This window comes from Primulina huaijiensis, chromosome 10 (assembly GCF_012295235.1).
Source record: "Primulina huaijiensis isolate GDHJ02 chromosome 10, ASM1229523v2, whole genome shotgun sequence".
Classification (NCBI taxonomy): domain Eukaryota; kingdom Viridiplantae; phylum Streptophyta; class Magnoliopsida; order Lamiales; family Gesneriaceae; genus Primulina; species Primulina huaijiensis.
The window spans coordinates 5,289,655-5,361,743 of NC_133315.1; the positions used below are offsets into that span (position 1 = coordinate 5,289,655).

At 36.0% G+C, this 72,089-nt stretch overlaps 2 protein-coding genes and 1 long non-coding RNA gene across 4 annotated transcripts; all 3 read right to left on the reverse strand.

Moving 5' to 3' along the window:
• Positions 1 to 14,271: 14,271 nt before the first annotated feature.
• Positions 14,272 to 43,204, reverse strand: LOC140985839 (uncharacterized). Its single transcript, XM_073453792.1, has 3 exons — positions 42,896 to 43,204; positions 42,394 to 42,790; positions 14,272 to 14,573 (listed from the first exon to the last, which is right to left on the reverse strand). Exons 1-3 carry the CDS (start codon positions 43,202 to 43,204, stop codon positions 14,272 to 14,274), a joined length of 1,008 nt encoding a protein of 335 aa, XP_073309893.1.
• A 19,950-nt stretch (positions 43,205 to 63,154) lies between these two features.
• Positions 63,155 to 66,038, reverse strand: LOC140986815 (uncharacterized). 2 transcript variants are annotated; one of them, XR_012176980.1, is made up of 3 exons: positions 65,985 to 66,038; positions 63,401 to 63,919; positions 63,155 to 63,248 (listed from the first exon to the last, which is right to left on the reverse strand). It is a non-coding gene; the product is annotated as an uncharacterized lncRNA (long non-coding RNA). The 2 variants fall into 2 exon arrangements; XR_012176979.1 differs by having other exon boundaries at positions 63,155 to 63,919.
• A 429-nt stretch (positions 66,039 to 66,467) lies between these two features.
• LOC140985840 (uncharacterized) lies at positions 66,468 to 67,104 on the reverse strand. Its single transcript, XM_073453793.1, has 2 exons — positions 66,759 to 67,104; positions 66,468 to 66,688 (listed from the first exon to the last, which is right to left on the reverse strand). The coding sequence occupies exons 1-2, from the start codon at positions 67,102 to 67,104 to the stop codon at positions 66,468 to 66,470; spliced, it is 567 nt and encodes a 188-aa protein (XP_073309894.1).
• Between the last annotated feature and the right edge of the window lie 4,985 nt (positions 67,105 to 72,089).

Here is a 72,089-nt window from a genome sequence, read left to right on the forward strand (position 1 = left end):
TCCTGTTACAATAAGAAATAAAACACAAGAATGACAAACAATTACTGATACTAGGATAATCCAATCTAATCATCTTCCTTTACAAGGAATTAAAATAAATATACAAAAATCAACAAATAGAAGTTATTCCTGTAACGTCCCGAAAAATTTGAAGGTCCACGTGAACCACATGCATACAAGTTATTAAATTTCTTTGGTATTTCTTAAATTGTTTTAAAGTTTTAAATGCATTTTTATTTCATTAATTTGTGTTTAAGTATTTTATGCATTTTATGCATAATTCATGCATGGTAGAATTTAATTCATGAAGTTTTAAAGATTCATGCATTACAGATTTTTAAGTTTCATTTCGCGCTCGAACGAATATCGGAGACCGGAGAATTTTTAGGAAAATTATTTTAATTACATGATTTATTTTTATAAATTAATTTAAAGCGTTTTTAAGTGTAATTTTAAAAAATGGGAATTTTTGGGTATTTTTACCCGCAAGATATTTTTTTAACGGTGGTACGCTAATTTTATCAAATTCAGGGACTTTTTAAGGGTTCGACTAATATTTTCAAAATCTTTTCAACATGAAATATTATTCGGGAGTACGTTTGGACTTAATGAGCTTACTTTTAAGCTCGTTCGACTTAAAACCATTTTCAAACCCTTAATTATCATATTAGGCCCGTTAATTAATTGTTTAACCATTTAATTACTATATATATTAATCCCTTAACCTAAACCTAATCCCACCCCAACAGCCGACAACCCCCCCATTCAGAATTCTTCACCTCGGTTTCAGAGAAATCACCAGCTGAAGGCCACATTTTTTGGCTTCTTGTTGCAAAGAAAAATTCCTTCGGCTCCCTCACTTCATCCTTGTTCTTCCACGCATCATAAGGCACGCCTTTGTATCTTCTGGTATCAGAGCGTTGGTTTAAATTTCTTAAAATTCTGAGTATGCTCTGTGGTTGCAGCCTAGACTGATCTTCCACATCAGAAAAGATTTTTTGAGATTTTTTATTTAAGGCGGGATTATTTTGTCCAGTCTACTAAAATTGTTATAGACATAATAGCGGGAAGGTACGAGATAGAAAAGTTCAACGGAAGCAATTTTATGCTGTGGAAAATAAAGATACAAGCAGTTTTAAGAAAGGAGAATTGCTTGGCGGCTATTGGAGATAGACCGGTGGAGATTACGGATGATGGAAAGTGGAATGAGATGAATGACAACGCTGTTGCCAATTTACACTTGGCTATAGCAGACGAAGTATTGTCAAGTATCTCTGAGATAAAAACAGCAAAAATTATATGGGATACTCTGACAAAGATGTACGAGGTCAAGTCGCTACACAACATGATTTTCCTAAATAGAAGGCTTTATACTCTTCGGATGGAGGAATCCTCATCGATGACCGACCATATCAACACACTAAATACTCTATTTGCCCAACTCACTTCCATGGGGCATAAAATAGGGGAAAATGAACGTGCGGAGCTTCTACTTCAAAGTCTACCAGATTCATATGATCAACTTATCATCAACATTACCAACAATATTCTTATGGGCTTTGTAAGATTCGACGATGTCTTAACTGCGGTTCTCGGTGAAGAAAGCCGGCGCAAGAATAAGGAAGATAGGTTGGTAACATCGAAGCAGGCGGAGGCTTTACCGATGATAAGAGGAAGATTTATGGACCGTGAGTCCAGTGGGAGCCAAAGACGAGGTAGATCAAAGTCGAGAAGTAAGAAGAAAAATATTTACTGCTTTAAATGTGGCGGTAAAGGGCACTTCAAGAAAGAGTATACAAGTATCGATAAGATTTCTCAAGGAAATGTGGCCAGTACTTCAGGCAGTGGTGATATATTATTCAGCGAAACGACAACAGTTGCAGAAGGCAGACACAAATTTTGTGACACTTGGATTATGGATTCAGGAGCGACGTGGCACATGACGTCTCGGAGAGAATGGTTTGATCATTATGAACCAGTCTCAGTAGGATCTGTATTCATGGGAAATGATCAGGCCTTGGAAATCGCTGGGGTCGGTACTATCAAAATTAAAATGTTTGATGGCACCATTCGCACTATACATGAGGTACGACATGTGAAAGGACTGACGTAAAATCTTTTGTACTTGGGGCAATTGGATGACATCGGGTGCAAAACTCGTATCGAGAACGGGATCATGAAAATTGTGAAAGGCGCACTTGTGGTTATGAAGGCGGAAAAAGTTTCTGCAAATCTGTATGTACTTTTGGGAGAAACACACAAAGAGGCGGAACTAGTTGTTGCATCAAATGGTTCAGGACAATAATTAACAGTTTTATGGTATAGAAAGCTCGGGCATATGTCAGAACGGGGTTTGAAAATTCTCTCAGAACGGAAGCTGTTGCCGGGACTTACAAAAGTGTCACTACCCTTTTGTGATAATTGTGTTACCAGTAAACAACAGAGATTAAAGTTTGGCACTTCTACTGCCAGGAGCAAAAGCATATTGGAGCTGATTCATTCGGATGTTTGGCAAGCACCGGTTGTATCCCTAGGAGGAGCGAGATACTTTGTCTCGTTTATTGATGATTTCTCTAGGAGATGTTGGGTGTAACCAATCAAGAAGAAATCAGATGTTTTTCAGATCTTCAAAGATTTCAAAGCGCGGGTTGAACTTGATTCTGAAAAGAAAATCAAGTGTTTGAGGACTGACGATGGAGGAGAATATACCAGTGACGAGTTTGATGCATTTTTTCAACATGAGGGCATCAAAAGACAATTCACGACGGCTTACACACCTCAACAGAATGGAGTGGCAGAGCGGATGAACAGAACCTTGTTGGACAGAACAAGAGGTATGTTGAGGACTGCGGGTCTAGACAAGTCATTTTGGGCAGAAGCAGTCAAAACCGCTTGTTATATTATCAATCGTTCTCCTTCAGTGGCGATTGATCTGAAGACTCCGATGGAGATGTGGACTGGGAAGTCGACAGATTATTCTCATTTGCATACATTTGGAAGTCCGGTGTACGTTATGTACAATGAACAAGAAAGATCGAAGTTGGATTCAAAATCCAGAAAATGTATCTTCTTGGGTTATGCTGATGGAGTAAAGGGATTTCGCTTGTGGGATCCTACTGTTCACAAGCTTGTCATCAGCAGAGATGTTATCTTCGAAGAAGATAAAGTAAAGGGAGACAAAGGCACACAAAATTCAGAAATTACTATATTTCAGGTGGAAAATAAGACGGACGAAGGTCAAGTTTCTTGTGAAGCAGTACCAGAGCACGAAGAACAAGAACAAGTTGAGTCTGAAGTTTCCAATGTAAGGCAGTCAACTCGAGACAGAAGACCACCAGGTTGGCTTTCAGATTATGTCACTTAAAGCAATATTGCATATTGTCTATTATCAGAGATGGTGAGCCATCGAGTTTTCACGAAGCTACTCGAAGCTCGGATATATCCTTGTGGATGATAGCAATGCAAGAAGAATTGGAAGCAGTAGATAGGAATCAAACTTGGGATCTTGTTACACTACCACGAGGAAGGAAAGCCATTGGAAATAGATGGGTCTATAAGATCAAACGTGATGACAATAACCAAGTGGAGCGGTATCGTGCTAGATTTGTGGTAAAAGGGTATGCTCAGACAGAAGGCATTGACTTCAATGAGATATTTTCTCCTATGGTTCGGCTTACAACAGTCAGAGTGGTGCTAGCATTGTGTGCAGTGTTTGACCTACATCTAGAACAGCTAGATGTGAAAACGGCTTTTCTTCATGGAGACCTTGAAGCAGAAATTTATATGTTCCAGCCAGAAGGTTTTGCAGAAAAAGGCAAAGAGAACTTGGTTTGCAGGTTGAACAAATCTTTGTACAGTCTCAAACAGGCGCCAAGGTGTTGGTACAAGAGATTTGATTCCTATATCATGAGCCTTGGATACAACAGACTGAGTGCAGACCCTTGTACGTATTTCAAGAAGTCTGGTGATGATTATATCATTTTGCTGTTGTATGTGGACGATATGTTGGTAGCAGGCCCCAAAAAAGATCAGGTTCAAGGATTGAAGGCACAGTTGGCTAGGGAATTTGATATGAAGGACTTGTGACCAGCAAACAAGATTCTAGGGATGCAAGTTCACCGAGACAGAAGTAACAGAAAGATTTGGCTTTCCCAGAAAAATTATTTGAAGAAAGTCTTACAACGTTTCAACATGCAAGATAGTAAGCCAATTTCGACCCCTCTTCCTGTTAACTTCAAGTTATCCTCAGAGATGTGTCCTAGCAGTGAAGCAGAGAGGATGGAGATGTCTCAAGTACCATATGCATCAACAGTGGGGAGTTGGATGTTCGTCATGATCTGTACAAGACCGGACATTGCTCAAGCAGTGGAAACAGTTAGTCGGTATATGGCGAATCCTGGAAGAGAGCATTGGAGCACTGTTAAGAGGATTCTCAGATACATTAAGGGTACCTCGAATGCTGCATTATGTTATGGCGGATCGGATTTTACACTTAGGGGCTATGTCGATTCAGATTATGTAGGTGATCCTGATAAGAGAAAATCTACTACTGGTTATGTGTTTACACTTGCAGGAGGAGCTGTAAGTTGGGTTTCAAAACTGCAGACACTTGTGGCGTTATCTACAACGGAACAGAATACATGGCAGCTACTCAAGCTTGCAAGGAGGCAATATGAATTAAAAGGTTATTGGAGGAGATCAGACACAAACAAGATAATGTTCCTTTGTTTTGTAACAGTCAGAGTGCTTTGCACATTGCAAGGAATCCAGCCTTTCATTCCAGGACGAAACACATTGGAGTACAATTTCACTTTGTGCTTGAAGTAGTAGAAGAAGGAAGCGTGGATATGCAGAAGATCCATACGATGGACAACATAGCTGATTTTCTGACCAAGCCAGTGAACACTGATAAGTTTGAGTCGTGTAGATCCTCCAGTGGTCTAGCGGAAACGTAAGCAGCAGGGAATGGCAAGATGGAAAAGATGTGTTTAATTCTCAATCAAATCTCCAAGTGGGAGAAATGTCGGCTCATCCAGTCAAAGAAAGTGGTTGGCGGAAGCTTCGTGGAAATTTCAAATAGAAGAGAAAACGCATTTTTATATGCGTTTTCACACTGACAGAGGTTCTATAAATAGAACTCCCTTTTTCATTTTGAAATCATCCCTTTTTCGAGTTTTCTCTCATCTTATAAGCATTTGAGTGCTTAGTTCTATAATATTGTGAGGTGTTTGTTATCCTGTATTAAGAGAGTGTGTTCTCTTTGGAAACAGAGTGAGTGAGTTGTACACCACAAAATATTATAGTGAAAATTCTTTTCATCTTGCCCGTGATTTTTACCCTAATAATTTGTAGGGGTTTTCCACGTAAATCTCGATGTCCATTTTATTCTTTATTTTCGGTTTTATTATTTCAAATTCTGCACTTGGGACCAACATCTTCGTTTATGCATCATACATGATATTTATGTTGTTATATGCTTGTATGTTCTTGAATCTCCCGATCCATGCACGAGTGAAAAGATAATCGAAAATTTTTGTGTCTCTTGCACTCTTATCTTGGCGCCTCATGTTTTTTTTTTTCTGGTTTTATGAAAGGGGCTGCGGTTCCAGGGCTGGTAAGTGTCTGGTGTAAGGGTCGAAATGGGATCTGAGGATTTAAATCATGCACCGATGTTGTAGAATGGGAGATCGAGGGGAGGTGATTTGGTCTCGGTAGGAGGTTTGTGGTGAAGTCTCGGTTCCTAGTGGTTATATGCGTGCATGGGGCTGAGAGCTTGGTGCGGTTAGGTGGTTTGCGGTCTGGTCTAGGTCCTTGGTAGGCTGGTTTATGGCTGGAACGATGGGGTAGCTTGAGGCGTGAGTTTTTGAGGGATATGTGCACATGAGGTGGTGTAATGGGATAGGACCGAGAGATGATTTTAGGTTCTGGAAATTGCAGCCGTGGATTAGCAGCTTATTGACATTTGTTTAGGGCCTATTAAATGTTTTTAAGACATGGTAAAAGTTGGGGAAAATTTCGAGTCGATTCGGATTAAAAACGGGACCTCAACCAAAGTTTCAAAACGAATTGGTTAAGTTGTATTATGGGCTCGAGTTTACGTCTAGGAATGCTTATAAATATGTTTTGGGATATTTTAAGGAGTTCGGTATGCTTCGGGTCAATTTTAGAGGTCTAGGGTTGAAACGATAATTTTTGGGCTACTAGGGGCAAAATGGTTATTTTGTACCCGGGGTGAGATTTAGGTCCTGGAAGCGCTCTGAGCATAAATTTATGATATTTTAAATGTTTATGCATCATGATCACGATTTTAAGATTTTAAGAAGATATACGTCGCATGCTTGGATTTAAGAAAAATTGCATTTATTCATGATTTTTATAAGTTATGAAAATGATAATGTTTTGAATGAAAGGAATTAGTTGTGGCCATCGAAGTATATGTAAATGTTTAAGACGTATATGTAAATGCTGATGATGAGGCCTAGGCACAGTGGATGGGTGATCCTGTCACTGATGTCCGACAGCCGCCGGGTACCGCGGTTCTACGTATGATGGATCCATCAAAAATGATGATGTACGATAGTCACCTCTAATGAACTGAATTGACTAAAAGAATGATGAACGATGAATGATAAATGATGAAAGATGAATGATGATTAACGATGAGCTGTTTTGACACGTCGCGATGTTACACGACATGTTTGCATTACGCTTTTAAAGCTCATGAAAGATATGTTAAGTATGTTATTTTTCACTGCTTTGTGCTATGTATATGTACTTGTTATTTATGGTACAGGCATGTTGAGTCTTTAGACTCATTAGGCGTGTGTGATGCAGGTGAGCTTAATGATGAGGAGATTGGAGGTGCCGAACTCTGAGTAGGTAGACCTGGTGCGGTAACACGACCCGAGGACCGCATGTTTTCCGCACATCATGATTTTATGAGCTTTGAGTATACACGAGCAGTTTACACGTTCTTATGATACGCTATTGATTTTCAGGATTTGACTCGTTTATTTTATTTATGCATGATTGTGGGCCGCGTTGGCAATATTTTAAACTACTATATTTTTACTATCAAATATTTACGATTATTTTTAAATGACATAATTTTCAGTAGGGTTATATGCATGAAAAATATTTAAATGTTATTTGGAAAATGGGAGCTTAAAAAAAAAATTATTTCCGCATTTTTAAAATTAGTTGACGTTTCAATTCAATAAAAAAATCCAGGAGAAAATGATAAGGTCAACATAAAAAATATTATAACACAAAATAATTTCACAAATGTTAATTTAAATACCATAGGAAAACAATTAGATAAATTAGAAAACATTTACAAAAACAACCAATAATAAACTTTGAAAACATTGATACTAAACTTAAAAATCCCATTGTTAAGCCTTACCAAATATCTAAACCTAGTACTTTTAAAAAAAAAATCTAAACCTAGTGTAAAAAATATTCAACATAATAAGTCTGAATTTATAAAAAACATTCAAGATCAATTAAGTATAATAATGGCAACAACTAGTAGTTCTAATGAAACAATGAACCAGACTGCTCCGGATACAACTTCATCCATCCCTAGAATAAATACTTTAAGTCAAGATTCTGAATATTAGTGAAACCATAGAACAATTCCAAAATTCTACAAATATCAATAAAATAAGTTGGGACCAATCCCTACAAATTATCCCTGCTCCTGATTTAGGAGTAGTAAAACCATTGACCCAACCAAGTTTTAAGGCATCTTCAGTCTACAATTGGAATATAGATGTAATGACAGAATATAACATATTGAATTTATTACAACAAATGACTATGGCTGCAAATGTCTATAAAACCCAAATTGGGACTCATGATAAAACTGTTGCTGAACTCCTCATAGCAAGATTCTCAGGTCAAATAAAAGGTTGGTGGGATTACTATCTCACAAATCAACAACAAGAATATATTTTAAACTCTATAAAAACAGATGAAGAAGGAATACCAATTCTAGATGAAAATGGTAATCCACAACAAGATGCTGTAGCAACCTTAATATTAACAATTTCCTTACATTTTATTGGAGATCTTTCACATCTAAAAGATAAAAATGCAGAACTCCTATCAAATCTAAAATGTAAAAAATTAAGTAATATTCAATGGTATAAAAATACATTTTTAACTAGAATAATGCTTAGAGAAGATTCTAATCAACTTTTTTGGAAAAAAAAATTCCTTGCAGGCTTACCAACTCTTCTAGGAGATAAGTTAAGAAATAAAATTAGAGAAAACAGTGGTAAACAAATTATAGCCTATAATGAATACTCTTATGGTCAATTAATTATTCTAACCCAACAAGAAGGGTTAAAAATATGCCAAGATTTAAAGTTGNTTCTAACCCAACAAGAAGGGCTAAAAATATGCCAAGATTTAAAATTACAAAAACATCTAAAATGGGAAATGAAAAGAACAAAACAAGAATTGGGAACTTTTTGTAATCAATTTGATATAAATACTAATAAACCATCCTCATCAAAATGCTCAGAAAATTGTCAAAAAACATATAAAAAACCATATAAGAAAANAGAATTAAAAACTTTCTTAAATAAAAAGTGAACATAAAAAATTTCGATAAAAGAAGTAAAACTGTACGTCTCTCAAGTTGTTGCAACAAAAGATTTGAAATTCAAAGTTCGACATAAGAAATAAATGTTTTCATAAAACTTAAAACATGGCGGTCCTCGGGTTTAGCCTCCCGCTCAGTCCAAGCCTGCTCCTTGGTCCCGACCTCCAGCCTCCTCATAAACATCCTCACCTGCAATCGATCAAGTCTAGTGAGTCTAAAGACTCAACACGTATAAACTGGAAGTAACGAATAATACGTAATAAAACCACATGTAACTTCAAAATAGAGCTTACATACTTAAAACTTGAACTTGCATATCAAAAGCTTGAACTTATGTACATACATACATAGACGTGCCATCAACATAAAACTTTTCTTAAACATGCTTGCATACTTGAACATAGTTGAACATACATAACTTCATCATTTTGCGTAGAGATATGTTTCAAAGCAAGTGACCCATACATAATAAACGCCTGATCAGACTAACCACAGTACTGGGCTGACAGGGACGTATCCACTGCCACATACATGAGATCCCCGTTCATAATTTAACGGGCTGATTGGTCCCCGTTCATAATTTAACGCTTTCCAATCACGATCTAAACCCGTTCATAATTTAACGGGCGGATTGGTCCCCGTTCATAATTTAACGTTTTCCAATCCTAAACATAATTTGGTCACAAGACATTTAGCATACTTCAAAAACTTAAAATATTTTCTTGCATGTCATACATACTTACTTGGCGTTGAGGGATTCATTGGAGTTCGATCGGGGTCGTTGCTGCAACATACTAACGTGAATTCATAAACTTAACGGGTGTAACTCAAACGTAACAATCAAGCTTACCCACGAGTTCATACATTTCCTTAGGACGCTCTAAAATTCCCGTGACTCGACATTGTTACACATTGCACTAAACCAAGACATCAAACCTCAAAGCATACCATAATATTTCCCAAAACTCAAGTACACGGACCCCGTGCCCAGGTCCGTCTCCGGGTCCGTGTAGGTGCGGTGGAATGACTCGTGAAGAAACTAAAAGGCACGGACCCCGTGCCCTGGTCCGTGTGGGGGTCCGTGTCATCTCGCCAAAATGGTTACAATATAGAAACAAAGGCATGGACCCCGTGCCAGGGTCCGTGTGGCCTCGATTTTTCTGAACCTGCGAGGAAAACTTACACAATGTCTATTCTCCCAATCGAACAACTAATGGAACGAAATTAAACACCTTGAGACCATCTTAAGACACCAAAGCATTGAACTAAACTCGTACGAACGCCCAAAAAACTAACGACGTCCAACCTACGACACATACAATCCGAAACATGAAAGCTTGACACCCCATCGCTTCCTACGACTTCTAACGAATTAAAGGGCCTAAAGACCTGAAACAAAACCTCAAAAGTACTCCAAACATCATTACCAATGTGCCTTTACGCAGCAACGATCACCCGTCGATCCCCAACGAATCCTGCAACAATTATCTTCAAGAACACAATTTACGTAAAAGTCGCAGTTTGAGCAGTCCCACGAAAAATGCCATAACTCACTCAATTTTTGTCCAAAAATTTTGAATTTTATATCAAATCGAAGGTATCAAAAATTTCTACGTTTTTTGCGTTGAACGTTTTCCCAAAACCTTGACCCAAAATTCGCAGTTTTAATCAGAACAGTAACAACGTAAATTTTAGATCTAAAAATGGTTTCAAAAGCGATTTAAATATGATTGCTCAAACTTCTACACATCATACACATGGTTTTACACATAAATAATACGCACGCATAATATGACATGATCGATACAGAAACAAAGGAATATACGTGCCTTTTGATATTTAAAAATACCAATACGACGATACCGAAGCGGAGACGGTGCGAGGCTCGATCCGGGACGATTGTGGCGCTAAAATTTTGCAATAAAACCGTCGAGAACTTGCTGGAAAATCGAATGGAAGGGGCGGCTGCTTTTCTTGCCAAGAACCCTAGTTTTCTTTCAATTAAAATCTGAGAATGAGTTGTGTAGTGTGTGTTGTGTGTGTTTCACGCTTTCTAGTGTGTAGAATGTGTGTGTGCGCGTGTGTTAGTAATTAATTTAAGGGAAATTATTGCTTAATTCAATAATTAACAAGCTAATTTAAAATGCTAATTCTCCCCTAATTAATAAAATCCCTCAATTTAAAATAACTTGCACAAGTGATAATTTCTTAAAAGTTTTAAATTCATAAATTTACTAAATAAATAATTTAGGCTTTCAAAATGCTAAAACTACATAAAACATTTAACTCTGCCCCAATCCTAACTTAAAATAAAATACCACATTTTAAATTACCAAAATCATCACCGGTCTTTTCCTCAATCCCGCTTCGAATGATCGCCTGAAACATGAAACTCGAAAGATATTTTAACGTGTATCACAATAAACATGAATAATTTAACATAATACATTTAAATAAATCATGCATGGCTAAAACTCATTAAAATAAATGCATTAACAATTTAAATAAATGCATGGGTTATACGTGTACAATATTTTGGCACTACAGTTCCTCCCCCACTTATAAAAATTTCGTCCTCGAAATTAAATCTTACCGAACAATTCCGGGTAGCGAAGTCTCATATCTGCTTCCGACTCCCAAGTGGCCTCTTCCACGGCTTGGTTTAGCCACCGGACTTTGACTAGCTTAGTCACCTTGTTCCGGAGTCTGCGCTCCTGCCTGTCTAGGATTTGAATCGACTTCTCCTCATAAGACAGGTCTGGAGTAAGCTGTAGCGGCTCATAGCTCAAAATATGCGAAGGATTAGCTAGGTACTTCCTCAGCATTGAGACGTGGAACACATTGTGTGCCCCGGCCAGATTTGGCGGAAGGGCAACACGATACGCTAGTGTCCCAACTCTGTCAAGAATTTCAAAAGGTCCAATAAACCTCGGACTCAGCTTGCCTCTTTTCCCAAATCTCATAACACCTTTCATGGGTGCTATTTTTACAAAAACGTGATCACTTACGGCAAAATCGAGATCTCTCCTCTTTTTGTCAGCATAACTCTTCTGACAGCTCTGGACAGTCTTCATCCTGTCACGAATCTTGACCACCACATCTGCAGTCTGCTGAACTATCTCTGGACCAAGTTCTGCTCTCTCACCGACTTCATCCCAATGAATCGGCGATCTGCACTTCCTTCCAGACAATGCTTCATAGGGAGCCATACCAATAGATGGTTGAAAACTGTTGTTGTATGTAAACTCCACTAGAGATAGCTTAGATTCCCAAGTCCCTTGGAAATCGATCATACAGGCTCGCAATAAGTCCTCCAAAATCTGAATCGCTAGCTCAGACTAGCCATCTGTCTGCGGGTGAAAAGCTGTACTGAATAGCAACTTTGTCCCCATGGCTGCATAAAAACTCTTCCAAAAGGATGAAGTAAATCTCGGGTCTCTGTCGGACACAATAGTAACTGGGATTCCATGCAATCGAATGATTTCCCTGATATAAAGCTCCGCATACTGCGTCATGGAGAAAGTCGTCTTCACTGGCAAGAAATGTGTCGACTTAGTGAGTCGATCCACTATCACCCAAATAGAATTCGATCCTCTGACTGAACTTGGCAAACCAATAACAAAATCCATAGTAATATTCTCCCATTTCCACTCTGGGATAGGGAGTGGCTTAAGCATCCCTGCTGGCCTCTGGTGTTCCGCCTTCACCTGTTGACAAGTGAGGCATTCAGACACAAATCTGCGGATGTCTCTCTTCATCAATGGCCACCAATACAAGATCTGCAGGTCTTTGTACATCTTGGTACCTCTTGGGTGGATTGAATACGGAGATGCATGTGCCTCTGTCAGAATATCCTGTCTGATCGAATTAACACTAGACACACACAATCCACCTCTGTATTTCACAATGCCATCTGAAGCTGTGTAAAGCGCACTGCCCTTAGCTTCATCCTTCAGCCTCCACTTCTGTAATTGCTCATCTGAAGACTGACCTGCTCGGATATGGTCTAGCAAAGAATATTGGACTGTCATATTAGATAGCCTCAGAGCTTTGCCCTTGCGATAAATCTCTAGACCAAATTTCTGAATCCCAGACTGAAGAGGTCTCTGCACTGACAACTGTGCTATGACTGCGACTTTTCTGCTCAGGGCGTCTGCCACAACGTTAGCCTTTCCCGGATGGTAGCTAATTTCGCAGTCGTAGTCTTTCACTAACTCCAACTATCGCCTCTGCCTCATATTTAGTTCTTTCTGTGTGAAGAAGTATTTGGGGCTCTTGTGATCTGTGAATATCTGGCATTTCTCGCCATACAAGTAGTGTCTCCAAATCTTCAATGCCAAGACTATTGCGGCTAATTCAAGATCGTGAGTCGGGTAGTTCTTCTCGTGCACTTTCAACTGCCTGAAAGCATAAGCTATAACCCGACCATGTTGCATCAATACTGCACCTAAACCGAGCTTAGATGCATCGGTGTACAAAACAAAGTCGCCTTGTCCTGCTGGCATGGCTAATACCGGCGCTGAAATAAGAGCTTGTTTCAATGTATCAAAGCTCTTTTGACATTCATCACTCCACACGAATTTTGCATTCTTCTTTGTCAGTGAAGTGAGTGGCACTGCTATCGAAGAAAATCCCTGAATAAATTTCCTGTAGTAGCCTGCTAGGCCTAGGAAACTGCGGATCTCTGAAGCATTCTTCGACTCGACCCATTCCTTAACGGCTGTTACTTTAGCTGGGTCTACCTCAATACCACTGCTAGACACTATATGCCCCAAAAACGCTACCTTCTCCAACCAAAACTCACACTTACTGAACTTCGCAAATAACTTGCGACTCTGCAAGGTCTGTAAAACCGTGCTCCAGTGTTGACTGTGCTCCTCATAGCTCTTCGAGTAAATAAGGATATCGTCAATAAACACTAAGAAGAATTTATCAAGATAAGGTTGGAATACTCGGTTCATGAGGTCCATGAAAATTGCTGGGGCATTCGTCACTCCAAACGGCATCACTAAGAACTCGTAATGCCCATACCTGGTCCTGAAGGCTGTTATGTGAACATCTGTATCATTCACCTTCAGCTGATGATACCTTGATCGAAGATCTATCTTAGAGAACACTGAAGCTCCCTGCAACTGATCGAACAAGTCCACGATCCTTGGAAGTGGGTATTTGTTCTTGATCGTTACCTTGTTCAGCTCTCGGTAATCGATACACAGCCTCATGCTCCCATCCTTCTTCTTTACGAACAGCACTGGGGCGCCCCATGGAGAGAAACTAGGGCGAATAAATTCTTTGTCCAGAAGCTCCTGAATCTGCTGTTTGAGCTCTAACATCTCAGCTGGAGCTAGTCGATACGGTGCCTTAGAGATTGACACTGTGCCTGGCATAAGATCGATAGCAAACTCCACCTCTCTCTCAGGTGGAAGACCTGTGACGTCATCGGGAAAGACGTCTGGGAAGTCTCTGACTACTGGCACGTCTGATAAGGACTGAGTGGTCACGTCAGGTGTGGATACAATGCTAGCCAAGAAAGCCTGACATCCCTTAGAAATAAGTCTCCTAGCCTGCATGCGGGAGATCATACGAGGGAAACTTCTCCATCTGGCTGGTTCAAACAGAAACTGCTCCATGCCCAATGGTCTAACAAAAACTAATCTCTTCTAAAAGTCAATCAAGACTCTGTTCTTTGTCAACCAGTCCATACCCAAGATAATATCGAATTCCGGCATTGGCAAGACGATCAAGTCGGCAAACACTAAGTGGCCTTGCAATTCCAGATCAATGTCCTTGACCACACTAGTAGCTGATAATTCTTCCCCTGATGGTACTGTCACTGAGTAATTCACGTCGAGACCAATCATCTTGATATCCAAGTGACTGGCGAACGTCTCTGATATAAAAGAATGGGTGGCTCTTGAGTCTATCAGGGCCTGAGTGGCTATTCTCTTAATGAAAATATTTCCTGAGGGATGTTAGCACAACACAAACTTATATCCCTAAAAATTCTAACATTAACCTCAAGCATAGAAGAAAATTACTATCCCGAATCACTCGAAAAATATTCTAGCACCTTAACAATCACAATTAAAATTCAAAACATGCAAGGCAAAAATAATACTGAGCTTAGGTAGAAAAGTTTACCGGTCAGCAAAGTCGTGTATTGGTTTGCTTCTTGTGCATGCATGGTGAACACTCTTCCTTGAGTTGGCTGCTTCCACTGTGGGCACTCCTTCAGCATGTGGTCACTGGCTCCACATTTGAAACACTTGCCCGATCCATATAAACATTGCCCCGGGTGCTCGCGGTTGCACTTAGGACACACTGGGAAAACAACGGGCTTCTGAGGCGCCCGCTGCTGCTGAATCGGACCCTTGCCCTTAGGCGGTCCCTGATAAGGTTTCTTATGCTGGGGTCGCTAATGCTGCTGCTACTGGTGCTGTGGTGGTGCCTGATAGGGCCTCTTGCCCTGCCTGTCAGCCTCAATGTCCCGCTGATCTTGCTCTGCCGCCAAAGCTCTAGATACGGCGACTGCATAAGTAGTGGGACCAGCAACTCGGACATCACGGCGCAAGATCGGCCGCAAACCATCCATGAAATGCCTCAATTTCTCCCTGGCATCATTAGCTATCAGGGGCACAAAGTAACACCCCCTCTCAAACTTCCGGACGAAGTCTGCCACGCTGCTGTCTCCCTGTCGCAGCGACATGAACTCCCTAGTCAATCGGGAGCGTACTTCCTCAGTGAAGTACTTGGAGTATAAAACCTCCTTAAAACCATCCCAAGTCAGTGTTCGTAAATTCACTGACACTGATGCACTCTCCCACCACCGTCTGGCATCCCCTGCTAGAAGGAATATGGCACACCTGATTCGGTCTGCATCTGCCAGCTCCATGAAATCAAAGATTACTTCGATTGACTTAATCCATCCCTCAGCTATCATCGGCTCAGTAGTACCCGAGAACTCCTTAGGATCCATCCTCCTAAACCTTTCGTACATAGCCTCTGGTCGGGGCCTCGCCTCTACGTTAACCGCAGTCTGGTTCCCCGCAAACTGCGCGAAAAACTGCGTCATACCTGCAAGCATCTGCGCCTGCATATCTGGAGGTGGACGAGGAGGAGTGACCCTCTCCTCATCTCGGGCCTCTCGGTTCTCCTCTCTAGCTTCGCGGTTAATCACACGTCTGGGAGGCATACTGTTCCAACAATTTACCCACCACGTAAACCCAATATGCATGAACATGATACTAATAGCATAAGATGCACGTACTTTGAATTAAAAACATGGGCATGCTGAAATCATGATTCAATGCTTACTACATACATAATGCAAAACTTTAAAACTTACAAACTTGAGTTGCGACTTCGTGAGCTTCTTGCAACTTGCAGTAGGCGTAACTCTTTACAAGAACACCGCTCTGATACCAACTGTCACGTACCATACTTTTTCTACTTAAAATTTGCGGAAGAATTAAAAATTTTCTTATATAAAATGTGAACATAAAAAAATTCGATAAAAGAAGTAAAACTGTACGTCTCTCAAGTTGTTGCAACAAAAGATTTGAAATTCTAAGTTCGACATAAGAAATAAATGTTTTCATAAAACTTAAAACATGGCGGTCCTCGGGTTTAGCCTCCCGCTCAGTCCAAGCCTGTTCTTTGGTCCCCACCTCCAGCCTCCTCATAAACATCCTCACCTGCATCGATCAAGTCTAGTGAGTCTAAAGACTCAACACGTATAAATTGGAAGTAACGAATAATACGTAATAAAACCACATGCAACTTCAAAATAGAGCTTACATACTTAAAACTTGAACTTGCATATCAAAAGCTTGAAATTATGTACATACATACATAGACGTGCCATCAACATAAAACTTTTTTTAGACATGCTTGCATACTTGAACATACTTGAACATACATAACTTCATCATTTTGCGTAGAGATATGTTTCAAAGCAAGTGACCCATACATAATAAACGCCTGATCATACTACACCACAGTACTGGGCTGACAGGGACGTATCCACTGCCACATACATGAGACCCCCGTTCATAATTTACCGGGCTGAGTGGTCCCCGTTCATAATTTAACGTTTTCCAATCACGATCTAAACCCGCTCATAATTTAACGGGCGGATTGGTCCCCGTTCATAATTTAACGCTCTCCAATCCTAAACATAATTTGGTCACAAGACATTTAGCATACCTCAAAAACTTAAAATATTTTCTTGCACGTCATACATACTTACTTGGTGTTGAGGGATTCGTTGGACTTCGATCGGGGTCGTTGCTGCAACATACTAACGTGGATTCATAAACTTAACGGGTGTAACTCAAACGTAACAATCAAGCTTACCCACGAGTTCATACATTTCCTTAGGACGTTCTAAAATTCCCGTGACTCGACATTGTTACACATTGCACTAAACCAAGACATCAAACCTCAAAGCATACCATAATATTTCCCAAAGCTCAAGTACACGGACCCCGTGCCCAGGTCCGGCTCCGGGTATGTGTAGGTGCGGTGGAATGACTTGTGAAGAAAAGGAAAGGCACGGACCCCGTGCCCTGGTCCGTGTCATCTCGCAAAATGGTTACTCGAAGGAAACAAAGGCACGGACCCCGTGCTAGGGTCCGTGTGGCCTCGATTTTTCTGAACCTGCGAGGAAACTTACAAAATATCTATTCTCCCAATCGAACAACTAATGGAACGAAATTAAACACCTTGAGACCATCTTAAGACACCAAAGCATTGAACTAAACTCGTATGAACGCCCAAAAAAATAACGACGTCCAATCTACGACACATACAACCCGAAACATGAAAGCTTGACACCTCATCGCTTCCTACGACTTCTAACGAATTAAAGGGCGTAAAGACCTGAAACGAAACCTCAAAAGTACTCCAAACATCATTACCAATGTGCCGTTACGCAGCAACGATCACCCGTCGATCCCCAACGAAGCCTGCAACAATTAACTTCAAGAACACAATTTACGTAAAAGTCGCAGTTTGAGCAGTCCCACGAAAAACGCCATAACTCACTCAATTTCGTCCAAAAATTTTGAATTTTATATCAAATCGAATGTATCAAAAAGTTCTACGTTTTTTGCGTTGAAATTTTTCCCAAAACCTTGACCGAAAATTCGCAGTTTTAATCAGAATAGTAACAACGTAAATTTTAGATCTAAAAATGGTTTCAAAAGCGATTTAAACAAGATTGCTCAAACTTCTACACATCATATACGTGGTTTTAAGCATAAATAACAACGCACGCATAATATGACATGATCGATACAGAAACGTAGGAATATACGTGCCTTTTGATATTTAAAAATACCGATACGACGATACCGAAGCGGAGACGGTGCGAGGCTCGATCCGGGACGATTGTGGCGCTAAAATTTTGCAATAAAACCGACGAGAACTTGCTGGAAAATCGAATGGAAGGGTCGGCTGCTTTTCTTGCCAAGAACCCAAGTTTTCTTTCAATTAAAATCTGAGAATGAGTTGTGTAGTGTGTGTTGTGTGTGTTTCACGCTTTCTAGTGTGTAGGATGTGTGTGTGTGCGTGTGTTAGTAATTAATTTAGGGGAAATTATTGCTTAATTCAATAATTAACGAGATAATTTAAAATGCTAATTCTCCCCTAATTAATAAAATCCCTCAATTTAAAATAACTTGCACAAGTGATAATTTATTAAAAGTTTTAAACTCATAAATTTACTAAATAAATAATTTAGGCTTTCAAAATGCTAAAACTACATAAAACATTTAACTCTGCCCCAATCCTAACTTAAAATAAAATACCACATTTTAAATTACCAAAATCGTCACCGGTCTTTTCCTCAATCCCACTTCGAATGATCGCCTGAAACATAAAACTCGAAAGATATTTTAACTTGAATCATAATAAACATGAATAATTTAAAATAATGCATTTAAATAAATCATGCATGGCTAAAACTCATTAAAATAAATGCATTAATAATTTAAATAAATGCATGGGTTATACGTGTACAAAATTTGGGCACTACATAAACCATCCTCATCAAAATGCTCAGAAAATTGTCAAAAAATACATTAAAAAAAACCCTATAAGAAAAACTTTAGAAGAAATCAAAAAATAACTTTAACCCGAAAGAAGAATTTTACAAAAAACCAAGAAGAAAACCATTTAGGAAATTTAAAAATAACAAGCAAGAATTCAAAAAATCCATCAAAGATATTGAATGTTACAGATGCCATAAGAAAAGTCATACGACAAATTATTGTAGATTAAATAAGAAATTAAATGAATTAGAATTAGAAGAAGAAATATTAAATAAAATTTCTAATCTCTTGAATGATTCTTCTGAAGGAAATTCAGAAACTAAAAACTCTACCAAGACTGACGAATCATTAGTAGATGAACAAATCATAACTAGTAGTGAATATGAAAAACAAATTAATATGCTCACTAAAGATCAATCACTTCTTTTAGATATATTGAAAAATATTAATGACCCAACAATCCAAAAAGAATATCTAGAAAAAATTCTAACAAAAAAGAAAATAAAAAATTCCCAAGTACTTCAAAAAATACTTACGACTTAATTGAAATATTAGAAAAAAGAAAAAAGAAAAAAAAAGATCACAATCCAAGACTTACAAAAAGATATAAAAGAAATAAAATTGGAATAAGATAATTAAAAGAAAAACAGATTCAAAATTCTGAAACAATAAAACTAATCCTACAAAATATAAAAATTGAGAGTTCTTCAGAAACAGAAAATGAAGAAACCCAAAAGGTTGAAAATATTGAAAAAATTCCTGAAGATTTTCTTTTCATTTTAAGAGAAATAATTTCTAGGAAATACATCTTAAAAATAAATCTAGTATTTTCAAAAAATTTCAAAATTGATACAATAGCCTTATTTGATACTGGTGCAGACTTAAACTGTATCAAATCAGGAATAGTACCTACTGAATTCCAACAAAAAACACAAGAAAAACTTTCAGCTTATAATAATTCAAGAATAAATGTAAATTCAAAAACAGACGCATCAATAATAAATAATGGTATTTTGATAAAAACCACTTTTGTTTTAGTAAATGATATTCATCACATTGTAATATTAGGAACTACTTTTACAAGTTTAAATATCTCATATAAAGTAAACAATGACTCTATTTCTTCTAAATTCAATCATAAAAAATTAAAATATATATTTTTAGAAAAACCTCGAACTAGAAACCTTAAATTAATAAAATGATGTTCAATTTATGAAAATAATATTAACACAATAATCCAAAGAAAGACTTTTCAATTAGAAAATCTTAAAAAATATGTTTCTTTAAAAAGAATACAAAACCAAATAGAAACAAAAGAAATTCAAAATAAAATTCAAAAATTCCAAAAAATACTAGAAACAGAATTTTGCTCATAAATTCTTAATGCTTTTTGGAATAGAAAACAACATATTGTTGATCTTCCCTATGAAAAAGATTTCAATGATAGACAAATACCAACTAAAGCTAGACCAATCCAAATGAATTTTGAATTAGAAGAACATTGTAAAAAAGAAATTCAAGATTTAGAATAAAAAAGGTTAATTTCTAAATCTAGATCCCCTTGGAGTTGTGCTGCCTTTTACGTTAATAAAAATTCAGAAATTGAAAGAGGAACACCTATATTAGTAATTAATTACAAACCATTAAATAAAGCATTAAAATTGATCAGATATACGATACCAAATAAAAAAGTCTTATTACAAAAACTCCATAATGCTTATATATTTTCCAAATTTGATATGAAATCTGGATTTTGGCAAATACAAATTTCTCAAAAGGATAAATATAAAACTGATTTTACAGTTTCTTTTGGACAATATGAATGGAATGTAATGCCCTTTGGACTTAAAAATGCCCCATTCCGAATTCAAAAGAATTATGAATGAAATATATAATGATTATTCAAAATTCTGCATTGTTTACATTGATGATGTATTAATATTCTCTAATAACGTCGATGATCATTTTAAACATCGAAAAACATTTCTTTATATCACAAAACATAAAGGTCTAGTTGCCTAAAAATCAAAAATAAGTTGTTTTCAAACTAGGATATGATTTTTAGGACATTACATATCTCATGGTACCATAACTCCCATTGAGAGATCTTTAGAATTCACAAATAAATTTCCATACAAAATACTTGATAAAACCCAACTACAAAGATTCTTAGGAAGTCTAAATTATGTTCTAGATTTTTGTCCAAATATCAATAGAATAGCAAAACCCTTACATGATAGACTCCGGAAAAAAAACCCGAAACCATGGACAGAAAAACATACAGAAATTGTAAAAAACATCAAAAAGCAAGTGTTAGAAATTCCATGTCTTCATGTCGCAGATCCCAACCTACAAAAAATCGTAGAAACAGATGTATCAAATTTAGGATATGGAGGTATATTAAAACAAAAACAAGAAAACAGAGAGTACATAGTACAGTACACATCTGCCCATTGGAATGATACCCAGAAAAATTATTCAGCTATAAAGAAAGAAATTTTGAGTATTGTTTTATGCGTCCAAAAATTCCAGAGTGACCTTTTAAAACAAAATTTTTTATTAAGAATAGATTGTAAGAGTGCAAAAGAAATTTTACAAAAAGATGTTTAAAATCTTGCTTCAAAACAAATTTTTGCAAGATGACAAGCTATTCTTAGTATATTTGATTTTGAAATCGAATTCGTAAAAGTAGATACAAATTCTTTACTTGATTTCCTCACATGAGAATTTATCTAAAACAGAAATGCTACCCAAAAAAGATAAAAATCATGTTCAAACTCCTACCGAACCAGCAAAAACCAAAACCTGGTATGACATCGTTATAAAGTAAGAAGAAGAGGAACTTAAAGATACTGCACAACCAAAACCACATGTAAGAGATGATTTGGAGAAAAGACTTAAATTCCTTGAATCCTTTCTCCAAACACCTGAAATAAAAAATGCCCTTGAAAAAACTCAGGCAAGTGAAAGCTCCGACAAGAAACCCTCTAAAGAAACTGTTACCAAAGATTCCTTTCAAACTGTTTCGTTTTCTGATAATTCCTCAAAAACCTATTATCACACTACAAATTCCCAGCTTGTTCTCACACAACCACCATTTAACCCTCATTCTGATTACTTTGAGAAAAAATAATTGGCAAAATATAATACATGTTGAACTAGGATTCCATGAAAAAGATCCCTTTGAAAAACTTCAAAAATACTTTGGAAAATGACGATATTATAAACCTTGGAACGAAAATAAGACCCCTTATTTCTACCAAGCAATTTTATAAACTACTGACTCCGCACTGTTTAAAAACTTCTTCTTTGACCAAAGTCATGATGATCCTGCTTATTCTACCTGCAAAATCCTAAAAGTCATTGCTCCAATTGACTGGGGCTATGATTTTTCAAAACCCATATTATTTCCAGAAAAATATAAAGAAGCATCATTTTTTGAAATACCTTTTAATTACTGGGACTACCAACAGGCCTGATACAATTCCTTCTTAATTCAAAACCAGAAACACAAGCACACCTGGTTATTCTATTTTGATACCAAGATTTGCAATCCCAAAAAATTCCCAACCTGGTGGTACTCATGGTTGGAATATTTTGGCTCCACCTATGAAATCCTCAAACACCCTGTCCAAAAATTCTTTAATCTTTTTAGAGCCCAATATGCCCCGACAGCAAAAGAAAAACGATTCCATCCTCTTGCCCTTTTTTACATGAAATTTTATCTTCCTTGGGTCCTTTCGTGGACTGTTGAATTTTCAGACGAAAAAAATTTACAAATTAAGAGAAGATTTAAAGTCAAATGGTGAGACAAATTTAAAATTCCTCCAAGCCTTACAGCCACCAATGTCCAAGCTTTGATCACCAATAATAAAAATACAAGAGTCCCAACTCAAAAACCGCTTTACAGGATTCCACCACGACAACAGACAGAATTCCTGGCACAGAATTCCCAAATGACGGCAATGCTTGAAGCTGCCAAAACTCTTGAAAAAATGCAAGCTATACTAATGAAATTCTCACCAGGACCTTCAAGAAAGTTAGAATCCTCTGATGATTTGCCTAACCTGGAAGAAGATGACCTCCTTGGACCAGACGACCATGGACCGATATTTGGAAATATTGGAGTATAAATGTTTGTATTAGATTGTATGGCATTGTATTCGTATTTGTATTGATATGTACATTTTCATATGTTTAAAAAAAATAAAAAAAATTCCGAAAATACCCCCAAAAAAGTATATAAAAGGGGATAAAACCTCAGTATGGAGGCACCGAAATATTTTACCACTCTCTTCCCATATCTCTCTCTTTCTCCTCTCTCTCCCTCTCTCTCTCTCTCTCTCTCTCTCTCATCACTCACTCCCAGATCTAAATCCCTTTAACCATCACCCATAAATCCGAAACCCTTTTTGATTTGTATCTTCCATTTATGTGAAGTTATTTGATTCCAAAGGTTAGTAATGAACTCTTGTTTTAAAATTCTGGAATTCTTAGATATATTTATATATATATATATATATATGTATGTATGTATGTGTGTGTGTGTGTGTGTTTAATATCTATGGCTGATTAAACCGCCTACTTCTTTAAGATTTGTGGAGTTCTTTGCAAAAGTATGCTCTGTATATAGATCCTTTAAAGGTTTATATGCATCAGAAACTGGAGGAAACACTGCTTTAAAGAATTTTAATCTCTGCAATTTACTTTCTGCAATTTGTGGATCTCCTCAATAGAGGAACCATTTTAGTTTACTTTATTGCATAATTAAATTCCTATATTCGTGGTTTTCCTTCACTAAGGAACCATCCTTTTTTACTTTCTGAATAATTTTTCTGAAAAAAATTTTCTACATGATGGTATCAGAACCAGGGGGGTATGTGTTTATAGAAATTAAATCTGTAAGTATAAATTTTTAAGTCTAGAAATTTAGGTTCTCTTGAGTGTTTTTGCCTAAGAAAGTATGGGTAGTAAGTCCTTCATGGCCGTAAACCCTAAGAATTGCTTAGGATTGTAGAGAGAATAAATTTCAAGAATAAAATTTTTAATTATGGATTTAATTTTCTCTATATCCACCTCTCTAAACTCTGCTGCTACATCTTCTTATGATAATAATAAAATAATTAACGCCGAAGAAATAATTTTAGAAGATTTTGATAAATCCATTGATAATTGGGGAATTCCTAGACTAAATAAGGATCATATTTACAAATACTTCAGATTCAAAATATTTAAATCTGATTTCACAATTAAAACAGAAAAAAGAGATATACAACTTACAAAGCCTTTTGAAACAATCAATTTATTATCTCAAAATTCCTTATGAAAACACAGGGATAAAAATTATAAATACATTCATATAGGATTGGTTCAAGTAGGAATAAAACCCTTAACTAAAGAAGGATTGAATACTTCCATTCTTACTATTTTAAGAGATGCCAGACTTTCAAATTTCGAAGATTCATTAATATTAAGTTCTGTTGAGTCCAGTCTGTGTACTGGACCAATCTCTTTTGATTGTTATCCAAACTTTTCAGTATCACTAATTGATAAAATCATTTTAAAATCCTTAGTTTTACAAATAAAAACTCATAATTATAATATGCTTAAAGGATCAATACCGGTTGCTGTTATTTTTAGAATTCATTACAAGGCTATGAATTCTGCCTTTGCTACAAAAGTAAAATATCATAGTAAAAAAGGTGAAACCCTTTTACTACAAACAGATTTAGGAAAATCCAATACTGTAATTCCAAAACCAATTCAATGGAAAGATATAACACTACCTGAAGAATGGATCTTAGAAGATGCTGTTAACCAAGAACCTATAGGACACATAGAAACAAACACCCAATTAAAAGAAATAACTCAATATTCAAATGGAAATGTCAAACTCTCATTTAATAGAAAATCTGGTAGTAGCAATAGATATGATGATTCTTCTATTACTGATACCATAGATTTAGGAAGAATACCACAAATCCCTTCATTCATAAATATTCCCTATAAAACACAAACTAGATATTCTTCCTCAGATTTACCTAATTCAGTTTTAACAAATGTAGACTATGCCTCTGAAATTCCTAGACCACTCTATACGAAAATAAATGAAGAAAGCTCTCAAAAACATTTTCATACTTCAGAATCATATCAAGAACCAACTAGTCCAACATTCTCTGCAATCACAGAAAACATTACTAATGAATTAAATGTTATAGATAAAGACTTTCAAATAAATAAAAAATTTTTGCATGATGATTTTTAAGCCAAATATAACCTGGAAAAAAGATTATGATTTTTCCAACACTTTATAGATTCTAGAAAATCTATTCAAGAAAAATTCTATGAATTTGTAGATACAAATAAAATACATATTCTATTTTTTGACTGGTTTGAAATATATGCTTCTCAAAATTCATTGAAATATCCCTTTTCTAAAAGAGTGAATCCTGTTACAATAAAAAAAATAAAACACAAGAATGGCAAACAATTACTGATACTAGGATAATCCAATCTAATCATCCTCCTTTACAAGGAATTAAAATAAATATACAAAATCAACAAATAGAAGCTATTCCAATAAAAAAATCCAGGAGAAAATGATAAGGTCAACATAAAATATATTATAACACAAAATAATTTCACAAATGTTAATTTAAATACCATAGGAAAACAATTAGATAAATTAGAAAAACATTTACAAAAACAACCAATAATAAACCTTGAAAACATTGATACTAAACGTAAAAATCCCATTTTTAAGCCTTATCAAATATCTAAACCTAGTGTAAAAAATATTCAAGATAATAAGTCTGAATTTATAAAAAACATTCAAGATCAATTAAGTAGAATAATGGCAACAACTAGTAGTTCTAATGAAACAATGAACCAGACTGCTCCGGATACACCTTCATTCATCCCTAGAATAAATACTTTAATTCAAGATTCTGATATTGGTGAAACCATAGAACAATTCAAAAATTCTACAAATATCAATAAAATAAGTTGGAACCAATCCCTACAAATTATCCCTGCTCCTGATTTAAGAGTAGTAAAACCATTGACCCAACCAAGTTTTAAGGCATGTTCAGTCTACATTTGGAATATAGACGGAATGACAATATATAACATACTGAATTTATTACAACAAATGACTATGGCTGCAAATGCCTATAAAATCCAAATTGGGACTCATGATAAAACTATTGCTGAAATCCTCATAGCAAGATTCTCAGGTCAAATAAAAAGGTTGGTGGGATTACTATCTCACAAATCAACAACAAGAAGATGTTTTAAACTCTATAAAAACAGATGAAGAAGGAATACCAATTCTAGATGAAAATGGTAATCCACAACAAGATGTTGTAGCAACCTTAATATTAACAATTTCCTTACATTTTATTGGAAATCCTTCACATCTACAAGATAAAAATGCAGAACTCCTATCAAATCTAAAATGTAAAAAATTAATTAATTTTCAATGTTATAAAAAATACTTTTTTTAACTAGAATAATGCTTAGAGAAGATTCTAATCAACCTTTTTGGAAAAAAAAATTCCTTGCAGTCTTACCAACTCTTCTAGGAGATGAGGTAAGAAATAAAATTAGAGAAAACAATGGTAAACAAATTATAGCCTATAATGAATACACTTATGGGCAATTAATTAGTCTAACCCAACAAGAAGGGTTAAAAATATGCCAAGATTTAAAGTTGCAAAAACACTTAAAATGGGAAATGAAAAGAACAAAACAAGAATTAGGAACTTTTTGTAATCAATTTGATATAAATACTAATAAACCATCCTCATCAAAATCCTCAGAAAATTGTAAAAAAATACATAAAAAACACTATAAGAAAAATTTTAGAAGAAATCAAAAAGATAACTTTAACCCGAAAGAAGAATTTTACAAAAAATCAAGATGAAAACCATTTAAGATATTTAAAAATAACAAGCAAGAATTCAAAAAATCATTCAAAGATATTGAATGTTATAGATGCCGTAAGAAAGGTCATACGGCAAATTATTGTAGATTAAATAAGAAATTAAATGAATTAGAATTAGAAGAAGAAATATTAAATAAAATTTCTAATCTTTTGATTGATTCTTATGAGGAAATTCAGAAACTGAAAATTCTACCAAGACCGACGAATCATTAGTACATGAACAAATCATAACTAGTAGTGAATATGAAAAACAAATTAATATGCCCACCAAATATCAATCACTTCTTTTAGATATATTGAAAAATATTAATAACCCAACAATCCAAAAAGAATATCTAGAAAAAATTCTAAAATCTCTTAATGACAAAGAAGAAAATAAAAAATTCCCAAGTACTTCAAAAAATACTTACGACTTAACTAAAACATTAGAAAAAAGAAAAAAAGAAAAAAGGATCACAATCCAAGCCATACAAAAAGATATAAAGAAATAAAATTGGAAATAAGAGAATTAAAAGAAATACAGATTCAAAATTCTGAAGTAATAAAACTAATCCTACAAAATATAAACATTGAGAGTTCTTCAGAAACAGAAAATGAAGAAACCCAAAAGGTTGAAAATATTGAAAAAATTTCTAAAGATTTTCTTTTCGTTTTAAGAGAAATAACTTCTAGAAAATACATCTTAAAAATAAATATAGTATTTTCAAAAAATTTCAAAATGGATACAATAGCCTTATTTGATACTGGTGCAGACTGAAACTGTATCAAATCAGGAATAGTACCTACTGAATTCCAACAAAAATGACAAGAAAAACTTTCAGCTGCTAATAATTCAAGATTAAATGTAAATTCAAAAACAGACGCATCAATAATAAATAATGGTATTTTTATAAAACCATTTGTTTTAGTAAATGATATTCATCACACTGTAATATTAGGAACTCCTTTTACAAGTTTAATTATCCCATATAAAGTAAACAATGAATCTATTTCTTCTAAATTCAATCATAAAAAATTAAAATTTGAATTTTAGAAAAACTTCGAACTTGAAACCTTAACTTAATAAAAGCATGTTTAATTTATGAAAATAATACTAACACCATAATCCAAGGAAAGACTTTTCAATTAGAAAATCTTGAAAAAGATGTTTTTTTTAAAAAGAATACAAAACTAAATAGAAACAAAAGAAATTCAAAAATTCCAAAAAATACTAGAAACAGAAGTCTGTTCAGAAATTCCTAATGCTTTTTGGAATAGAAAACAACATATTGTTGATCTTCCCTATGAAGAAGATTTAAATGATAGACAAATACCAACTAAAGCTAGACCAATCCAAATGAATTATGAATTAGAAGAACATTGTAAAAAAGAAATTCAAGATTTAGAGAAAAAAAAGTTAATTTCTAATCTAGATCCCCCTTGGAGTTGTGCTGCCTTTTACGTTAACAAAAATTCAGAAATTGAAAGAGGAACACCCAGATTAGTAATTAATTACAAACCATTAAATAAAGCATTAAAATGGATCAGATATCCGATACCAAATAAAAAAGACTTATTACAAAAACCCCATAATGCTTATATATTTTCCAAATTTGATATGAAATCTGGATTTTGGCAAATACAAATTTCTCAAAAGGATAAATATAAAACTGCTTTTACAGTTCCCTTTGGACAATATGAATGGAATGTAATGCCCTTTGGACTTAAAAATGCCCCTTCCGAATTCCAAAGAATTATGAATGAAAAATTTAATGATTATTCAAAATTCTGCATTGTTTACATTGATGATGTATTAATATTCTCTAATAACGTCGATGATCATTTTAAAAATCTAAAAAAATTTCTTTATATCACAAAACAAAATGGTCTAGTTGCATCAAAATCAAAAATAAGTTGTTTTCAAACTAGGATAAGATTTTTAGGACATTACATATCTCGTGGTACCATAACTCCCACTAGAGATCTTTAGAATTCACAAATAAATTTCCATACAAAATACTTGATAAAACCCAACTACAAAGATTCTTAGGAAGTCTAAATTATGTTCTAGATTTTTGTCCAAATATCAATAGAATAGCAAAACCCTTACATGATAGACTCCGAAAAAAACCCAAAACCATGGACAGAAAAACATACAGAAATTGTAAAAAACATCAAAAAGCAAGCGTTAGAAATTCCATGTCTTCATATCGCAGATCCCAACCTACAAAAAATCGTAGAAACAGATGCGTCAGATTTAGGATATGGAGGTTTATAAAAACAAAAACAAGAAAACAGAGAGTACATAGTACAGTACACATCTGCCCATTGGAATGATACACAGAAAAATTATTCAGCTATAAAGAAATAAATTTTGAGTATTGTTTTATACGTCCGAAAATTTCAGAGAGACCTTTAGAACCAAATTTTTTTATTAAGAATAGATGGTAAGAGTGCAAAAGAAATTTTACAAAAAAGATGTCCAAAATCTTGCCTCAAAACAAATTTTTTCAAGATGGCAAGCTATTCTTAGTATATTTGATTTTGAAATCGAATTCATAAAAGGAGATACAAATTCTTTACTTGATTTCCTCACAAGAGAATTTCTCTAAAACAGAAATGCTACCCAAAAAAGATAAAAATCATGTTCAAACTCCTACCGAACCAGCAAAAACCAAAACCTGGTACGACATCGTTATAAAGTAAGAAGAAGAGGAACTTAAAGATACTGCACAACCAAAACCACATGTAAGAGATGATTTGGAGAAAAGACTTAAATTCCTTGAATCCTTTCTCCAAACAACTGAAATAAAAAATGCCCTTGAAAAAACTCAGGCAAGTGAAAGCTCCGACAAGAAACCCTCTAAAGAAACTGTTACCAAAGATTCCTTTCAAACTGTTTCGTTTTCTGATAATTCCTCAAAAACCTATTATCACACTACAAATTCCCAGCTTGTTCTCATACAACCACCATTTAACCCTCCTTCTGATTACTTTGAGAAAAATAATTGGCAAAATATAATACATGTTGAACTAGGATTCCATGAAAAAGATCTCTTTGAAACACTTTAAAAATACTTTGGAAAGGGACGATATTATAAACCTTGGAACGAAAGTAAGACCCCTTATTTCTACCAAGCAATTTTGGAAACTAATGACTCCGCACTGTTTAAAAACTTCTTCTTGGACCAAAGTCATGATGATCCTGCTTATTCCACTTGAAAAATCCTAAAAGTCATTGTTCCAATTGACTGTGGTTATGATTTTTCAAAACCCATATTATTTCCAAAAAAATATAAAGAAGCATAATTCTTTGTAATACCTTTTAATTACTGGGACTACCAACAGGCCTGGTACAATTCCTTCTTAATTCAAAATCAGAAACACAAGCACACCTGGTTACTCTATTTTGATACCAAGATTTGCAATCCCAAAAAATTCCCAACCTGGTCGTACTCATGGTGAGAATATTTTGGCTCCACCTATGAGATCCTCAAACACCCTGTCCAAAATTCCTTTAATTTTTTTAGAGCCCAATATGCCCCAACAGCAGAAGAAAAACGACTCCATCCTCTTGCCCTTTTTTGCATGAAATTTTGTCTTCCTTGGGTCCTTTCGTGGACTGTTGAATTTTCAAACGAAAAAGTTTTACAAATTAAGAGAAGATTTAAAGTCAAATGGTGGGACAAATTTAAAATTCCTCCAAGCCTTACAGCCACCAATGTCCAAGCTTGGATCAGCAATAATAAAAATACAAGAGTCCCGACTCAAAAACCGCTTTGCAGGAATCCACCACGACAACAGACAGAATTCCTGGAACAAAAATCCCAAATGATGGCAATGCTTGCAGCTGCCAAAAACCCTGAAGAAATGCAAGCTATACTAATGAAATTCTCACCAGGACCTTCAAGAAAGTCAGAATCCTCTGATGATTCGCTTAACCTGGAAGAAGATGACCTCCTTGAACCAGACAACCATGGACCGATATTTGGAAATAGTGGAGTATAAATGTTTGTATTAGATTGTATGGCATTGTATTCGTATTTGTATTGATATGTACATATTCATATTTTTTAAAAAAATAATAAAAAATAATAAAAAATTCAAAAAATACCCCCAAAAAAGTATATAAAAGGGGATAAAACCTCAGTATGGAGGCACCGAAATATTTTACTACTCTCTTCCCATATCTCTCTCTTTCTTCTCTCTCTCTCTCTCTAATCATTCATTCCCAGATCCAAATCCCTTTAATCGTTACCCAGAAATCCGAAACTCTTTTTGATTTGTATCTTCCATTTATGTAAAGTTATTTGATTCCAAAGGTTAGTAATGAAATCTTGTTTTAAAATTCTGGAATTCTTAGATATGTATATATATATATAAATTATATATATATATATATGTGTGTGTGTGTGTGTGTGTGTTTAATATCTATGACTGATTAAACCGCCTACTTCTTTAAGATTTGTGGAGTTCTTTGTAAAAGTATGCTCTGTATATAGATCCCTTAAAGGTTTATATGCATCAGAAACTGGAGGAACCACGACCTTAAAGAATTTTAATCTCTGCAATTTGTGGATCTCCTCAATAGAGGAACCATTTTAGTTTACTTTATTGCATAATTAAATTCCTATATTCGTGGTTTTATTTCACTAGGGAACCATCGTTGTTTTAACTTGTTTTACTTTCTGAATAATTTTTCTTCATAATGGTATATATATATCATTTTTCTTTTAAACTAAGCATGCAACACGTCTTTTAGCATTAACGTTTCATCATAAAATTTCATAAACATTAAAATAAACATTTTAACATTCATTACAGCATTCAGAGTACTGCCAGGACGTCTAATATTTTTCAGGTGTAAAATGAACGTTTTGCCCCGAAACCCAAATTTTCTCAATTTATCCTTAAGCCTTAAAATGACCACCCAGATCCATCCAAACTTAACATAACATTTCACATTACACCCATAAATATTTCTTAGACTTAAACTTAAACTTCTCGACTAATTTCTCAATTCGTTTTAAAACTTAAACGTACGTCCCAGTTTTATTCCGAATCGACTCAATACTTAACCAAATCTTAACAAACTTGAATCATAGCTTATTAACACCTAATCAAACCCTATGCAACCCAAATCATGCAATGAACGTGTAACGCCTTGAAAATTTGAAGGACCACGCGAACCACATGCATACAAATTATTAAATTCTTTGTGTATTTCAATTAATTGTTTTAATTGCATAAATTAAATATGTTGTGCATATTTACATGTTTAAGATATATTTTTCTACATAATTGCATTAAAGTGTATTTTTAAAAGGTTATTCGAGTTGCGATCGAGGAACGGAGACCGAGGGCTGCAAAATAGAAAATGTTTTTATTAAATAATTGTTTTTAATTTTTTAAAATAAGGGTGATGCTTTTTCTTATTTTTTAAAATATGGGGTTTTGAGGTGATTTTATACGCCGGGACGTAAATTTTATCGGTGTTGGATTTTCAACAAAAATACAAACGCTTCGGCAACCCGGCTAATAAATTCACAAATTTTTCTAAACAAAATAATTTTTAGTATTTTAATTAAACACTATTGAGCCTAATTAATTTTCCTAATGGGCCTAAACTTTTGTTAGTGTTTGATTATTATTTAAACTCAAAATTTCCCCATAATTTAATGATAAACTCACGCCCACCTCTTTTACACAAATCAAAACTCTCCCTTGCACTCAAACACACGGCACACACAAGAGAAAAATCAAGGGAAAAGCTTTGTAAGTCCAAGGGAAATTCGGCCAAAGTGTACGTCGTCTTTCTTCGCATCGCCGCTTCTTTTTCGTGCGTTTAATACGCAAAAACACGCCATATTTATTTCCTTCAAACATCTATCACACCATATTATTTATTTGAGCATGTTTTGAATGAAAACAAGTTACAAATCTTTTTATTTTCGCACATGCATCCTAGGTGGTTTTTAAAACATGTTTTTTTTTTTATCTAAAAACCATGAAATTCATGTACCTAAGGGGCTGCCATGTTAGGAGTATAATTAAGGATGTTTACACAAAGCTTTAGGTTCATAAAACTCAACAAAAATGTTGCACAAACAGGTATAAAATAAGTCGGAACCGAAATCGAAACGTCTTGATCATAGGGGCTCGGTTGATGGGAAATTGTCGCTTGGCTTTGCTGGGGTTGGACCATGACTGGGCTAGAGTCAGGTATGGGTCAGGGGAAGAGTCCTAGCCACGCTAAGACTCGAGACCATGGGCTGGGGAGGAGTCTTAGCAAGCTAGGACTCCACCCGAGAGAAAGCTAAGGGAGTGCGCAAGTGTTCAGCTGGAGCAGATGGTTAAGGGGCTCGGCCAGTGGGCTTGGGCTGGTCTAGGTTAGGTCCTTAGGGTCCTATAAGGGTGCTAGAGAGGATGGTTCATGGCCTGGATTGGTTGGCTAGGTCCTAGCAACAGAAACAAGAATCCTTGTCAAAGTGGGTTTCTCGGCTGTGTTTCTGCAGCTATGTTGTGGCTTCGGTTTTAGGAGCTGGGGTCGAGTCGTATGGGTTCAAAGGGTCCAGGAGGGTGCCTAGAGGGTCTGGTCATGAGTTGGTGTAGGGTGGCTCGATGGGGCTCGAGCCAAACAAAGAAAACGTGATGGAGGCACTATGGGGGCAGCATGCGTGCAGCTTGGGTCTTCTGATTCAGGAGCTTCGCTGCTTGAGTTCCAAGGCTTGGGCTTGTCTGGGCTGGGTCTGGTCGTGGTCCAGGGATGGTTAGGGTCGTGTGGGCTCGGTGTTTAAGGGCTGGTAGAGTCCTAGGTGGCTAGGAGTCCCAATACAACAAGGACACTACAAACGCACACACGCTTGCACTTGGGGTCGAGTTCCAGGGGGTTTTTGAGCAGTCCAGGGCTGGTTCTTTGGGCTAAGCTTGGTCACTAGGGTCCCTAGTGGGTTGGCTAGGGTTTGGCTCATGATGGCTCGAGCGTGGCTCGGGTAAATAAGGAGTTGGCTCGATGTGTCCTTACAAGGGTCAATTTTGAATTATTAAGAACTAAAATTGAATCCATGGGTCCACGAGTGTGGCTCATACCTTGAAAGGGTAGAATAAATAATAAAAATACTATGTTTAAAGTTTGGGATCAGAATAACGAGTTTTGGATTTATCCGGGATTTTATCGCCGCACGAAACGATAATTAAAGAATTAATTGAAAAGCCTTGTTTTAAGCTTTATAAAATTATGTAAAATTATATTTAAGCTCAAATAATTATTAAATGTCTAAGTTTTTAATTTGGGAATTTTATATTAAGGTTTTTGTTTAATTCAGGTTTAAAACACATTAATATGTTATATTCAAATATTAATTTAAAAGTCCTCAATTTAAGCTAAATAAAAATATGAGAAAATTCATATAAACTTAAATAATTATTTGGGACATGTTAGAGTCAACGGAATTAAGAAAATGTCAAAAATGTGAAATTTTACATCCAGAGGTAAAACGGTCATTTTACACCTAGAAATTAGTAAACATCATGGCAATGCCCTGAATGCTGTTTTATGAGCTAATATGATTATTTTCAATGGTTATGGATGTTTATGAAATTTTATATGTTAAAATGATTATTTTAAATGTTTATGGAATTTTATATGTTTAGGGATTTTTATATCAAAATGTTTATTTTAAATGTTTATGATTTAATATGTCAAAATGTTATTTTAAATGTTTGATGTTAAAATGTCATTTTAAAGGTTTATGGATTTTTAATATGTTAAAATGTTTTAAACGATTATGGATTTTTATGATAAAAACGATAATGTTAAAAGATATGTTTCATGCTTGTTTTCAAAAGAAAAGGATATTAAATGCATGATTTTTATAAAGTGATGAAAATATAAAACTTTGAAGGAGGTGAAGTAATTGTGACTATGAGGATATGGGGATATGAGGATAAGAGTGGGGATGTCGTGAGGAGAGAAAGCCCCAAAGAGAGCCCATTTATGGGAAAAGGCCACAGAGGGAGCCCCGACGATCGTATTTCCATTCGATGAGGATAGGCCAAGGCCCAGTTGACCGGTAAGAGTGTTGTTGGCATCCCTGTCGCCAAGTACTGTGGATACATGTAGATGGATCCATTGACTTTTTGAAGATTGAGGAAAGTCACAATTAACGATCTAAATTCAACCAAGGAAAAGGAAAAGGAAAAGGAAAAATGTTTATGATCATGATGTAATGATACATGATATGAAATGATAAAAAGAAAAAAGATTGATGTTTAAGTTATGCATGTTCATATGAATATATTTATGATGATATGAAAAGTTTTACGAAAATGTTTATGTTTAAAGTTGATGCATCGTTATGAAAATGTTTTTACTTAAATTTTATGCATCATGAAAATGTTTACGAAAATGTTTATGTTTAAAGTTTATGCATCTTCATTAAAAAGATATTTTAAGTACAAGTATTTTTAATTGTTGCATGTGATCTGTATATATATTACTTGTTATCAAGATTATGGTGTGTTGAGTTTTTGGACTCAATAGGTGTGATTGATGCAGGTGCTATTGATTATGAATATGTTAATGGAGGTCTTGATGGTTGACTTTGCTTGACTGAAGGTGCACATAACCCGAGGACCGACGCTAGTTTTGCACACTAATTATGATTTATGATTTTAAATGATTCTAAAGATATTTTTACGACGATTTAATTATGATTTTGAGAGGATATAGTATGGGCTATACTTTTCAGATAATATTTTTAGGTTGGTAAAACGTATGAGGATTTTATGAAAGTAGCAGACGTTTTAGTTGGTATCAGAGCAATGGTTTTGTAAAGGGTTGTGCCACCATTAGTGCCGGGAAGCTCAGTCGTCAAGACTCAAATTTGTAAGTTTACACACTTTATATGATTTTACGATGTTACCTGCAAAAGTACATGAATTATATGTTTACATCACATGTTTAATAGCTTTATGATAATATATGATTTATATGATTTAGAATTTTTATACGCGATATGATATGAAATAAGAAGTTATTTGATTTCAACGCATGTTGGCTTTGTGGTAGAATTGGACTATGTTGATTTTTGGGTTTTAGTATTGACGTTCTACTTTTTAGATCATAAGTTAATCTTGAATATTATGAATGCTTTGGGACACATAGATTTTCTAAGAAAATATTTATAATTCATGGTTACTAGTTGAATTAATTTTTGGGAATTACTCATAAGAAATAATGATTCGAGGATTTGCAATGACTTGGGAGTAAGAAAATATATAAATTGGGATTTTAAGTTTGTTGAAAGGTAATATTGATTATAGGAATTGATGTTGGGTAAATAAGTTTAAATTTATCGAATTTATATTATGGGAAACCCGTAGATGGGAATTAAAAACGCCAAAAATTTATGGGTTAATTGAGAAATTTTCGAAATTTAGGGACTGATGGGATATTATTTTGGAAATTAAAAATTTATTTTGCAATTGTTAAGGAAATTGGGGATTAATTTAGCAATAAGTGAGAATTTAATGGCTTAAATAATAGGAAATTTTGATGATTTAGACTTTTAAGAATATTTGGAACCTTGAGATATCTTGGTTATAATGTTATAAGGAATGTTAAGCAAGGGTTTTTAAGGATAAAACAATATTAGGATTAAAAAATCTAAGCGTTAGCGGATGTGTTTGGGATTTCAAGATTGAAATTTGATAAGTTGATGAAAATTTTTGGGTATAAAATAAGGAAAATAATATACGATAAGTATGGTCATCCATCTTTAATATTAGGCATTGTTAGAAAAATTGAAATTCGAGGTTATAATAGTAATAGAACTAAGTCATTATGGGTCTCTTTAAGTTGCGATTTGAAAATAAAGATTTAGAAGGAAAATTTAATTGGGATCAAGGAGACATAAGGACATTCTAGAGCTTAAGTTTTATCAGAGTAACGCAGCGGAAGCGTGGATTTTTGGGATACTAGAACTAAGTCTAAACTTTCGATTATCGAGGATTAGCAAATTTCGGGGACGAAATTCAATTTAAGGGGGTTAGATTGTAACCCCCCGAAAATTTGAAGGACCACGTGAACCACATGCATACAAATTATTAAATTCTCTGCGTATTTCAATTAATTATTTTAATTGCATAAATTAAATATGTTGTGCATGATTACATGTTTAAAATATATTTTTCTACATGGTTGCATTAAAATGTATTTTTAAAATGTTATTCAAGTTGCGATCGAGGAACGGAGACTGAGGGCTGAAAATTAGAAAATATTTTTATTAAATAATTATTTTTAATTATTTAAAATAAGGGTGATGTTTTTTCTTATTTTTGAAAATATGAGTTTTTGAGGTGATTTTATACGCTGGGACGTAAATTTTGTCGGTGTTGGATTTTCAACAAAAATACAAACGCTTCGGCAACCCGGCTAATAAATTCACAAACTTTTCTAAACAATATAATTTTTAGTATTTTAATTAAACACTATTGGGCCTAATTAATTTTCCTAATGGGCCTAAACCTTTGTCAGTGTTTAATTATTATTTAAACTCAAAATTTCTCCATAATTTAATGATAAACTCACGCCCACCTCTTTTATACAAATCAAAACTCTCCCTTGCACTCAAACACACGGCACACACAATAGAAAAATCAAGGGAAAAGCTTTGTAAATCCAAGGGAAATTCGGCCAAGGTGTTCTTCGCATCGTTTAATATGCAAAGGCACACCATATTTCTTTCCTTCAAACATCTATCACACCATATTATTTATTTGAGCATGTTTTGAATGAAAACAAGTTACAAATCTATTTTTTTCGCACATGCATCCTAGATGGTTTTTAAAACATATTTTTTTTTTAACAAATACTTGAAAACAATAGAGCCTCGTATCGAAATGCCAAAACCAGTATTTTTCATAAATAAAACATTGTCTTTACAATGACAATAGAATCACAATTACATCAGAGTTTTGCGGAAACAAAACAAAAGAAAAGAATAAAAATCTCAATTCTTGGGCTTGACTTTCGATCACCATCCCGAGAACGCTTCCTGCTCCTCCTCATTCAGTTGTTCTTCATTTTTATCTGAAATTTGTAAGGGGTGAGTGTTTTGGGAAACACTCACTAAGTGGGGGGTCGATCGATTTCCAAAGATACATATAGAACTTAATCTTTAAAACATTTCTTTAACAGACTTTCAAAACTTATTACTTTTAACTTACAGAAACGAATCGAATATGAGACAGAAGTTAACAGATGATTCAGAGAATTTCAGAAACAAATCAGATCATTTCAGAACATACACAACACTGTTACTCATCTCATTTCCATGGTCAAATTGTCCCCAATATGTTAGTCCTCTAAGGGATGAGGCCAGAACACGGTTTTATACCCACCGATGGGGGCCAGACAGAACATGGTTTTATACCCACCAATGGGGGCCAGACAGAATTACAATTCTCATCCCATTTCAAATTCGAATCGTAACAGTGCGACACAGAGGTCAGACTTATCAGACTGAACTTATCAGAGTTTCATATATCAGAATTTCAGACGAATTCAGCGGAATCAAAGAAGTTCGAAACATAGAAGAAAACACATAATCGATTGAAATTTTAAAAGACGGACATCATGCTTTTTTTTGAAAATGTAGACACACATACATGCATGTCATAACTTATATGTTCAAGTTTTAAAATACAAACGAATATACGTAGAAAAAACCGACTTACGGTATTTTGCAAGTATGCTTCGAAACTTGAAGATTCTTGAACGCTGTTTTCTTCTGAAAATTCGGCAGCACTTTGACTTATTTTATGTGCACTCGGACTGCACGAGCTTCCTCTTTTTTTTATCGCTGGTTAGTTCATGAGTCACTTCTTGCATATTTAATATGTCTTAGTCCTTTAGCTCCTTTCCTTGGTTAACTCAATGGTCATCTCTTGCACATTTAACTTGTCCAAGCCATTAGCTCATCTTTTAGCTCCCTTTTTGGTCCTGTTAGGACAAGCTTGGTTAAGCTGCTTTGAGCTGAAAGATAGAGTCCTTGAGCTGGGGTTTTACTCTTCCAGTGATAACTCTTCGATGGATGTGATTACTTGCAGTTTGGCCTCCCGTTGAGTTAGTCTCTGAGATTTGAAGCCATTTCCTCGAGTCAAGTTAGCTGAAATCTAAGTTCATATTTAATTTCTATAGTTAGAATGAGAATTGTTGAGCTTAGAGCTTAGTTTAAGCTAAATTTTAAGTTTGTATTTCTTACGTGATTTGCTTCGGATCGAATTTTCCGGGTTCTCGCATCCCTCCCTCCTTATTGAAAGTTTCGTCCCCGAAACTTGGATCAACTTGAGCTTTGGAATAAATGAGGATATTGTGAGTGCATTTTCTCTTCAAGTTCCCAAGTGTCATCCCTTTCAGTATGATTTGACCACTGTACTTTGACATATGGGATTGTCCGGTGCCTCAACACTTGGTCTTTTGTGACCACTATTTGGATAGAGACTTTTTCATATTTGAGTTCTTCGTTAAGTTGTCCTTCGATCATCAGTGGAGCGACTTTGAGTACATGACTGGGGTCTGGGACATATTACCTCAGTTGCGAGATGTGAAAAACGTTGTGAATCCTGAACATTTCAGGTGGTAAAGCTAGACGGTAGGCTAAGGTTCCCACCTTTTCCAATATCTCAAACGGTCCTACATATCTCGGGTTTAACTTTCCGGATTTGCTGAACCGAACCACTCCTTTCATGGGAGAAACCTTGACATAAGCTTTTTCACCAATCTCCAATTCCAACGGTCTTCTCTTCAAATCAGCCAAACTCTTTTGTCTATCTTGGGCTGCCTTGAGTCTTTCCCTGATTATGGTTACTTTGTCAACGGTTAATTGTACAAGCACTAGTCCAGCAACAGCCTTTTCTCCGACTTCATCCCAGTATAGAGGCGACCTACACTTTTGGCCATACAGAGCCTCATATGGAGCCATCTCGATAATACTGTGATAGCTGTTGTTATAGGCAAATTCTATCAGGGGTAATTGTTCACTCCAGATTCCAGTAAAATCTAGAGCACATGCCCTCAGCATGTCCTCGAGGGTTTAAATTGTTCTCTCGGTTTGGCCATCAGTTTGTGGGTGATAAGCCGTACTGAGAGTTACTTTGGTTCTCATGGCCTTCTGAAAACTTTTCCAAAATCTTGATACAAATCTTGGGTCTCTATCAGACAGTATACTCACTGGGACTCAGTGTAGTCTTACTATATTGTCCATATATAAGGTAGCTAACTTGTCCAAGTTGTAATTCATCCGTACTGGGAAGAAATGTGCAGACTTGGTCAACCTGTCAATGATTACCCAAAATCCATCGTGACCCTGCCTTGATCTTGGTAGTCCTACTACAAAATCCATGGAGATGTTATCCCACTTCCATTTTGGTATTTCCAATGGCTGTAAAAGTCCTCCAGGCCGTTGGTGTTCTGCCTTGACTTGTTGACAGGTCAGACATTTGGAAACAAAGACAGCTACGTCTTTCCTCATTCCGTTCCACCAGTAATTATTTTTCAGGTCTCTGTACATTTTGGTGCTTCTTGGATATACTGAAAATCTTGATTTATGTGCCTCGGTCATTACCTTTTCTCGAATTCCATCGATATCGGGCACATACAACCGTCCTTTCTTCCAAAGGATACCATTCTCATCCATTTGAAACTCTGGAACCTTTCCTTCTTGGATCTGTTCTTTAATTTTAATGATAGAGGTGTCTTGACTCTGCTTTAATTTAATGGTTTCCCGAAGTACTTGTTGCGCCGATAGTGAAGATAAACTCATTTTTCCAAAATTTCTTAAACTCAATGCATCTGCCACCTTATTCGCCTTACCCGGATGATAACTGATTACCAAATCATAATCTTTTAGAAGTTCTATCCACCTTCTTTGCCTCATATTTAATTCTTTTTGGGTGAAAATGTACTTGAGGCTCTGGTGATCAGTAAAAACTTCGCATTTCACTCCATAAAGGTAGTGCCTCCAAATTTTAAGCGCAAATACCACTGCGGCTAATTCCATGTCATGAGTGGGGTAATTTTTCTCATAAGGTTTTAGTTGCCGGGAGGCATAAGCAATTACATGACCTTCTTGCATAAGTACACACCCTAATCCTCCTTTTGACGCATCACTATAGATAGTGAAATTCTTACCATCCTCGGGAAGAATTAGTACTGGTGTGGATGCAAGTTTTGTCTTCAAGGTTTCAAAGCTTCTTTCACATGCCTCATTCCAAATGAATTTCGAATTCTTTTGAGTAAGTTTGGTGAGTGGGATGGCTATCGAAGAAAATCCTTCCACAAATTTTCTATAGTAGCCAGCTAAACCAAGAAAACTTCTTACTTCGGTTACTGTTTTAGGTTGTGGCCAATCCTTGAAGGCCTCTACCTTCTTAGGGTCTACTGACACCCCAAATTCAGAAATTATATGTCCTAAGCCATAATTACCACTTCTTGAATTTGGCATATAGTTCTTTTTCTCTCAGTGTTTGCAACGTGAGACGCAAATGTTCTCGGTGTTCTTCCTCACTTGGTGAGTATACCAAGATATCATCAATAAAAACAACAACAAACTTGTCGAGGTATGGTTTGAACACTCGATTCATCAGGTCCATGAATGCTGCAGGAGCATTTGTTAGACCAAAAGGCATTACTGTAAATTCGTAATGTCCATATATCGTCCTAAAAGCAGTTTTAGGGATATCCTCAGTTTTGACTTACAGTTGATGATAACCAGATCTTAGATCGAGTTTTGAGAAAACTTTGGCTCCCTTCAGCTGATCAAAAAGATCGTCTATTCTTGGGAGTGGGTATTTATTCTTTATGGTGATCTTGTTTAACTCCCGGTAGTCAATATATAGCCTCATACTTCCGTCTTTTTTCTTTACGAACAGCACTGGGGCTCCCCACGGAGATGCACTAGGGAGAATCTGTTTCTAGTCCAGTAATTCCTGAAGTTGCTCCTTTAACTCTTTTAATTCAGCTGGAGCCATTCGGTATGGTGCCTTTGAGATTGGTGCAGCACCAGGGACCAAATTGATTTCAAATTCTACTTCCCTATCGGGTATCTCTCCAGGTAATTCCTCGGGGAAAACATCTGGAAATTCTTGAACAATTGGTATATCCCCCAACTTTGGGACTTCTTTTTCTTTAATCTCAGTGATCATCGTCAGATAAATTTCTTCTCCTCCTTTTATGGCCTTCCAGGCTTGTGAGGTGGATAACAGAGATTTCCTTTTCTTGGATTTTCTGTGGTATATGACTTCCTCTTTAGTCGGAGTCTGAAGTCTAATTTTTTTCTTTTGACAGTCCACCATGGCATGGTTTTTAGCTACCCAGTCCATTCCAAGAATGATGTCAAACTCAACCATATTGAGTTGAATCAATTCCACTTCAAAATTTTGTTTGCTTATACCAATTTTACAGTTTCGATACACTTTGTATGTCTCAATTATTTTGCTCGCCGGTGTTGCCACTCTTAATGGTTCATTAAGAGTATCATGTTCAAGTTTAAGTTTCTTAGCAAATCTTCTAGACAAAAAACAGTGTGTAGCACCACAATCAAACAAGGTATATGCAGGCATTTCATTGAGTAAAATAGTACCTGCCACCACTTCATTGGTGTTATCAGCTTCCTCCTGAGTTATTGCGTACACCCGTGCATTATTTTTGTTTTCCTTTGGTTTGATGGGTCCCGTCCCTTTGTCTTTGTTGTCTGGGCAGTCCTTAATCCGGTGACACACTTTACCGCATTTGAAACACGCACCTGTTTTCCGATAACATTCTCCAGTGTGCTTCTGTCGGCATGTATCGCACCACTTTCCTTCGATATTGCCAGCACTGTTGAAATTTACTCTTGAAGGTCCACTTGAATGATTCGGCTTCTTGAATTTGGGACCATTTTGAGCAAATTGGCTGACCAATGGTCTCTTGTTCCTATTTTCCTCTTCACGGCGCTTGATATTTGTTTCCGCGCTCATCGTCGCGCCCATCAGATCAGCAACATTATTCGGCTTGAATACTGCTAAAGCTGATTGAATTCGGTTGTTCAGTCTTTTCTTAATGCGATGCATTTTCAATGTTTCGTCAGACATGATTGTTGGGACATAAGTTCCTAGATCGTTAAATCTTGAAGTGTATTCCATCACTGTCATGTCTGGGGTCTGCTTGAAGTTTTCAAATTCGTTCAACTTCTGCAGACGAAACTCGGCTGGGTAGTATTGTTTCAAAAATTCTCTCTTGAAACTCTGCTACGTGATTTCTTATACTTCAGTTAGAGATGGTGACACAGTTTCCCACCACTTTCGTGCTCTGTCTTCTAGAAACGGTGTTACAACTTCTACTCTCAATTCTTCAGGCACTTCCAGTAGGTTTAGTTGGGATTCGACATTTTTGAGCCAGTTATGACTGACTTCCGGGTCTGGGTTTCCATCGAAAGTTGAAACTCGATTTCTTCTCAAAGATTCATAATGGTATTTAATTCCACGCGGTTGGGGTTCCGGTGGTGGCTGGATAGCGTTGGCAAGGGGGTTCACGATTCCTTGCAACGTGGCGGCTACAATGGTAGCTATTGCCATCATATCTTCTTGACTAAGATTCACTCTCGGTGGTGGTGGCGGATTTTCATTTTGGTTGGCGCCACGAGGGTTACGGTTGTTTCGGGGTGGTCTGCCTGGCATTTCCTATAAACATGTATTTTATTAATTTATTTTCCACGATGTAAAATCAAAATAATTTCATAAATTTTAAAATTTATAAAATCAAAAAGTTTCAAAACAAAGGATTAATCAAATAATTCTAAATACAGTCGATGTCTAATCTAGAGTTCTCTCCCTACTCATCTATGACCTCACCGTCTCCTACTGACTCATTAATCTCCTCTTCTTCAATAGGATTTTCTTCTTGGTTAGCTTCAAGTTCTTCCAAGAGTTCCTCCATATTGATCATGTTATTCTGTAGCTGATCAATATAATTTTGCAACTGTGTGTTGTGGTAGTCAAGGTTGTTTACTTGCTTTTGAAGCTCCTGTATTGTCGATTGGCTTATTTTTTCGTCGATTTCTTGTTCTTCGATCCGTTCCTCAAGACGGCGTTGTGTTTTGAGAAGGTTATCATCCCGGATTTGGAGTGTAAAAATCCTATCTTGAGCTTTGTTTAACTCTTTCTTGGTGATCTCGTGACGACGTTCCGACTCTTGATGATAGGCAGCATAATGTCTAACGTCCTCGCGTAGTCTCTTCTCTTCCTCTCTGGCTTCACGAAGACCCTCCATCATGCATATATTATTCCCATCCAACTGGTAGTTGTCTCTCTCAAGTTTTTCATTTTTTTCTTTCAGTGTTTTAATTTCTGTCTCCTTTTTCTGAAGTTGTTTTTGAAGTTCATTTATAACGCCTTGAAGATCCATGTTTGTTTTCCTATAAAAAAAAATTACAATTTTACTGATAGTATACTCATCCAATTTTAAATATGCAATAAGATAATAGAAAGTTTCATTTAAAAATAATTTGGTACATAATATTTTCTTAATCGCAATTTCACTACAATCCAAATATTTTTATTAAAATCTTGATACTAATCTAGTCTATCATCTCTCCTCCGTCGTTGTCGCTGTCATTGTCGTCTCAGGCCACCTCCATCGGTGCCTCTTCCTCCTCTGCTATGTTCTCTACCACTAGATGCAAGTAGTTGTTCTGGTATTGAAGCTGATCCATGGTTCTGTGGAGCCTTGAAATGTACCGCTCTTGCTTGGCGCTGAACTCCTCCTGACGCTGACGAGCCTGAGTGGCATGTCCTCGCTCTATCTCCACTCTCTCCAGCAAATCCTTGTTGAGTGAGGCTAAGCGCGCGATGCGAGTTGAATCAGTCGGCATCTGTAAAAGTTGGCTCTCAACCAAGTCCAAGTGATGATCTAATCGTTCTACGTCAGTCTCCAGTATGTGCTTAATCTCACTTAGTTCTTGCTTTTCTAGTCTTTCCTTGGCCAGTTGCGCTTTCAAGGTCGCGATTTCCCTAGTCTGATTATCAATCGTGAGCTGACGCATACGAAGGGCAGCCTGAGCATGGGTACGTGGGGCAGCCATTTCTTAGAATAAGTGGAGGAAAAAATATCAGAATCGTATAAAGGGTAGAAAGGCACAAATAATAGAAACAAAGTTGTCGTGGAAAGTTTTCGATACTAAAGATTTCCGGAATGATTGAAGAAAGTTTTCGATACTAAAGATTTCCGGAACGATTGAAGGAACATCTTTTTGAAGTGTTCGAAAATTAGGAAACAAATGAAAGTTGGACTCTGATTGGGATACACTAGGATTTGCCAAAATTTGACTTTATCAAATTTTGTCTGTCAAAATCCCAGCGGGATTATGAACCTGGCGGCTCTGATACCACTTAAATGTCACGCCCGTGTCCGAAGCGTCAGTGACATCCGGCATTGTTTAACAATTACTTGAAAACAATTAAGCCTCATATCGAAATGACAAAACCAGTCTTTTTCATAAATAAAACATTGTCTTTACAATGACAATAGAATCACAATTACATCAGAGTTCTTAAAGCGATGCATTTTCCATGTTTCGTCAGACATGATTGTTGGGACATAAGTTACCAGATCGTTAAATCTTGAAGTGTATTCCATCACTGTCATGTCTGGGGTCTGCTTGAAGTTTTCAAATTCGTTCAACTTCTGCAGACGAAACTCGGCTGGGTAGTATTGTTTCAAAAATTCTCTCTTGAAACTCTGTCACGTGATTTCTTCTACTTCAGCTATAGATGGTGACACAGTTTCCCACCACTTTCGTGCTCTGTCTTCTAGAAACGGTGTTACAACTTCTACTCTTAATTCTTCAGGCACTTCCAGTAGGTGTAGTTGGGATTCGACATTTTTGAGCCAGTTATGACTGACATCCGGGCATGGGTTTCCATCGAAAGTTGGAACTCGATTCCTTCTCAGAGATTCATAATGGTATTTAATGCCACGCGGTTTGGGTTCCGGTGGTGGCTGGATAGCGTTGGCAAGGGGGTTCACGATTCCTTGCAACGTGGCGGCTACAATGGTAGCTATTGCCATCATATCTTCTTGACTAAGATTCACTCTCGGTGGTGGTGGCGGATTTTCATTTTGGTTGGCGTCACGAGGGTTACGGTTGTTTCGGGATGGTCTGCCTGCCATTTCCTATAAACATGTATTTTATTAATTTATTTTCCACGATGTAAAATCAAAATAATTTCGTAAATTTTGAAATTTATAAAATCAAAAAGTTTCAAAACAAAGGATTAATCAAATAATTCTAAATACAGTCGATGTCTAATCTAGAATTCTCTCCCTACTCATCTATGACCTCACCGTCTCATACTGCCTCATTAATCTCCTCTTCTTCAATAGGATTTTCTTCTTGGTTAGCTTCAAGTTCTTCCAAGAGTTCCTCCATATTGATCATGTTATTCTGTAGCTGATCAATATAATTTTGCAACTGTGTGTTGTGGTAGTCAAGGCTGTTTACTTTCTCTTGAAGCTCCTGTATTGTCGATTGGCTTACTTTTTCATCGATTTCTTGTTCTTCGATCCGTTCCTCAAGACGGCGTTGTGTTTTGAGAAGGCTATCATCTCGGATTTGGAGTGTATAAATCCTATCTTGAGCTTTGTTTAACTCTTGCTTGGTGATCTCGTGACGACGTTCCGTCTCTTGATGATTGGCAGCATAACGTCTAACGTCCTCGCGTAGTCTCTTCTCTTCCTCTCTGGCTTCACGAAGATCCTCCATCATGCATACATTATTCCCATCCAACTTGTAGTTGTCTCTCCCAAGTTTTTCATTTTTTTCTTTCAGTGTTTTAATTTCTGTCTCCTTTTCCTGAAGTTGTTTTTTAAGTTCATTTATAATGCCTTGAAGATCCATGTTTGTTTTCCTATAAAAAAAAATTACAATTTTACAGATAGTATACTCATTCAATTTTAAATATGCAATAAGATAATAGAAATTTCATTTAAAAATAATTTGGTACATAATATTTTCTTAATCGCAATTTCACTACAATCCAAATACTTTTATTAAAACCTTGATACTAATCTGGTTTATCATCTCTCCTCCGTCGCTGTCGCTGTCGCTGTCGTCTCCGGCCACCTCCATAGGTGCTTCCTCCTCCTCTGTTATGTTCTCTACCACTAGATGCAAGTAGTTGTTCTGGTCTTGCAGCTGATCCATGATTCTTTGGAGCCTTGAAATGTACCGCTCTTGCTTGGCGCTGAACTCCTCCTGACGCTGACGAGCCTGAGTGGCACGTCTTCGCTCTATCTCTACTCTCTCCAGCAAATCCTTGTTGAGTGAGGCTAAGCGCGCGATGCGAGCTGAATCAGTCTGCATCAGTAGAAGTTGGCTCTCAGCCAAGTCCAAGTGATGAGCTAATCGTTGCACGTCAGTCTCCAGTATGTGCTTAATCTCACTTAGTTCTTGCTTTTCTAGTCTTTCCTTGGCCAGTTGCGCTTTCAAGGTCGCGATTTCCCTAGGCTGATTATCAATCGTGAGCTGACGCATACGAAGGGCAGCCTGAGCACGGGTACGTGGGGCAGCCATTTCTTAGAATAAGTGGAGGAAAAAATATCAGAATCGTATAAAGGGTAGAAAGGCACAAATAATAGAAACAAAGTTGTCGTGGAAAGTTTTCGATACTAAAGATTTCCGGAACGATTGAAGAAATTTTTCGATACTAAAGATTTCCGGAACGATTGAAGGAACAGATTTTGGAAGTGTTCGAAAATTAGGAAACAAATGAAAGTTGGACTCTGATTGGGATACACTAGGATTTGCCAAAATTTTACTTTATCGAATTTTGTCTGTCAAAATCCTAGCGGGATTATGAACCTGGCGGCTCTGATACCACTTAAATGTCACGCCCCGTGTCCGAAGCGTCAGTGACATCTGGCATTGTTTAACAATTACTTGAAAACAATTAAGCCTCGTATCGAAATGATAAAACCAGTCTTTTTCATAAATAAAACTTTGTTTTTACAATGACAATAGAATCACATTTACATCAGAGTTTTGCGGAAACAAACAGAAGAAAAGAATAAAAATCTCAATTCTTGGGCTTGACTTTCGATCACCATCCCCAGAACGCTTCCTGCTCCTCCTCATTAAGTTGTTCTTCATTTTTATCTGAAATTTGTAAGGGGTGAGTGTTTTTGGGAAACACTCAGCAAGTGGGAGGTCGATCAATTTCCAAAGATACATATAGAACTTATTTTTTAAAACATTTCTTTAACAGACTTTCAAAACTTATTACTTTTAACTTACAGAAACGAATCGAATATGAGACATAAGTTAACAGATGATTCAGAGAATTTCAGAAACAAATCAGATCATTTCAGAACAGACACGACACTGTTATTCATCTCATTTCCATGGTCAAATTGTCCCCAAAATGTTAGTCCTCTAAGGGGTGAGGCCAGAACACGGTTTTATACCCACCGATGGGGGCCAGACAGAACATGGTTTTATACCCACCAATGGGGGCCAGACAGAATTACAATTCTCGTCCCATTTAATATTCGAATCGTAACAGTGCGACACAGAGGTCAGACTTATCAGACAGAACTTATCAGAGTTTCATATATCAGAATTTCAGACGAATTCAGCGGAATCAAAGAAGTTCGAAACATAGAAGAAAACACATAATCGATCGAAATTTTAAAATATGGACATCATGCCTTTTTTTGAAAATGAAGACACACACACATGCATGTCATAACTTATATATTCAAGTTTTAAAATACAAACGAATATACGTAGCAAAAACCCACTTACAGTATTTTGCAAGTATGCTTCGAAACTTGAAGATTATTGAACGCTGTTTTCTTCTGAAAATCCGGCAGCACTTCGACTTATTTTCTGTGCACTCGGACTGCCCGAGCTTCCTCCTTTTTTTTTCTTTGCTAGTCTTGACTGAATTTTAGAGGGTTTGTAGAGAGATTTTTGAAGTGCATTTGAGTGAGGTTTGGGGAGGTATTTATAGGAAAATTCTTGTCCCTTCCACTAGCCTTGGCCGTCTCCTTGATGCCCAAGCAAGGCATTTATTTTGGTCAAATTTCTATCCAATTCAAGAGTCATCTTGGTTAGTTCATGAGTCACTTCTTGCATATTTAATATGTCTTAGTCCTTTAGCTCCTTTCCTTGGTTAACTCAATTGTCATCTCTTGCACATTTAACTTGTCCAAGCCCTTAGCTCATCTTTTAGCTCTCTTTTTGGTCCTGTTAGGACAAGTTTGGTTGAGCTGCTTTGAGCTGAAAGATCGAGTACTCCTTGAGCTGGGGTTTTACTCCTCCAGTGATAACTCTTCGATGGATGCGATTATTTGCAGTTTGGCCTCCCTTCGAGTTAGTCTCCGAGATTTGAAGTCATTTCCTCGAGTTAAGTTAGCTGAAATCTAAGTTCATATTTAATTTCTATAGTTAGAATGAAAATTGTTGAGCTTAGAGCTTAGTTTAAGCTAAATTTTAATTTTTTATTTCTTACGTGATTTGCTTTGGATCGAATTTTCCGGGTTCTCACATTTAGGTTCATAAAAGTCAACAAAAACGTTGCACAAACAGGTATAAAACAAGTCGGAACCGAAATCGACACGGCTTGATCATAGGGGCTCGGTTGATGGGGAATTATCGCTTGGCTTGGCTGGGGTTGGACCATGGTTGGGCTAGAGTTAGGTATGGGTCAGGGGAAGAGTCCTAGCCACGCTAGGACTCGAGACCAGGGGCTGGGAGGAGTCTTAGCAAGCTAGGACTCCACCCGAGAGAAAGCTAAGGGAGTGCGCAGGTGTTCATCTGGAGCAGATGGTTAAGGGGCTTGGCCAGTGGGCTTGGGCTGGGCTAGGTTAGGTCCTTAGGGTCCTAGAAGGGTGCTACATGGGATGGTTCATGGCCTGGATCGGTTGGCTAGGTCCTAGCAACAGAAACAAGAGTCCTTGTCAAAGTGGGTTTCTCGGCTGTGTTTCTGCAGCTATGTTTTGGCTTCGGTTTTAGGAGCTGGGGTCAAGTCCTATGGGTTCTAAGGGTCCAAGAGGGTGCCTAGAGGGTCTGATCATGATTTGGTGTAGGGTGGCTCGATGGGGCTCGAGCCAAACAAAGAAAACGTGAGGGAGGCACTATGGGGGCAGCATGCGTGCAGGGATGGTTAGGGTTGGGTGGGCTGGGTCTGGGCTGGTCTGGGCATGGTCCAGGGATGGTTAGGGTTGTGTGGGCTCGGTGGTTAAGGGCTGGTAGAGTCCTAGGCGGCTAGGAGTCCCAATACAACAAGGACACTACAAACGCACACTCGCATGCACTTGGGGTCGAGTTCCAGGGAGTTTTTGAGCGGTCTAGGGCTGGTTCTGTGGGCTGGGCTTGGTCAGTAGGGTCCCTAGGTGGGTTGGATAGGGTTTGGCTCAGGGTGGCTTGGGCGTGGCTCGGGTAAATAAGGAGTTGGCTCGGTGTGTCCTTACAAGGGTCAATTTCGAATTATTAAGAACTAAAATTTAATCCATGGGTCCACGGGTGTGGCTCATGATTTGGAAGGGTAGAATAAATAATAAAAATGTTATGTGTAAAGTTTGGGATCAAAATAATGAGTTTTGGATTTATTAGTGATTTTATCGCCGCACCAAACAACAATTAAAGAATTAATTGAAAAGCCTAGTTTAAGCTTTATAAAATTATGTAAAATTATATTTAAGCTCAAATAATTATTAAAAGTCTAAGTTTTTAATTTGGGAATTTTGTATTAAGGTTTTGGTTTAATTCGGGATTAAAACGCATTAATATGTTATATTTAAAAATTTATTTAAAAGTCCTCGATTTAAGCTAAATAAAAATATGAGAAAATTCTTGTAAGCTTAAATAATTATTTGGGACATGTTAGAGTCAACGGAATTAAGAAAATGTCAAAAGCGTGAAATTAAATGCATAATTTTTATAAAGTGATGAAAATGTAAAACGTTGAAGGAGGTGAAGTAATTGTGACTATGAGGATATGAGGATAAGAGTGGGGATGTCGTGAGGGGAGAAGGCCCAGAGGGAGCCCATTTATGGGAAAAGGCCCCAGAGGGAGCCCCGACGATCGTATTTCCATTCGATAAGGATAGGCCAATGCCCAGTTGACATGTGAGAGTGTTGCTGATGTCCCCGCTGTCCAGTACTGTGGTTACATGTAGATGGATCCATCGACTTTTTGAGGATTGAGGAAAGTCACAATTAACGATTTGAATTCAACAAAGGAAAAAGTAAAGGAAAAGGAAAAATGTTTATGATCATGATGAAAGGATACATGATATGAAATGATAAAAAGAAAAAAGTTTGAGGTTTAAGTTATGCATGTTCATATGAATATATTTATGATGATATGAAAAGGTTTACGAAAATGTTTATGAAAATGTTTATGAAAAAATTATGAAAATGTTTATGTTTAAAGTTGATGCATCATTATGAAAATGTTTTTACTTAAAGTTTATAAATAATGAAAATGTTTACGAAAATGTTTATGTTTAAAGTTTATGCATATTCATGAAAACGATATTTTAAGTACAAATATTTTTCACTGTTGCATGTGATCTATATATGTATACTTCTTATCAAGATTATGGTGTGTTGTGTCTTTAGACTCACTAGGTGTGATTGATGCAGGTGCTATTGATTATGAATATGTTAATGGAGGTCTTGATGGTTGACTTTGCTGGACTGAAGGTGCACATAACCCGAGGACCGACTTTAGTTTTCCGCACTAGTTATGATTTATGATTTTAAGTGATGCTTAAGATATTTTTACGACGATTTAAATATGGTTTTGAGAGGTTATAGTATGAGCTATACTTTTCAGATAATGTTTTTAGGTTGATAAAACGTATGACGATTTTATGCTTTAAACTATTTCCTTTGGATTTTTAAATGGTAGTTGGTTGATTTATTTTAAAATGATGTCAAAAATATTTTATGGTTCGGCCGAATGCTATGTGAGGTTTGAAAAATAATTTCTAACACGTTTTAAGAAAAAGAGTAGCAGACGTTTCAGAACCCATAGAAAAGCCTAAACATTTATTAAATTTTTCTGCACAAAAACTCTACCCCTTAGCTTTAATCACCCATGAATTCCTTCAAGCCTAGCCCTTAACCATCATGTCCAAACCCTAGTCGACTACCCTAGGACCTAGACCGAACATTACAATAGTTTCTGGACCAAGCCCTACACAACCAGCCCTCAAACCCTTGCCCTTCAAGCCATCATGCGACCCATATTCACGTTTCCGCCCTAGTCTTCGCACCAGCCTTTCCTCAACCTATCTAGGACACTAACTCAGCCCCCTTAGGACCCCCGGGAATGCCCTAACAGCAGCCAGAAGCCCCACCCTCCAAGGAGACCAAACTGAACCCTAGTTTTCCATCAAACTCCAAAACGTGCAACCCTCTCCTGGCTTGCGTCCAGCCCTTGCACAGCCCATCTAGGACCATGACTAGGCTCCCTTAGGACTTTTGAACACATCCCAAATGGCAGCCCACAGTAGTGCAGGCCTAAAACCCAAGTTCGAAACCCTAGGACTCTAGAAACCCAATTTTCACGCATTATGTTACCCTATTATGTCCAGCCCTTAAACATGTACCTACGGACCCTTAAACATGTGGAAAAACGTCTCTTCTAGTAACCCTACCATGGCAGGCCCTTTGTACATCGAAAGAAAGAATTTTAAAAGATGAAAACTCTAGTTTTGTTCTTGTTATGCCATAAAAACGAAAATATACAAAGTGTATCATGTTTTTCATGCAATCATATATCAAAACATATAATATGGTGTGAAAGATGAGTGAAGGAAGATTAAGGCGTGTCTTTCATATTTTACGCACGAAAACTATTTGCAATACGAGGACGTCGACGTGGGGAGGACCTTGCTGAATTTCCTACAAAAACACATGTACTTGCCTTCGAAAATTGTGTGTGTGGCCGTGTGGTGGCTGCCCTAGGAGTCCTAGGGTTTGTGAGGTGGTGTGCGTGTGTTAGGGTTGTGTAGGATTAGGGTTTTTGAAGCTTTAATTTGATATAAATAATTGGTATTAGACCCAATAACCTAGGTATAATAGGCCCATTAGATAGTAATTAAAATATTTTTCTTAGGTTGCTTTTCAAAAAGATTAACGGAGCTTCCAAAAAATCCTTATTTTCGTCAAAAATTGATTTTTCGGTTTAAATATGATTCGACGCGTGAAAAACCTCAAAAAACATCATTTTTGAAAATACCTTTTAAATTATACCATATATTAAATAAATAAAAATAATCATTTAATAAAAATATTTTCCTTTATATGTTTCCCCGTCTCCGTTCCTCGATCAAGTCTCGAATACCCTTTAAAACACAGTTTTATGCATTCTAGTAGAAACTACATTTTAAACATATAAACATGCCTACCATATTCAATAAATGCTATTAAAATAATTTAATTAACCATTTTCCATTTTCCCAAGATTTGCATACTGTTGGATTACGTTATCGCATTTTGGACCTTACAATTCTTCTCTCCTTTAAATGAAATTTCGTGCTCGAAATTAAAACTTAACGAATAACTTCAGGTAGCGACTCCTCATGTCCCTCTCGGTTTCCCTAGTAGCTTCCTCCTCCGAGTGATTTAGCCACTTGACTTTGACAATTTGAATAACTTTGTTTCAGAGCCTTCTTTCTTGCCTATCCAGAATTTATATAGGTCTTTTCTCATATGACATGTTAGGAGTCAAGTGCAATGGTTCGTAATTCAGCACATGTGAAGGATTTGACATGTACTTTTGCAGCATGGAAATATGGAACACATTTTGCACTCCAGCTAGCATTGGTGGCAACGCCACTCTATAGGCTAATGTCTCAATCTTCTCTAGAATCTCAAACGGTCCTATGAACCTTGGACTGAGTTTGTCTTTCTTTCCAAATCTCATAATACCCTTCATAGGTGCTATTTTCACGAATACGTGGTCACCCACTGCAAACTCTAGTTCTCTTCGTCGCTTATCAGCGTAGCTCTTTTGTCGGCTTTATGCAGTCTTCATCCTGTTTCAGATTTGACTACTAGCTTCGTCGTTTGCTTGATCAAGTCCGAACCAGATTCCTCTCTTTCACAAACCTCGTCCCAATGTATGGGTGATATACAATTCCTTCCATAAAGTGCCTCGTAAGGAGCCATTCCTATAAACGATTGTTAGCTATGGTTATAGGTGAACTCCACTAGAGGTAACTTCGGTTCCCAACTTCTTTGGAAATCGATCACACAAGCTCAGTTCAAGGATGAAATGTTGTACTGAATAACAACTTTGTTCCCATCGCCGAATGCAGACTCTTCCAGAAAGACGACGTGAACCTCGGATCTCGGTCAGAAACAATGGACACTGGAATCCCATGTAGTCGGACTATCTCTCGAATATACAACCCTGCATACTGTGTTATGGTGAATGTCGTCTTAATAGGTAGAAAGTGCGTTGATTTCGTTAGACGATCAACTATTACCCAAATGACATTGAATCCCTTGATAGTCCTCGGCAACCCCACTACAAAAATTCATGGTAATATTTTCACTCGGGAATAGGAAGTAGCTTAAGTATTCCGACTGGCCTCTGATGCTCTGCCTTAGCTTGCTGGCATGTCAAATATTCCGATACAAAGCACAAGATGTCTCATGTAATGTCCCGAAAATTTGAAGGTCCACGTGAACCTCATGAATGCAAGTTATCAAATTTCTTATGTATTTGAATCAATTTATTTTAATTTCATTCATTAAATGTGGTAGACAAGTTTATAGGTTTAAAATATGGTTTTCTACTAGAATGCATCAAACAGTGTTTTAAAGGTGATTCGAGACGCGATAGAGGAACGAAGAACGGGGACCATATAAGGGAAAATATTTTTATTAAATGATTATTTTTAATTATTTAATGTATGGTATATTTTAATAGGTATTTTAGAAAATGAGGTATTTTCATGTGTTTTTACACGTCGAGTCGTATTTTAAATCAGCAATCAATCTTTGACGAAAATATGGACTTTTTGGAGGCTCGGTTATTATTTTCGAAAAGCAACATAAACGAAATATTTTAAATATTATCTGATGGACCTATTATACAAGGTTAATGGGTCTAAGCTTGCACCATGTATCTTTATATCAAATAATCAAGCTTCCAAGCTCTTTTATTTCAATACAACTCACGCCCACCTAAAGGAAACACAAGGACTCTTCCTTCATCAGCCTACACGATCACACACCACACAACCAAGGCTTCTCACGTGATTTTTGAAGGAAAATTCAGCAAAGGGTCTTCGCTCCACCAACGTTCCTCGCATCGCAAGTTGTTTTTCGTGCGTGAAATACGCAAAGGCACCCTTAATATTCCTTCGCTCATCTTTCACACCATATTATGCATTTTGATACATGATTGCATGAAAAACATGATACACTTCTTTTATTTTCGTTTTTATGGCATAAACATGACAAAACTAAAGATTTCATCTTTTAAAACTCTTGCTTATGATGCACAAAGAGGCTGCCATGGTAGGGTTACTAGAAGGGATGTTTTTCCATATGTTTAAGTGTCCTTAGGTGCATGTTTAAAGGCTGGACAAGATAGGGTACCTTGATGAAAGAAAATTGGGTTTTAAGAGATAAGGTTTTTCGGTGTTGGCTTCCTAGGAAGGCACGACTCTTAGCTGCTGCAGGGACAAGTTCAGGGTCCTAAGACAGGCTAGTCATGAAACGTCTGCTACTAAAATACTACTAGAATTTTTTTTGAAAGCTATTTTCGAAAATTTCTCAAACACATGCATTTTAAAATAAATCATTCAACTACTAAATAAAAGTACTGCAATTAAATAAATTAACCTCGTCAAATTCCTAAACTACTGTTTTACTAGAATTCAAATGTAACGTTCAAAACCCTGTCAAACCATCAACGTATAAAAGATGTAAAATGAATAAAATAAACAATGTTTTACTCCTGACTCATAAACATATAATGTGCGGAAAAAATATGGTGATCGGGTTAACGTGCGCAGACCCAGCTCTACCTACTCAGTTTTCGACGTCTTCAATGTCCACATCATCACGCTCACCTGCATCATTCACACTTAGTGAGTCTAAAGACTCAATACGCCCGAATCATGATAACAAGTACATATACGTATCATGCAACATTGAAAGGTACTGTAATAAAAATAAATCTCATGATCTTAAAAACATGAACTTAAACATAACATGTCAAAGCATAAATGTATCCATAACATATCTCGTCATATCAACATATACGTGTTTATTTTTTTTTATTGAATTCAAATCATTAGTGACTTTCGTATCAACTCTAATTCGATGGATCCATCTACGTATAACCACAATACCCGACAGAGAACATTATAAATAACTACTAAATATTTCAGTAACCAATAAAAATTAGTATAGGTGTTTTATCTTACGAAATAGAAATTTGGACTCCAATGCACTCTAATTGGCCTGAAGATTTTAATTTTAATATATTTTCTTCATCATAATTGTACGATGTATAAAAAATTTCAAATGATTATGTACATTGTAAAAAACATAATTAATGGTGTACGAACCAATCAAAATACATAGGTGTTTCGTAGTACGAATAAAAAGTTGTGTATACGATTGTTTTGAATCTTTAATACGGTGTATCGATCAAAATTTTACGAGTTGTCAACCTATCTAAATGATTATCTACATTGTAAATTAGGCTACTAAATGTTACACAAACCAATCAAAATACATATAGATGTTTTATCGTACGAATTAGAAGTTTGGACTTCAATGTGCTTTAATTGACCTGAATACTTTGAATTTTAATATAGTGTCTTTATCATAATTTTACGATTTATCTAAAATTCCAAATGATTATATACATTGTAAATAACATACTAAATGGTGTACGAACCAGTCAAAATACCTATAGGTGCTTTCTGGTACGACTAATAAGTTGTGTATCCAATGCGTGTTAGATCCTTAATATGGAGCCTTGATCGAAATTGTATGAGATATCGACCTATCTAAATGATTATCTACATCGTAAATAATCTGATAAATGGTGCATGACTGATGCAAACCTGATAATGCATGAAATGCAAACACGAGCTAGACCCAGTCGCGTCCTCAATTCAATGAACAAAAAGATGTTGCTTTGTTCCGATCTATGAAACAAGTAAAACGTGATACACCCCTAAACGACATGGTTTAGTAACATATATCAAAAAGAAACAATTGATTTCAAGAACAATCAACAAACACCACAAAGTATTGAGATTTGGTAAATTTGATTTTTAAGAACACACAATGGTGTAAACAAAGACAATGCTTTTTTGAGAGAAAAATATTTTCAAAAATATGTGAAAAAAACTCAATAACATTTTCTTCTAATGTTTACAACTTTTGTTTTTATAGAAGAAAAGCAATAATTCATGTAAATAATGTAAATTAGGTTTTTATTTCTAAAATCCACGTCAAGGCAAGCAGGTGCGCGCTGAAATCATGCCAGTTCGTGGGAGATTCTATCTGTGCATCCTTTGTCCTGCATGGTGCAACCTCGTTTTGCTGCCCGCATGCGCAATTCTACTCACGGGCGCACAACTGCGTGTTCCTATTGCGCGGTTGTGCCCCAGCTGCTGTTGTTCTAGGTCAATTGCACTCGAATTAATGCGAACCTTGTTATGCATAAAAGGAAAACACATAATAGACACAGTCACGCTCTCAATTCAATGAACAACAAGAATTCTCGTAACCCCCGATCTTTAACTTTTAAACAAGAAATATGATATTCACCCATAAACGACTATGTTTAGTAAAACATAAGACAAATAAGAACAATTGATATCAAGAAAACCTTCAAAGAACTCGTTTTTGACAATCTTTGAAACGTACACTACTCATTTTTCTTTAAAATACACTAGATTTTTTTTTCTTTCTTTAAATCTCTCGNTATGAGTGCAAAACATAAAATTGTAAATCGTCAAACCAAACATAAAACTAGCATTTTTCAAAATAAAATATAAGTATCTTAAATCCTCTCAAAACCACTCAAAAGTATCAAAAGTCATAAACGTCATAAAATCTTAAAAATCATACTAATGCGAAAAAACTAACAAAGGTCTTCGGGTTATGTACCCCATCAGTTCGGCTAGCTCAACCATCAAAACCTCCATCATCAACAAAATCATGTTCACCAACATCGATCACACCTAGTGAGTCTATTGATTCAGCAAACTTTAACCATGATAACAAGTAATACATATACATTCACAAGCGACGGTGAAATATATTTTTAATAAAATAACTTTTCATGAACATGCATAAATTAAAATCATTTTTTTCCTTTTATCATATACATATACGTTTTGCTTTTATTGAATTCAGATAGTTAATTGTGACTTTCGTATCAGCTGTAGGTCGATTGAATCTATCTACGTATAACCATTGTACTAGCGGAGAGGACATCAGCGACACTCTCATTCGTTAAATAAGCCTTGACCTTACATATCATCGTATTAGTCACAATCAAGTCACCTCCTTCAACCTTTCATTATTTTCATCACTTATAAAAAATTCATGCATATATATCATTTTTCTTTTAAATCAAGCATGCACACGTCTTTTAGCATGAACGTTTCTCATCATAAAATTCCATAAACTATCAAAATAAGAATTTTAACTTTCATTACAGCATTCAGGACACTACCAGGTCGTCTAACATTTTTCAGGTATAAAATGAACTTTTTGCCCCTGAAACCCTACCTTCCCAATTTACGCTTAGACCTTAAAACTACTATCCGAATCCATCCAAACTTAACAAAACACCTTAAAATACACCCATAAATATTTTTTAGACGTAAACTTATGTTCCTCGACTAATTACCCAATTCGTTTTAAAACTTAAACGTACATACCGGTTTTAACCCGAATCAACTCGAAATTTAGCCAAACTTGAACCATAGATTATTAACACCTAACCATGCCCTATGCAACCCAAAACAAGACATTTAAATCCCTCAGAAAGGTTTAGGACGCCTACTGAATTTTCTACACAATTTGAACAAACCCTACCTTAACATACCATGGGTTCCTTCAAGCCTAGACCCTAACCATCATGTCCATATCATAACTAACCCTGCCAAGACCATGACTGACACCTAGAGATCCTGCTGGACCGAACTTAACGAGCCGAGAAGCCACAACCCCCAAACCCGATCGTTACATGTCTTGCGCGGTCAACCAGCACCAACCGTCTCTTAGCCTATCTAGGACCATGGCTAGACCCTATTAAGACCCTTGGACGTGCCCCAACAGCAGCTAACAGCCGCCCTTTCAAGGATCAAGAAAAACGAAACCCTAGTTCCTTAAGACCCAAATTTTCGTTCAGCATGTCACCCCTTCTTGTCCAGCCCTTAAACACGCATCTATGGACCTTTAAACATGTTGAAAAACGTCCCTCCTAATAGCCCTATCATGGCTGCACCTTTTTGCATCATAATCATGAATTTAGAAACATAAAAACTCAAGTTTTGTACATGTTTTGCAATAAAAATGAAAATAAAAGAAAGTGAATCATGTTTTCATGCACACATGTATTAACACATATAATATGGTATGCACGATGAGTGAAGTAAGATTAAGGCATACCTTCGAGTATTATACACATGAAAACAATTTGAGATGCGAAAGACGTTGACGGAGAGACGGGGAAGGAATCTTGCTGAAATTTCCCTTCAACCTTACACGAAAAGCCTTTGAAATTGTGTGTGGCCGTGTGTGTGCTTGTGGAGAAGGAATCCTAGGGTTTCTAGGTTGTCGGCGTGAGTTTGTGTGGAATAAAAGGCTTGAGAACCTTGATTTTCAATATAAATAATTTTGTAGCAAGTTAGGCCCAATAACCTAGGTATAATAGGCCTATTAGATAGTAGTTAAAATTAGGGCTGGAAAAAATCAGAAAATTCCCGACCTTTCCCGACTTCCGACCCGGGCCCGACCCGAAATTTTCCAGACCCGAAATTTTCTCGACCCGAGTGGTCGGGATTTTCCCGACCCGCTTAGAATCGGGAAAGGGATCGGGATTATAGGATATACCCGATGGAATTCCCGACCCGACCCGAATATATTAATAATATTTTTATTAGATTTTAAAAAAATAGGAAATCCCCATTTTCTGTACAATTTCCTGCTTGTGGACCCTATCCAATTTCATATTTTCATTTCTCTCCATCTCAAATCTCGTTCTTCAGTTCCGATCTTCTTGCTTCCATCACTTCCACCTTCAGAAAATAATGATGAGAAACACTTCGACGAAGAAGAAGAGGCAGCACCTTCCATAGACACACACATATATATAGCAAAATCTTCGCCTATCCATTTCCTTTTTCACCCCAATCAATTTGCGAATTTTTTTATCATTCAACTTTAAATTTGCCGACTGCCGCCATTCCACTCCGTTTAGCGTAATTTTTTAGCTCTAGGTAAATCAAATTTTCATAAAATATGCGGGTTGAATGTTGTTTTTAGATTAATTATATCTGTTTGTTAATTGTTAGCTAAAGACGCGAGATTCGTGTTTGATTTAATTCAGCTAGAAAAGGTTTGTTTGCTAAGTGTTTGAAATTTGATGCTTTTAATGTTAATATGTCCCCTGATTGTGTTAACTGTGTTGTTTGTGGGTCAATTTGTGGATTGATACAGGTGATTTGAGTACTGACATGGGAATAGGGCTCTTCTGTTTGACATTCATATTTATTATTTGATTATATTACTTTTCTAGCTTTTTTCATGGTAAATGTTTGAATGTTGGTAGATGAGGAATAAATATTACATCTTTATTAAATTCGGAGTAATTGGCTTCATTTTTTCTATTATGCTGTTTTTTCACGTATTGTTGCGTAATGATCTCAGCTTTGGTGAAAGACCTGGAAGTTTGGTTGCTGCAGCGTTAACCAGGGGCAGGGCAATCACTACAAAATATAGTTGTTGAAATCTTTGTAAAATATTAATACCTGAACCTCCTTTGTTTGTCATTTGCCAGTCTTAATATATTAAATGAAGGGATAGGCAACACGATTGGAGAGAGTTTTAATTAGTTCCTCGATTCAGATTTATGTTTCTTCTAGCTTAGATTTTATTTTTTGATAACGTTGTGTTGTATTTTACTGCAACGTTGTTTCTGTGTAAGCTTATGAAATTGTTATATTTCGGTTTATTTATAATTTATTACAAATATGCTTTAATTTATAATACTTATCTACATACTACACACTATGTCATGATGTTCAATGAATTTTTTAAAAAATATTTATCGGGATTTTGTCTCCCTTCCCGACCCGATCCCGAACATTCGGGATCCCAAACATTCGGGTCCCGATATTTGTCGGGTTCGGGATCGAGAATCTTTTTTATTCTCAATTCTTATCAGGACGGGGATCGGGTTAGTGGGTTACGGGACAGGTCCCTACCCGATCCCAGCCCTAGTTAAAATATTTCGTTTAGAAACATTTTTGAAAATATTAGCGTGTTCCCAAAAATTCCCTATTTTCGTCAAAAATCGATTACCGGTTTAAAATACGAATCGGCTCGTAAAAACACCTCAAAAGACCATATTTTTGAAAATACACATTAAAATATATCATATATTAAATAATTAAAAATAATCATTTAATAAAAATATTTTTTTACGGTCTCCGGTCTCCGTTCTTCGATCACGTCTCGAATAACCTTTAAAACATAGTTTTTGCATTCTAATAGAAAACCATATCTTAAAAATGAAAACATGCCTACAACATTTAATTAATGAAATTAAAACAATTTACTTAGTCATTTTCTATTTTTCCTATATTTGCATGCAGTTGGATTACGTTATCGCATTTTGGACCTTACAATCCTCAAGAAAAACAATCGACAAACACCACAAACTATGAAACTTTGATAAGTTTGATTTTAAGAATACACAAAAGTGTAAACAAAGCCAAAGCTTTTTTGAAGAGAAAAATATTCGTAAAAATATCACAGAACTTGAATTATGCTAAAAAATTTTAATTCTAATGTTTATACATGTAAGGCCCATTTAATATAATGACAATTAATGATTATACAATAATAATTTGATATAATTATGCAGCAGAAAATGGTTTAAAAATATTTTGAAACGGACCTCAAAACTAGAAAAATTTCGGCATAATCCACACGTAAGTAGGACATCCTGAAAAATTCAAGTATAAAAAAATAGTAAAATGACTCAAGACTGACGCTGCGATAATCATAAACAATCACATGCAAGTACCGACCAGGCACACGTAAACAATTATCAAACATTAGTTCAACTAAGCTGACAAGGCTTTAAAACATACTAAAACTGATCCAAACAAAATAATAAGTCAAACATCCATACAGATACTCGGGGCATCTCCCCGACAAATAAAATATGACATAGAACTGACACAAAATCCAAGACAACCATAAAGACAAGCTGGGAGACTCCAAGAGATATAACCACAACAATCCAACCTCAATCTCTAGCTCACTAGCGTATCCACCGCCTGGTGCTGCAAAAATACTTGAGAGACCTACCATGGTACCCCATAGAAACCACAGCAGCCCACCCTCCTCCAATAAACAACTGAGGTTAAGATTCTGATATAAAATAGTTAAAATATAACAATAAACTTAAATCATGCATAAACATATATGAAATGCAATATAAAATGCATGAAATAGAGATCAATATCAACGGGGTAAACGGAGAATCAACAAGAATAGTGCTCGAGCAACACACAAGGGAGCTACATCATCATGCATATAAACCGCCCTACCAAGTATGCGAGGTATGCCAGCCTGTGCAAATAAACACGCCCAACTCGGCCTCCATACAGCTGTAACAATATATAATAGGAATGTCACAAAACAATTGGATGACACAATCGCAACGCTCACCTCAAAAGACTGCACTAACCACGGGATTGTTCAATCATATCTACGGTTTCATGTGTATCAATGTATATAGGCCTATCAACCACACCATGATCCCAAGATAAACAACAGTGCCAAATAACAACGAATATTGACAACAGGCTAACAAGAACGATATGCTCAACATTAATGTCATAATATCATGCCCTATACTAAATGCCATAGAATATGCCACATAATGATCATATAAAACAACGAGGCATTTAGCAACACACATAACTAATATAAGCACGTAAACCACAATAACATCACATTTATTTTTCAAACTTAATTTAAGTGTTATCGTTGTATGTTACCGTACTGTAGCATACATAAACCGACTTTGAAATCACAACAATCTCAACTTTCCTCGACCTAACAATGATAAGATAAGTCGAATAATTCCACAATTCGCCAACAAAACTAAATTAATCCAAATTATATCCAAAAAGTACTAAACTTGAATTTATTTTCTAAAAATCCAACCTATCGATTTCTAATTATCAAAACTTAATTTCTAAATCAATTCCAACAATTCCGAATTTCAACGAAATAACTGTAATTCTCAAAATACTAACACAATTAACTCGAAACTAATCCACAAACTTTTCGATTTATACTACAATGCTCCTCAACAATCGAACCTACAATATAAACCCAATATGTAAGTCAATATAATGCATTCTAATCGACGAAAGCGAATTAAATTGGGACGGGTAAAACCCGAACTTCGGCAGCCCCTAAACCAGAGAAAATCTGGAATTTTGGACCCGGAAATCACAAGATCGAAGCTTACCCTAGTCACTAGCGGTCTTGAGGTGGTAACACACCGGAAGCTCGCCAAAGTTACTGTTCACGTGATGGAAATTGGTCTGGAAAAGGCTGTAATTTGCAGCTACAAAATCAAGCTCAAATGTTGGACAAACTCGAAGCTAACAGAACAAAGATCGAAACATCATCTTCCCGCCCACTTCTGGCCGGTATCTCACTGGAAAAGAAGCTAATCTTGAAAGGAAAAATTAGGGAAATCAGCGAATAAATGCTAAGGCTCGATAACATGCTGAAAATGGTATGAAAGATGAAGAAAACTCATTTAAACCAACCTGTAACATGAGCAAGACAACACCAATTTTCGCGCAGAAACAGGACTCGAATTCAGCAACTTCGATCGGGCTGAATCTCTGCTCAAAAACTAAGATTTATGGCTTGAATCGAAGCTTAGGATTTGAGGAACAAAACCCATCAAGAATTTCGAGATTTCGACAAAGAACTAAGAAGTTACGACGATTTTTTGGTGGCAGCTACATAAGAGCAACTCCAACCCTGTACTGCAGAGTTAATTGCTCCAACTAGCGCTATGTTTGACACCAAAATAGAGATTTGCTACAGTGTTGCACCAAATTTGGTGCAACACTATAGCAATAGCGTTGTTTTTTTTTTTCTCTTTTTTTTTGTAATTGTTTTTTATTGTAATTTTACTTAAACTCTAAATATTATATAATTAGTTTTATAATCTAATTTAATTATAAAAATGTATTATTCCAAACAATAAATTTTAACAAAGTGATTTTTAAAAACTTTGATATTTTAATTTAATACATAATTAATAAAGATAATATTATTATGTTAATAAATTATTTCTGATAAATTAGTTGTAGTAAATAAAATAGTATAAAATATGCCATGAATATCTTAATTATGTAGTTATAATTAAATTAATTAATATTGAATACAAAGATACAAGTATAAAAAAAATTAAGATTTCAAACACTAATTTTTTGAAAATCAAAGAAAATGATACAAAATTAAATAAACAAACATAAAAAACACTAAATTATTAAAATTGACATTACAATACAACATAAAATAAAATAAGATTACAACACTTAAAATCAAAGATAATGATACAACATAAACCTAAACAAGATAATAAACAACAAACTATTAAAAATCATACCACAATACAATAAAATAAGGATGACAAGCACTTAAATTTTAAACGGAGGTAAGCTGGATCCAGATCCTCCAATGTCTCCAAAATATTTTTCATAGTCGAGACTATCACGTGCACGTTTCCTTTCTTCCCTCTCACTCAAAATTCTTGACTGTTCGGCCTTAAAATTTTCACGCAAAGATGGATCTTGAATTGAGTTGAGATCGATTACCAAAATATTGTTTTCTTCTTGAAACCTAGTCAAATCCAACATTTGTCGATTTTGTTCTATTTTTGTTTCATTTTGTTCCAATTTTCGTTCAGTTTGTTGAATACGTTTTATCTGTAATTCTTTGTTATGTTCACGATAAGCATTTCCGGTTTGGATTATTTCCAGAATTTTTTCTTGTCCTAACAATGACATCAATGTTCTCGAGGCATCCAATCTTTTTTCAAATCCTGCGCAAGGTATCGCTCTTCCAGCAAATTACTTTATTGGTGGAAAAGAGTATCATCAAGGATATTATTTAGCCGATGACATATATCCTAAATGGTCAACTCTTGTGCAAACAATTCATGATCCACGCGGTCCCAAAAAAAAAATATTTTGCAATGAAACAAGAGTAATGTAGGAAAGATGTCGAACGCGCATTTGGAGTACTTCAATCACGATTTGCAATTGTAGCATCTCCAGCACGTGCTTGGCAGAAGAAACAATTGCAAGATATAATGACTGCATGTATTACAATGCACAATATGATTATCGAAGATGAGCGTGACTTGGATACACCAATCGAAGATGCGTTGGAAGCATCAACTCCAAATGTGGAAATGGTTACGGATCAAAATATAAGATTTCAAGAATTTCTTGCTCGGTATAAAAACATAAGGGACAGAGAGGCTCACTTCGCACTACGAGATGCACTAATCGACCATTTGTGGGATTTATATAGTAATTCTGTTAATTAAAAGTTGGATATTTGTGTGTCATTTCTATTTTATAAGCATCATTTGAATAATGGTTATATGTTAGTAATTTATGTTCAAAATATTTATATGTGTGATTGTAATTTTTTTGAATGATTAGTTAATTACATGTAATTAAGTAATAAGTTTAAGTATTTAAAATTAATATTAAAATTTTTTAAAGTAATTATAAAAATATATTTAATTAATATTTTAATTCATTAATATATTTAATGAATTTTAATATAGAAATGATTTTAGATATTAGTGATATTTTAATTATTGTGTTTATAAATATTTTGTAAAATAAATTATTTGTTGTTAATAAAATAATAGAGAATATTCCGAGAATATTCCTTTTAATGTAGAGTTTAGAGTTGATGGGTTGGAGATGAATTTTATATTTGGTGTAAGAATTACACTATTTTAAAGTTAGTGCGACACTAAGATAGCGTAATGGGTTGGAGATGGCCTAAGTGACGGGAATTGCAAAAGGGGATGGGTTGCTTCTTCTTTTCTATCTACTTCCTTCTCTCTCCAATAAGGTAAGTTATGTGTGTATGTATATGTAAATAATGTATAGAATCTTAATTTATAATATTAGTAACTCATGTCTTTTTTATCTCGGTTTTTCATTTATTTTTCTCTGGTGTGTTATTTCAATCTCTATATGTATTTTATATCTTTTTAACTCTGATATTCTAAAATACATATTTTTAACACACCTGCAAAAATTATTTGGCACAAATAATTATTTTAATTTATCAACTGAATAATTATCTCAAATTACCAGATAATATATTATAGGGCCTTACATTTCTCCACCCCTTAAACAAATTTCCCTCGAAATTTCTGTTTATACACATACATCTTACACATAATACAAAAACAACAGTACATTACTAAGAATCAAATATATATGGATAAGATGCTCTCATCTTCTCTTCTGTTTCCCACATTGATTCTACACCATGCCTCGACCACTGAACTCGTACAAGTGATATAACTTTATTGCGTAAAATTTTATCTCTACGATCCCATATACAAACAGATACTCAGTATAAGATAGAGAAGGGTCAAGTTCAATCTCATCAGGCTGAATCACATGAGATGGATCGGGCTCATACTTACGCAACATAGAAACATGGAAAACATCGTGGATGCCAGACAATGATTGTGGCAACTCTAGCCGATAAGCACAAGTCCCAATACGTTCCACAATCTGAGGGACCAAAGAAACAAGGTGACAACTTACCTCTAATGCCAAAACGAACACCACCTCTAAATGGAGAGTTTCCCAGAAACAGAAAATCTCCAACTTGAAATTCTAGAGGTCGACGACGTTTGTTAGCATAACTTGCTTGCCGATCTTGGGCAGTTTTCATTTTCTGACGAATCAACTGGACTTTATCATGCATTTCCTGAACAATTTTAGGTCCAGTAAACTGCTTCTCACCAAATTCATCCCAACAAAAAGATGATCGACATCGTCGTCCATGCAAAGCTTCAAAAAGAGTCATACCAATAGTCACATGGAAACTTTTATTATAAGAGAACTCAACTAAGGGTAAAGTTTCTTGCCAACTGTCCTTGAAGTCCATAACCACGGCTCGAAGAAAATCTTCAAATGTCTGGATCGTATGCTCTGGTTGACCATCTGTCTGAGGATGGTACGCAGTACTTATCGCAAGTCATGTATCCATTTCTATTTGGAAACTTGTCCAAAAATTTGATGTGAAACGAAGGTCACGATATGAGACTATTGCAGCTGGAACTCCATGAAATCTCACAACATTTTCAATATACAGACGAGCCATCTTCTTGTACGAATACATCCTCTCATACGAAATAAAGTGTGCCGATTTATATAATCTATCGACAATCACACTAATTGCATCGAAATGACAAGAAATACGTGGCAAATGCGTGACAAAATCCATAGCCACGTGCTCCCAGTTCCGCTGAAAAACTTCAAGACTGTGCAATAATCCTCCTGGTCTCATGCGTTTTGCTTTGACTTGCTAACATATTATACAACGGGACATAAACTCAGCCACATCTTTTTCATATTCTGCCACCAAAATTGAGGTCTTATAATATCGAGTACAATGAGCTTCTTTAAGGATGGTTGTACGCAATTCAGGAATATCTGGGACAACCTATCTACCATTTAGCCGAAGAGAATAATCTGAATGAATTGAGAAACCAGATTGATGTCCTTGAGATACTAACTCATAAGATTTCAGAACTCGATCATCAGTTTTCTGAGCTGATTTGACAATATGAATCAACTCTGGCTCAATAGAAATCTATGACACACAAACAACATTACCTTGGATTTGAAAATTCAACCCAAAAGTACAAATATCCTCTCGCAACGTAGAAACATGCATCGAGGATAAATTAACATCAACAACCATATGACTCAAAGTATCCACAATGACATTCACTTTTCCCAAATGATACTAGATCTCAAAATCATAGTCTTTCAAAAGATCCATCCAACGTCTCTAAATAATATTCAGATCTGACTGAGAAAACAGATACTTCAAGCTTTTGTGATCTGAATAGATTATAATTTGCTCATCAAACAAATAATGTCTCCAAATCCTGAGAGCAAAAACGATAGCATTCAATTCCAAATCATGTATATGATACTTAGATTCATGTGGTTTCAACTGACGAGAACCATAGGCTACTACATGGCCATGTTGCATTAGAACACAACCTAGACCTCGATTTGATACATCAGTACAAACAACAAATACTCCAGAACCACTTGGAATGGTAAGAATTGGTGCAGAGGCCAATCTCTTCTTCAACTCAACAAAACTTGACTCACATTCATCAGACAAAATGAATCTTTGATTTTTCTGAATCAGCTGATTGATAGGTCTAGCAATCTTTGAGAAATTCTCGATAAATCTCCTATAATAACCAGCTAAACCCATGAAACTACGAATCTCTTACACATAAGTTGGTCGTTCCAAGTTCAGAACTGCTTCCACTTTACTCAGATCGACATACATACCATGTTGAGATATAACATGGCTCAGAAACACAAATCTAACCAAAACTCACAGTTGGATAGCTTGGTGTACAACTGCTTCTTTTAAGAATTCGAAGAATTATCCTCAAGTGTTTGACATGCTCTTCCTCGGACTTAGAATAAACAAGAATATCATCGATGAAGGCAATCACAAAACTATCAAGATACTTACGAAACACACGATTCATCAAGTCCATGAACACAGCAGGAGCATTGGTCAGACCAAAAGGCATAACAAAAAAATCCAAATGTCCGTATTTGGTGCAAAAAGCTGTTTTCAGAACATCTTCTTGTATGACTCGTACCTGATGATATACAGAACGAAGATCAATCTTAGAATACACTGAAGTTCCTTGCAATTGATCGAACAAATCATCGATCCTCGGAAGTTGATATTTATTCTTGACAGTAAACTTATTCAATTGTAGATAGTCAATACACATCCTCATAGTACCATCCTTCTTCTTAACAAATAGAACATGACCACCCCACGGCGAAGAACTCGGATGATATAACATTTACTCAACAGATCCTCCAATTGTTCTTTCAGTTCTTTTAGCTCAACTAGAGCTAAACGATACGGTACTCGAGATATCGGTTCAGTTCCTGGCATCAAATCAATGCTAAACTCAACTTCTCGCTCTAGTGGAAAACTAGGAATTTCCTATAGGAACACGCCGGGAAATTCACAGACAACAGAGATATCAGTTAGGCCTGAAACGAACTATTCCTCGAAAACAGTCAACAATGGCACGATTTGCAGTAAAAACATCCATACCAACAATACAATCAAAGTCATGCATAGATAGGACTATGAGATTTAGATACAATACATTTTCATCGTGAAACAACACCACATTGATCACCACATTATCAGTGATAATCATTTTTCCAATCGGAATAGAAACAGATAGATTGGAATTCATACTAGTGGTGCGAAGATCGTGCGAAACAACTAATACATGAGGAAAAAATGAATGAGATACTCCAACCAGTATCAAATAACACTCGTGCTATAAAACCACATAAAGTACACTTATCGGTAAGGATAGTACCTAAAGCTGCCTGAGCATCATCCTCAGTCAAGGAAAAAACACGAACAGGTGGCTGATTCTGCTAACCACCCTGCCCTCTGGACTGATGTGAAGGGCGACTAGACTGGTGGGAAGATTGAGATGTTGCTGGGAATCTATACCTTGAGCTCCACTTCCTGCCTGGGCTAACTTCCCAGTTTTATTAGGACATACTCTAACAAAATGACCCGGACGACCACAAATATTGCAAACCCCATGAACTCCCACACACTGGTTACTGAAATGTTTTCCTCCACAGAGATCACAATAAGGTCCACTATGAACCACAATTTCCGGAACTCCTAGAACTCGAAGAACTAGAACCAGATTTCTTGAATTGCTTACCACGAGGGCGAAGAGATGTAAAACCTGATTGACTGAACTGTTGTCTCCCAGACTGATGGTGTTGGGTAGGAACTTGATTACTAGTTCTCTTTAGACTAGTCTCAACCCTTTTTGCTATCTCCACTACTTCAGGATAATTCAATGGCTTACCAGTAGGAACAAAATGATGCAAACGGTCATTCAAACCTTCAATGAAACTTTCAACAAGAGCTAACTGACTTGCAACAACATGAGGAGCATCTCTCAACATAGCATAGAACTTATCAGCATACTCCTCAATTGACATATCACCATGTTTCAAGTTATGAAACTCCGAACCCTTAGAGATGTAAAATGATGGAGGACAATAATTCTCCTTAAATTTCAGTTTGAAAATATCCTACGATGGAACAATCTTCTTAGCATTAAGAGTCATCAAAGTAGTTGACCACCACATCTTAGCACGATCTCGCAACTGATGCAGTGCTAATTTCAAACGACGCTCGGGTGGTTACTCGATCAACTCAAACAATTCCTCAATCTCAGAAATCCATAGTTTAGCTTTCTCAGCTTCCTCAGAACCACTAAATCAAGGTGGATGCATAGAGTGAAAACGGGAAACTAACTCGTTCATCCTAAGCTGCTCTAACTGATCAGCAGCTTGTTTATCATTAGTATTATCAACACGAACATGACCACGACCACTACCACAACCACGACCACGACCACGACCTCTAACAGCAGGAATCTCACCATCTCCTTCCATTCTATACAATATAACATTTATAACAATTAAAATGGAAATTAAAAAAATCATATAATCAGATAAACACATTGTCAAGTAGCAAACACATTTGCAACAACCATTTTAGTGCCAATACTCAAGTGTCCTAAACTCTAGTTCGAGCGTATCTCAGTTTACGCTCTGATACCAAGATGTGAGGCCCATTTACTCTAATGACAATTAATGATCATACAATAATGATTTGATTTAATTTTGCAGCAGGAAATGAGTTAAAAATACTTTAAAACTGACTTCAGGGCCTAGAAAAATTTCGACATTGACCTCTCCATAAGTAAGACATACCGAAAAACTCAAGCATCAGAAAATAGTAAAATAACTTAAGACTGACGCTACGATAATCATAAACAATCACATGCAAGTGCCGACCAAGCACACGTCAACAAGACTCAAACATCAGTTCAACTAAGCTGGCAAGGCTTTAAACTATACAAAAACTGATCCAAACTAAATAATAACAAGTCAAACACCCATACAGATTCCCGGGGCATCTCCCCGGCAAATAAAATACAACTTAGAACTAATAAAAACTCAAAGACAACCATAAAGATTAGCTGGAAGACTCCAAGCGATATAACCACAACAATCCAACTTCAATCTCTAGCTCCAATAGCGGATCCACCGCCTGGTGCTACAAAACTACTTGGGACACCTACCATGTTGCCCCATAGCAATCACAGCAGCCCCTCTCCCTCCTGTAAACAACTGAGGTTAGGATTCTGGTATGGAAGAGTTAAACAACAACAATAAACATAAATCATGCATAAACATACATGAAATGCATGAAGCATGACTCAATATCAACGGGGTAAACGGAGCCAAACGAACGATACGATCAACAAGAATAGTGATCAAGCAACACACAAGGGAGCTACATCGTCATGCCGCTAAACCGCTCTGTCAAGTATGCGAGGTATGTCAGGCTGTGCAAATCAACACCTCCAACTCATCCTCCATACAGTTGTAACAATATATAACAGTAATGGCACAAAACAACTGGATGACACAATCCCAATGCTTACCTCAAAAGGCTGCCCTAACCACGGGATTGTTCAATCATATCTACGATTTCATGTGTATCAATGTATATAGGCCTATCAACCACACCATGATCCCAAGATAAACAACAGTGCCAGTTAACAACGAATATCAACAACGGGCTAAAAAGAACAATTGGCTCAACATGAATGTCATAATATAATGCCCCTATACTAAATGCCATAGAATATGCCACATAATGATCGTATAAAACAACAAGGTATTTAGCATCACACATAATCAATATAAGCACGTAAACCACAATAACATCACATATTTATGTTTAAAACTTAATTTAAA

Bases quoted from the DNA above. Each gene is read 5' to 3' on its own strand.
- LOC140985839 (XM_073453792.1), bottom strand. From the start codon at position 43,204: ATGGCAATAGCTACCATTGTAGCCGCCACGTTGCAAGGAATCGTGAAC. The intron at 42,791-42,895 runs GTATAAGAAATC...AACTTCAAGCAG, and splicing joins TGTCACCATCTCTAACTGAA to ACCCCAGACATGACAGTGAT. The intron at 14,574-42,393 runs GTGCGTGTTTCA...AACATCCCTCAG, and splicing joins AGAATGTTATCGGAAAACAG to GAAATATTTTCATTAAGAGA.
- LOC140985840 (XM_073453793.1), bottom strand. From the start codon at position 67,104: ATGGACTTCAAGGACAGTTGGCAAGAAACTTTACCCTTAGTTGAGTTC. The intron at 66,689-66,758 runs GTAAGTTGTCAC...CTTATCGGCTAG, and splicing joins TGTTCGTTTTGGCATTAGAG to AGTTGCCACAATCATTGTCT.